We start from the raw sequence: 61,716 nt of genomic DNA, 5'->3' as shown, positions 1-61,716 counted from the left end.
AGGTAGTGGAATATTTAACCCCTTACTGACATCAGATGTAACTGTATGTCAAAGTTAGTAAGAGGGGAGTGTGGAGCGCGCTGACGGGCTGAATCTGCTCCGCGCGCCGCAGGTCGGGATCAAGTAGAACTCCAATCCTGGCTGTTTAACCGCTTAAATGCTGCTGTCAATAGCAATCGCAATATCTAAGCCACTAGATGTCGAGGCGGCCTCAATCACTCCATCGCCCCTCCCCCCCGTGACACAATCGCGGGGTGCTGATGGTTGCCATGGCAGCCCGGAGGTCTAATGAAGGCGCCCAGGTCTTCCATCATTATAGCTGGGGGTTATTCAGAATTTATAAGGAGCCGGTAAAGGGTCTCAGTATATGGCAGTGCATTGCACCAGTGATCAAACAATCGCTCGTTCAAGTCCCCGAAGAAAAAAATGGTTAAAAATTTCGTTTTTTGTAAAATGCAAAATAAATATTCAAAGTAAAATTAAAAAAACTAAAACAAGAAAACATAATTGGGATCGCCGTGTCCATAAAGGTCTGAACTATTCCAATAGAACGTTAATCCCGCGCGGTGAACGGCGTAAAATAAAAAAAATAAAGACTGAGGAGACACAAAACAAATTTATTGTTTAACAAATAGTTTTTTCTTTGAAGAAGTAGTAAATGGTAAAAAAAATGATATACATTTGGTGTCGCCGTTTATCGTATTGACCTGCAGAATGACGTTTTTCCCGCACGGTGAAAGCCAGAAAAACAAAACCCAAAAACCAATGGAGTGATCGCTCTTTTTTTTTTTTTATCTATTAATCCCACAAGTAATTTTTTCCCGTTTCCCAGTACATTATATGGTACAATAAATGGTGCCGGATAAAACTACGTCCCGCAAAAAACAAGCCCTCGCACGGCTACGTCGATCGAAAAGTTAAAAAATAATGGCTTCTGGAATCCGGGGAGGGAAACATTAAAATGATTCAGATTAAAAATGACTGCGGCGGAAAGGCGTTAATCCCCGTTTTTTTTGCCCGCGGTCTTTGCATTCGCTTCAATGGCTGCGGGGGGGAAAATCGGCTCAAAAATTTGAGGCAGATTTTTTTTTTTGCCTGCCAAAAACTTTGTGAACAGGGTCTTTATAGAGTTGTCACCGCTGATTGCAGCTCTGGATGGGATTGAGTATAAGGATAAATGTGGAGTTTGGTTACTGGGAGACGCGATGTATCTGACTGACGTGTTCTGCGCAGGCCCTGATGGCGGCTGGAAGGATGGCGGGTTCTCAGAAAGCCTATTTAATTCCCCTCAAGGTGTCGCTGTACAAGGTAGAACCATCTACGTGGCAGATACAGAGAACCATCGAATCAGGAAGGTAAGATTCATCCGTCCATACCAGATCCTCCTGTAATGCCGGCCATACACCTGGTGCTGCTAGGTGAGCGCTCCTTCCACTGACAGCCACTTCTACCATCTCCACCATTAACGTGTCTGTCTGTTTATTTCAATGGGGAGAGGAGAATAAGTCGCTGTAAGACCCCTCTGTCCCCCCTGCGGACCCCTCTGTCCCCCCTGCGGACCCTTCTGTCCCCCCTGCGGACCCCTCTGTCCCCCCTGCGGACCCCTCTGTCCCCCCTGCGGACCCCTCTGTCCCCCCTGCGGACCCCTCTGTCCCCCCTGCGGACCCCTCTGTCCCCCCTGCGGACCCCTCTGTCCCCCCTGCGGACCCCTCTGTCCCCCCTGCGGACCCCTCTGTCCCCCCTGCGGACCCCTCTGTCCCCCCTGCGGACCCTTCTGTCCCCCCTGCGGACCCTTCTGTCCCCCCTGCGGACCCTTCTGTCCCCCCTGCGGACCCTTCTGTCCCCCCTGCGGACCCTTCTGTCCCCCCTGCGGACCCTTCTGTCCCCCCTGCGGACCCTTCTGTCCCCCCTGCGGACCCTTCTGTCCCCCCTGCGGACCCTTCTGTCCCCCCTGCGGACCCTTCTGTCCCCCCTGCGGACCCTTCTGTCCCCCCTGCGGACCCTTCTGTCCCCCCTGCGGACCCTTCTGTCCCCCCTGCGGACCCTTCTGTCCCCCCTGCGGACCCTTCTGTCCCCCCTGCGGACCCTTCTGTCCCCCCTCAGGACCCTTCTGTCCCCCCTCAGGACCCTTCTGTCCCCCCTCCGGACCCTCTCAGGACCCCTCTGTCCCCCCTGCGGACCCCTCTGTCCCCCCTGCGGACCCCTCTGTCCCCCCTGCGGACCCTTCTGTCCCCCCTGCGGACCCTTCTGTCCCCCCTCAGGACCCTTCTGTCCCCCCTCTGTCCCCTCTCAGGACCCCTCTGTCCCCCCTGCGGACCCCTCTGGTCACCTTTAGCAGCAACTTCTCTCCCACCGGAATAAAGATCAGGCATATTAAAATCCAACATGTTCGATCTTTCCTTTACCGAACGTCTGTCATTGGGGGAGAGTCTGGGGACCCCCATACACATAAGATTGGAGGGCTTGGTCTGTTTTTATCCTATGAGCATGATTGACCCTCATTTTAATGTCATCTTCTATATTGAGATCATATTGTTTCTTATCACTCTGGTTTTTTATTGTATTTTTTCTTGGCTCTAGATTGATCTGGACACATTAACAGTAGACACGGTGGCTGGGACCGGGAGTCAAGGTGTAGACATGGAGGGCGGAGCTCAAGGAGAGCAGCAGCCAATCAGCTCCCCCTGGGATGTAGCATTTGGAGCTCCAGGTACGTTTTTTTCTATGATTAAGTAATTTGTCTTAATGGATTTCTTAAAATGACCGAGCAAATGCAACCATTTTGCTCCATTGACTGGAGATAAAACCAAAAACCCCCCATCTCTCAGCGTCAGCGGAGGGGCCACCCGCCAGACCTTGATGAACGGATTAGAAAATAATGACTGCTTTATTCCAAAAGCAGCGCCACTCCTGTCCACAGGTTGTGTTTAGTATTGCAGCTCAGCCTCATTCACTTCAGTGGCACTGAGCTACAATACCAGACACAATCTATGGACAGGTGTGGCGCTGTTTCTGGGAGAGAATCCTGGACGACCGCTTTGAATCTTTAACGTCCCTGGGTACAACGTCGGGCTGCTGCTATGTTTTATATATACGATAACACAGCAGATAATTACATATGGGGAAGATACCAGGAGTCCCCACCACCTCCAGCAGGCGGCACACTGAATGCCAAGAAGTTATCCCTGTAACCCACAAAGTGTGGAATATTAGAGCTGTGCCCCAGAGTATAATAATGGTGAATCCGGGGACCGCCATATGGCTGAGCCACGTCCTTATCTAGTAAGAAGAACCGCACCCATAGTACTCCACGGGAAGCCGGTGTGGGGACTCCGTGTCTATCAGCACGCGGGTATTTACAGATCATATAAAGTCCAGCTCTTTATAACAGCCGGCCACGTTGTCCTCAATCTGAGTATTTTGTACCTCGCCCCATCAGGAGCGCTCTTACAACCGAACTTCCCTCATGGGTAGGGGGGATGTGTTCAGCAGAGCGGGCTTGGGCCGCCATTCACGCCTGGAGGGGGTTTTGAATTGCTGAATATACAGAAGATGGATCTTATAATACAGGACTACGGGTGACGTCTATAATGGCTGCAAATGCAAGAAAAAATGTTCCACCCCTATTACGATTATACCTATAATATGTGACCGGAGCTGCAGTTCGCTTTGCACTTGTTATATTTGCACTGAATCGTCAGCGCGGGACCGCCGAGCGGCTTAAAATGACATCTGAGGTTTAGTGAAGCCGCCCAGTGGTCCTGAGATGACGGCTCGGTCCTAGAACCTGCAGGACATAATGCGGGCGCCAATCCCTTCATCAACCTGATAGAGGAGGAACTGACCGTCACCCGGGGCGTGGAGGGCGAGCGCGCCCCGCTGCGGAAATTATTCATGCACCGTGTCCAAGATCCTGCACAACGACTACACTGGGAACTGGAGGCCATGGACGGGGTTACACTATAAATCTGCTCCACATGCGCAGCGCTGCTACACAACAAATCTAGTGTACATTAAATGTGCATATATATATATATATCTCCACACAATACGGTTCTGTACGTGTAGCAGCGCTGCGTCTGTAGTGCACATCATCATAATGTAATGCGGCTGGTAGTCAGTCCAGTGTAAAGGCTGCCGTCTGTCAGTCCAGTGTAAACGCTGCCGTCGGTCAGTCAGTCCATTGTAAACGCTGCCGTCGGTCAGTCAGTCCATTGTAAACGCTGCCGTCGGTCAGTCAGTCCAGTGTAAACGCTGCCGTCGGTCAGTCAGTCCAGTGTAAACGCTGCCGTCAGTCCAGTGTAAACGCTGCCGTCAGTCAGTCCAGTGTAAACGCTGCCGTCAGTCAGTCCAGTGTAAACGCTGCCGTCAGTCAGTCCAGTGTAAACGCTGCCGTCAGTCAGTCCAGTGTAAACGCTGCCGTCAGTCAGTCCAGTGTAAACGCTGCCGTCGGTCAGTCAGTCCAGTGTAAACGCTGCCGTCGGTCAGTCAAAATAAATCATTTAGCTTCTAAATATACAAATTTTTGAGCCAAAAGTCCAAGTGATTTTTGTTTAAACCTGGGGCCCTGATCTATGTATAATGTGTAATATGATTCCTGTATTGCCCAGAAGTGGTGAATACGGCGGTCACGTAGATCGTCACGCAGCGTCCAGATAAATAACGTCTGTATTGTCCAGTAGTGAATACGGTGTTGAGCTCGGTGTCCAGATAATAAGTGGATACAATATTCAGCGATCTGTTCTTTACTTTGTTACTTCTGTTCCTTTTGAATGTAGTGGAGCTGAATGTGCGGCTATCATCCAGCTACTGATTAAGACGCTCGAGCTGCTCCCCATGGACACCAATAGTACCCCAATTAATACTAGTACCCATCGTCCGTGTCCCAATAAATAATAGTGCCATTCAGAATGCCCGCTAATTCTGGTGATCGCCCAATAATTTCCAGCCTGCCTTATCAGCGCCTCCTCCACCACCTTACACAGCACCCGGGACATATATTCTGCCAGCCTAACCATGCTCCTTCCTGGAGAGCCCACGCAGCAATTGTAAGGGTTTGAACGAGTCTCACATGTAGAATGCATTAGCCCCATAAACCCCTGAAGACGCTGTGTTGGTAGCGAAACATGTCGGGGGGGGGGGGTGGCTCTGACTCTCATTATAATTCAACACTTAGCTGACAGGTTTAATATCAATACAGTTAGGCCCCATGCACATGACCGTAAAAAAATCGCCCGTAAATACGGGCCCATTCGTATTTATGGCCGACGGACACCTTCCCGTATATTTACAGAAAGATGTCCGTACCGTAGAAACTTTCAGGAAAAAATAGGACATGTCCTATTTTCTTATTTTACAGACCGTGCTCCCATACCTTATAATGGGAGCACGTAATGGGAGCACGGCCCGTAAATACGGACAGCTGTCTGCGGCCGTTCGTGACCATATTTATGGGTCGTAATTATGTGCACGGCTGTGTGGATTAGGCCTCATGCACACGACCGTATCCGCAAAACAAACGACCGTATCCGCAAATATGGACCGCAAATACGGTTCCGTATTGCTCTATAGTCATCAGCAAATCATCAGCAACGTACCCATTTCTGCTGAATGGTATCCGCAAATACGGTCCGTAGTGTATCCGTATATACGGATCCGAAAAATAAAGAGGTCTGGTTGATGGGAAATCCCCTTTGTGTCGCTTAGCAACAATTCTGTATTTGCGGACGCACCTCCGTAGCCATCCGCAATTTTGGCTTCCCCCATAGACTTCTATGGAGGAGTTCGTGCCGCAATTGCGGACCAAGAACGGACATGCTCCATAATTCCCGGCAGAGTTTTGTGGAACGGACACTCGTCCATAGCGATACGGAAAAGTGTCCGTGTTTAATGGAAGTGAATGGGTCCGTTTTTGCGGACCGCAATTGCGGTCCGCAAAAACGGAGTTTTTTACGGTCGTGTGCATGGGGCCGTCAGCGTTCTGCAGCCGCCGGCTGTTGTGTACTGCGCTGCATTGATACAGTTCACTCTCGCTATGTTCCATTCAAATGATACTCTGTCACCCAGCGTTGGCAACTTTTAACCCCTTCCCGACATTTGCCGTACATGTACGTCATGGAAAGCATTGACTTCCCGCATCTTGCCGTACATGTACGTCAAATGTTTGGCACCGGCTCAGAAACTGAGTCGGTGCCATCATCACCGGATCTCAGCTGTATCTTACAGCTGACATCCGACTGTAACGGCGGGGACCGAAATTAGCTTCGATCCCCGCCATTAACCCCTTAAGTGCAGCGCTCAAACGCGATCGCTGCACTTAAGGTGTTTGCAGCTCATCGGAGCCCCAGCAATGAAATTGCCGGGGTTCCGGTGGCTGCAATGGCAACCGGAGGCCTAATACTGGCCTCCCGGTCTGCCTAGCACCGAAGCCGGTCAAGATCCGCCCGGCGGTGGAGCCTGATCGGCTTCCGTAGCTGACGGCAAGATGGCGCCGGGTCAGGAGCTGATCCGGCGTCCTCAGCGGTGGATGTCAGCTGTACTGTACAGCTGACCTCCACCTGTAACGGCAGGAACCGGAGCTAGCTCCGATCCCTGCCATTAACCCCTTCGATGCAGCAATCGAAAGCGATTGCTGCATCGTAGCGGTTACTAGCAGATCGCCAGCCCTGACAGGCAATCGGGACTGGCGACTGCTGTTATGGCAACAGGAGACACAATGGTCTCCTGCTCTGCCATTACGGAAGCCGATTTAGGCCCCGCCGGGAGGCGAAGCCTAATCGGCTTGCTGTCAGTGAATGACTGACAGATCTAATACATTGCACTACATAGGTAGTGCAATGTATTAGAAAAAAAAATAATCTGACCGTTGGACCTTCAAGTCCCCTAGTGGGACTTGAAGAAAAGTGTAAAAAAAAGTATAAAACAGTGTAAAAAAAAGTGCAAAAAATAAAAGTTTGAAAACAATAAAAGTTTCAAGTAATCAAATAACACACAATCCCCCTTTTACTCTTATCAAGTCCTTTATTATTGAAAAATAATAATAAACCATATGTATTTGGTATCGCCACGACCGTAACGACCTGAGGTATCAATATTATATTATTTATTGCACGCGGTGAACAGCGTAAAAAAAACCGTAAAAAACGTTACCAGAGTTTCTGTTTTTTGGTCACTTTGCCCTACAAATATTAGAATAAAAAGTGATCAAAAAGTCGCACGTATCCAAAAATGGTACCTATAAAAACTATAGCTCGTCCCGCAAAAAACAAGCCCTCATACACCTCCGTCGACAAAAAAATTAAAACGTTATGGTTCTCACAACTTGGCGACAGAAAAAATACATTCTTTTTACAAAAGTAATTTTATTGTGAAAAAAGTTGTAAAACATAAAAAAGTTCCATAAATGAGGTATCGCCGGAATCGTACTGACCCGCAGAATAAAGGTAACATGTAGTTTATAACGCATGGTGAACGCTGTATAAAAAAAAACAAAAAAAGCTGTGCCAGAATTGCATTTTTTTGTTTACCTGGCCTCCCAAAAAATAGGATAAAAGGTGATCAAAAAGTCACATGTACCCCAAAATGGTACCAATAATAACTACAGCTCGTCCCGCAACAAACCAGCCCTCATACCGCTACGTCTATGAAAAATAAAATTAGTCATGGCTCCAATAAGTCAGGAAATAAAAAAATATGCAGTTGTGCCCGAGGGGAACATTTCTTCTGTTTGAAGAGGCGATTTATCAAGGACCTAAAATTAGGGAACCAGGAAAGGGAGGGCCCAAACATATCCGCTGGAAGCGACGGTGCCCGTATTATACCAGGACAACACTTCCCAGCAAAATTCCCCAAACTACAAAGGCGCGGAGTGTGGACCAAAAGGGGGGTAAGAAATGACACCATTTATCAGTGCGACACCGGCCTGTGCGGAAAGGATTGCTTCACAGCGTAACACACATCTATGGATTATTTTATTTTTTTCATAACACCTGACTATGCCCCTTATATACTCCGCCCCGCTTACATGTACCCCCACATTATAAAACACCAGCAATACTCAAACAAATTTAGTACCAATCAAAATCCGCTCTCCAAAAGCCAAATGGTGCTCCCTCGGCTCTGAACCCTACAGCGTGCCCAAACAGCAGTTTCCTTCAACATATATGGCATCGTCATACCCGGGAGAACCCTTTTAGCAATTTTTGGGGTGTGTGTCTCCAGTGGCATAAGCTGGGCACGACATATTTGCCACTGAATGGCATATCTAGGGAAAAATATAAATTTTTAATTTGCACCATCCGCAGTGCATTCATTTATGGAAAAGACCTGTGGGGTGAAAATGCTCACTACACCCCTTAATAAATGCCTTGAGGGGTGCAGTTTCCATAGTGGGGTCACTTCTCAGGGGTTTCTTTTTATTATTTCACATCTGAGCCTCTGCAGTTGTGAACCAATACTTTGTAAATCGCCAAATTAGGCCTCCACTCCGCATGGTACTCTTCACTCCTGAGCCCTGTCATATGTCCAGACAAAAGATTAGGGCCACATGTAGGGTGTTTCTAAAACCGGGAAACACCGCATAATAATTAGAGGGCTGTCTTGTTATGGTGGCACAAGCCGGGCACCACATATTGGCATATCTATGAAAATGGGATTTTCTTCCACTCTGCAACATCGAGTGAACACTAATTTCTACAAAACACCTGCAGGGTTAAAATGCTTACTACACCCCTTGGTAAATGCATTGAGGGGTGTCGTTTCCAAAATGGGGTCACTTCTGGGGGGTTTCCACTGTTTTGGGTCCACAGGCACCCAGAAACCAATCCAGCAACATCTGCACTCCAAATGGCGGTCCTTTCCTTCTGAGCCCTGCCGTTTGCCCAAACAGCAGTTTATGACCACATATGGGGTATTGCCGTACTCGGGAGAAATTGCTTTACAAATTTTGGGTTCTTTTTTTCCTTTATTTGTTGAGAAAATGAAAAAATTTGCGCTAAAGCTACGTCTTATTGAAGAAAAAGGACTGTTTTTATTTTCACTGCCTAATTCTAATAAATTCTATGAAACGTCTGTGCGGTCAAAATGCTTACTACACCCCTAGATGAATTCCTCAAGAGGTGTAGTTTCCTAAATGGAGTCCCTTTTTGGGCGTTTTCATTGTTTTGTCCCCTCAGGGGCTTTGTAAATGCGACATGGCCTCCGCAAACCATTCCTGCTAAGGGTATGTGCACACACACTAATTACGTCCGTAATTGACGGACGTATTTCGGCCGCAAGTCCCGGACCGAACACAGTGCAGGGAGCCGGGCTCCTAGCATCATACTTATGTACGATGCTAGGAGTCCCTGCCTCTCCGTGGGACTACTGTCCCGTACTGTAAACATGATTATACTACGGGACAGTTGTCCTGCAGCGAGGCAGGGACTTCTAGCATCGTACATAAGTATGATGCTAGGAGCCCGGCTCCCTGCACTGAGTTCGGTCCGGGACTTGCGGCCGAAATACATCCGTCAATTACGGACGTAATTAGTGTGTGTGCACATACCCTAAATGTGATCTCAAAAAGCCAAATAGTGCTGTTTCCCTTCTAAGCCCTGCCGTGTGTCCAAACAGCCGTTTATTACCACATGTGGGGTATTGTTTTACTCGGGAGAAATTGCTTTACAAATTTTGTGGTGCTTTTTCTCCTTCAGTCCTTCTGGAAATGAGAAAAAATTAGCTAAACCTAGATTTTTTTGGAAAAAATGTAGATTATTATTTTCAGAGCCTACTTCCAATATTTTCTGCAAAAAAACTGTGGGGTCAAATCGCTCACTATACCCCTAGATAATTTCCTCAATGGGTGTAGTCTCCAAAATGGGGTCACTTGTGGGGGGTTTCCACTGTTTTGTCCCCTCAGGGGCTTCGTAAATGTGACCTGGCCTCCGCAAACCATTCCTGCTAAATGTGAACTCCAAAAGCCAAATGGCGCTCTTTCCCTTCTAAGCCCTGCCGTGTGTCCAAACAGCCGTTTATTACCACATGTGGGGTATTGTTTTACTCGGGAGAAATTGCTTTACAAATTTTGCGATGCTTTTTCTCCTTTAGTCCTTGTGGAAATGAGAATAAATTAGCTAAACCTACATTTTCTTTGAAAAAATTTAGATTATCATTTTCACAGCCTACTTCCAATAATTTATGCAAAAAACCTGTGGGGTCAAAACGCTCACTATACCCCTAGATAATTTCCTCAATGGGTGTAGTTTCCGAAATGGGGTCACTTGTGGGGGGTTTCCACTGTTTTGTCCCCTCAGGGGCTTTGTAAATGTGACATGGCCTCCGCAAACCATTCCTGCTAAATTTGAGCTCCAAAAGCCAAACGGCGCTCTTTCCCTTCTAAGCCCTGCCGTGTGTCCAAATATCCATTTATTACCACATGTGGGGTAGTGTTTTACTCGGGAGAAATTGCTTTACAAATTTTGCGATGCTTTTTCTCCTTTAGTCCTTGTGGAAATGAGAAAAAAAATTGCTAAACCTACATTTTCTTTGAAGAAATGTTGATTTTAATTTTCACGGCCTACTTCCAATAATTTCTGTAAAAAACCTGTGCGGTCAAAATGCTCACCATACCCCTAGATAATTTCCTTGAGGTGTCTAGTTTCCCAGATGGGGTCACTTTTGGGGGATTTTCACTGTTTTGGCACCGCAAGAGCCCTTCAAACCTGACATGGTGCCTAAAATATATTCTAACAAAAATAAGGCCCCAAAATCCACTAGGCGCTCCTTTGCTTCTGAGGCCGGTGCTTCAGTCCAGTAGCACGCTACAGCCACATGTGGGATATTTCCTAAAACTGCAGAAACTGGGCAACAAATATTGAGTTGCATTTCTCTGGTAAAACCTTCTGTGTTATAAAAAAAATTGTATTAAAAATTTATTTCTGCAATGAAATTTGTAAATTCCACCTCTACTTTGCTTTAATTCCTGTGAAATGTGTAAAGGGTTAAGACATTTTCTAAATGCTGTTTTGAATACTTTGAGGGGTGAAGTTTTTAAAATGGGGTGACTTTTTGGGGGTTTCTAATATATAAGGCCCTCAAAACCACTTCACAACTGAACTGGCCCCTGTAATAATGGCCTTTTGAAATTTTATTGAAAATGTGAGAAATTGCTGCTAAAGTTCTAAGTCTTGTAACGTCCTAGAAAAATAAAAGGATGTTCAAAAAACGATGCAAACATAAAGTAGACATATGGGGGATGTTAATTAGCAACAATTTTGTGTGGTATAACGGCCTGTCTTACAAGCAGATACATTTAAATTGAGAAAACTGCTAATTTTTGCAATTTTTCACTATATTTTCGTGTTTTTCACAATTAAATACTGAATGTATCGACCAAATTTTACCACTATCTTAAAGTCCAATGTGTCACGAGAAAACAATCTCAGAATCGCCCGGATAGGTGAAAGCATTTCAACGTTATTACCACATAAAGTGAAACATGTCAGATTTGAAAAATGAGGCTCTGTCAGGAAGGTCAAAAGTGGCTAAAGAGGGAAGGGGTTAATAGTGAGTGGTTATTGTTTTCTTTATAAGTATCGAATAAAAGTTTTATATTGTAATTAACATGTCTGGGCAGCTGGAAAATAAGACTTCCCTTTTCCTATGGGCAAGTTAGCAAAAATGGACCAGTTTCTTCTGCCCGCCGGCCGCTGGGGTCTCTCTCACCCTATTACATGTAGAATGGACCCTGCTGTCCGTCATGTCAGTAATGTGGACAATCTGCGTCATGGATGTGCGGGCAAAGAGCGCGGCTGCCGGCGACCCTGAGCTGCGCGGTGTTTAATAATTCACTCCACTATTGTTCCTGACACGTCTCTAGATTTTCATCACTTCTTGTTACGTTTTTCATTTCTACGTCGTTTTTGTCACGTGACTTTATCTCGTGAAATGAGGAATAGCAGCTCCGTCATTCAGATGCAGCATGGACGGCTGGACTGGATATAACTCACACATAACATCTTAACCCTTTCAGGACCAGACTAGTTTTCATTTTTATGCTTTTGGTTTTTCCTCCCCCGCCTTCAAAAACTCATAACTTATTTTCTCGTTGACACCGCCGTTACGGGACAAGTTGTACTTTCTGATGGTATTATTTAATATGACGTGCGATGTACCGGGAAGCTGGAAAGAAATTCAGAATGGGGCAGAATTGGATAAAAACAGCAGTTTCTGACATTTTCTTATGGGTTTCTTTTTTACGGTGTCCCATGTACGATAAAAATGACGCGTTCCCTTTATTCTGCGGGTCAGTGCGATCACGGTGATACCGAATGCATATAATCTTTGTTTTGTTTTAGTACCTTTTAAAAAAAATGTAAATGTTTGAAAGAAACAAAAAATTTTTTGCACCTCCATATTGTGACTTCCATACGTTTTTTATATTTCTGTGTACGGAGCCGTCTGAGGCGTCTTTTTGTACGTGGAAAGATGTCGTCTGTATTAATAACATTTGGGGAATGTCTGGCATTTGGATCAATTTTTACAAAAAATTTTGGGGGGGTTGAAGTGGCAAAAAAAAAAAAAAAGTGAATTGCCCGTTTTGAAATTTTTTCCCGCAACGGCGTTCACCGTATTGGATAAATATAAATATTCTGGTTCGGCCATTTTCGGACACGGGCATACCTAATGTGTTTGTTTTTATATGTGATCTAGCGAAAGGGGGATGATGTGTGTGTGTGTGTGTTTGTGTGTTTGTGTGTTTGTTTGTTAATACATTTTGTTTTTTTTAACTTTTATTTAGCTCCTAGGGGGCTTAAACCTGTGATCATAAGATTGCATATGCCATAGACTGCAATATCACAATATTGCAGTCTACGGCAAAATTTGTGCATTGCTATTGAGACCTACCACAGCAGAGACCCGGCGGCTATTGCATCCGCTCTGCTTCTGAGCGGGCGCCATCTTTAAATACCCTTTCCCGATATAAATAAACATATTAGCGACGGGAAAGGGTTAAAGGGCACCTCCAGCTATCATTGAATAAGTGCTTTATTTTATGTTCAGTGTAATACTCCTCTAGCGCAGCGTCGCCTCTTCTACAACATGGTTCTGATAAAGGTTTTTGTAATTGACTATATTTACCTAGTTATTATTTTTGTGTTTTGTGGCACTAACAAATTCTCAGATATCTAACTTCACTACTCCTCCTTATTATAAATGACAACCCCCCCCCCTCATTATCGGTGTTTAATGGTCTGTTCCACAATCATGGTCAGTTGGTGACTTCTGTATTATTTAGGAACAGTCCACTACATGTGTACAATGGGGGTTCTGACTACAGTTGTCTGATAATCGTTTTTAGTTCTGAGGTGCAGAGCAAGGCAATAGCAAAAGATAAAAATATATTAAAATAAAACCATTCTTTTACTCTCCTCCGTGTAATCTAATGTTGTGTAAACGGTGAAGCCACAGTCATTGGTAGAAGATCAAACGTCTCATTTTTTCTGCACATAACTGATAATGGTTGATGATCCGTATCCGTTATTATTGGGATACAAGCACAGGGACTTCTTTTAATAATCCAGAATATTTGAGCACTGAATTTTACACTCCATAAAGAATAATAGCGAGTGCCCCAGTGATACATTGATATGTGCCCCTATTACTGTATTGGCCTTTTATCAGACACCACTAAATGCCCCAATTACCCCAAGTCCTGATTGGGAGGGGCAAAAGATGTCTAGAAATCTGCGTGATCTTCCAGCCTGATAGGCAGAGACAGGTTAAAGGGCGGATTCCATGTCCCCCTCCTTATAAAGGACATTTACCAGTAGTGCGCAGGCTGTAGCTCGGGGGCCGCATGTGATCCGTGACGCCATTGTGTGCGGCCCCCAACCATCAGGAACTAGATCTGCTTGTCTGTGCCCCAATGCAATAGAAAGCCATGGCTGTCCAAAGAATTCTGGTACAGAGAACAGCGGCCGCCATTAAACGTCAGCTCGCTGCTCCTATAAAGTTTTCTAGCGGCCCTTGGGAGCCGTACAATATGACAATGTGGCCCTCAGAGCAGTACAGGACACGTGTCTGGTCAGCAGAGTCATTGATGGGTCGGGGTCCTCGCAGGCCGCGCTGAGTAACCTGACCGTCCACGGCCGGCGGCTCATCCACACACGCACAATAGCGGTTATCTTCTGAGTTGTCTCTGCGATGGCGACTTGTTCCGCACGCTTTTATAAATATTCCCTATGATTAAATTGTACAATGAGCTGTCAGCAACTTGGCAATTACATCTCATGGAGGAAGGATCCAGTCACGAATCTTCTCTTACCCCTCCACGATGAAGTGTTCAGAGGGGGAGGGGGCGACTAACATCAGGACAGATTCTCCGCAGACTATTACAGTTTGAGTTACATCTTAATTATGGGATTTTGTTATTTTCTATTTTGTCTGGAATTAAAGCTCCGCATACACGTTAATGGACACCTATATGCCTGTTAGGACATCATAGAGTGGGGGCCCTACATTCAGATCCCCCCCCCCATTCAGTCTCTTCTTGGGACCCTCCCTCTATGTGTGAGACTGGCCCCCGCTCTGTAAGACTGGCCCCCGCTCCAGCAGACCCAGCGCCTCCTTGCGTTACATGGACGACCATTCATTTAAACGTCTGGCTGCTCCTTCCCCCAAAGATAACCGCTGGTGGTTTTGGATCCGGCTTCTCTCGAACCCCGACACTTTTGAACAGCGGTTGTCTATTTATAAGACCATTTTAATTCCCAGCCCCGCCTATACTGAGGCCCCTCCCCCTTGTTGAGGCTCCTCCTCTCAGTTTATGGGCAGCAGTTTACGGATAATCATCCCTTTATAAGCACAAGCTCAGCAGAAATTCAGTGCATGAAGAGATGATTCCATGACAGCCAGGACAGAATTGTTATACACAGCAGCTGCACTGTAAAGCATGGGGGAAAGGACTGCACAGCAGCCTGACAGGAAATGGATTTCAGATTCCAGCAGACCGTGCCGCTAAGCAGGAGTCACTGATCGAAGCTGTGCCCTAATGCAGCAGAGCCAAAAAGCAATCACACTGGGAGACGTGCCCTAAATCCAAACAGGGCAGCAGTATTCTTCACTGCTGGGGGGCTCATTTATCAGGGGGTTTACATTGCAAAAAGACTGAGAAGGATTTTCCATATAAAGGAATCTTTCCACTCAGTAATACAGTCTGTTACTCCCTGTTATCAGCCATCTCAGGCTGGGGATAAGCTGTTGTAGTGTTCTTCAATGGGATGAGTGACCGGAAGTCAAGAGACTTCCCATCCCCCATGTCATTACTTTATATCCCATATCTCATCTCCAGTACTATTATATCCTCCAGAGACGTTACATCATATGTGACTGATATCAGCCGCTCCTCTTATATCACTCCAGTACTATTATATCCTCCAGAGACATTACATCATATATGACTGTTATCAGCCGCTCCTCTTATAACACTCCAGTACTATTATATCCTCCAGAGACGTTACATCATATGTGACTGATATCAGCCGCTCCTCTTATATCACTCCAGTACTATTATATCCTCCAGAGACATTACATCATATGTGTGACTGATATCAGCCGCTCCTCTTATATCACTCCAGTACTATTATATCCTCCAGAGACATTACATCATATGTGTGACTGATATCAGCCGCTCCTCTTATATCACTCCAGTACTATTATATCCTCCAGAGACATTACATCATATGTGTGACTGATATCAGCCGGTCCTCTTATATCACTCCAGTACTATTATATCCTCCAGAGACATTACATCATATGTGACTGATATCAGCCGCTCCTCTTATATCACTCCAGTACTATTATATCCTCCAGAGACATTACATCATATGTGTGACTGATATCAGCCGCTCCTCTTATATCACTCCAGCACTATTATATCCTCCAGAGACATTACATCATATGTGACTGATATCAGCCGCTCCTCTTATAATACTCCAGTACTATTATATCCTCCAGAGACATTACATCATATGTGTGACTGATATCAGCCGCTCCTCTTATAACACTCCAGCACTATTATATCCTCCAGAGACATTACATCATATGTGTGACTGATATCAGCCGCTCCTCTTATATCACTCCAGTACTATTATATCCTCCAGAGACATTACATCATATGTGTGACTGATATCAGCCGCTCCTCTTATATCACTCCAGTACTATTATATCCTCCAGACATTACATCATATGTGTGACTGATATCAGCCGCTCCTCTTATATCACTCCAGTACTATTATATCCTCCAGAGACATTACATCATGTGTGACTGATATCAGCCGCTCCTCTTATATCACTCCAGTACTATTATATCCTCCAGAGACATTACATCATATGTGACTGATATCAGCTGCCCCTCTTATATCACTCCAGTACTATTATATCCTCCAGAGACATTACATCATATGTGACTGATATCAGCTGCCCCTCTTATATCACTCCAGTACTATTATATCCTCCAGAGACATTACATCATATGTGACTGATATCAGCCACTCCTCTTATATCACTCCAGTACTATTATATCCTCCAGACATTACATCATATGTGTGACTGATATCAGCCGCTCCCTTATATCACTCCAGTACTATTATATCCTCCAGAGACATTACATCATATGTGTGACTGATATCAGCCGCTCCTCTTATATCACTCCAGTACTATTATATCCTCCAGAGACATTACATCATATGTGTGACTGATATCAGCCGCTCCTCTTATATCACTCCAGCACTATTATATCCTCCAGAGACATTACATCATATATGTGTGACTGATATCAGCCGCTCCTCTTATATCACTCCAGCACTATTATATCCTCCAGAGACATTACATCATATGTGTGACTGATATCAGCCGCTCCTCTTATAACACTCCAGTACTATTATATCCTCCAGACATTACATCATATGTGTGACTGATATCAGCCGCTCCTCTTATATCACTCCAGCACTATTATATCCTCCAGACATTACATCATATGTGTGACTGATATCAGCCGCTCCTCTTATATCACTCCAGTACTATTATATCCTCCAGAGACATTACATCATATGTGTGACTGATATCAGCCGCTCCTCTTATATCACTCCAGTACTATTATATCCTCCAGAGACATTACATCATATATGTGTGACTGATATCAGCCGCTCCTCTTATATCACTCCAGTACTATTATATCCTCCAGAGACATTACATCATATGTGTGACTGATATCAGCCGCTCCTCTTATATCACTCCAGTACTATTATATCCTCCAGAGACATTACATCATATATGTGTGACTGATATCAGCCGCTCCTCTTATATCACTCCAGTACTATTATATCCTCCAGAGACATTACATCATATGTGTGACTGATATCAGCCGCTCCTCTTATATCACTCCAGTACTATTATATCCTCCAGAGACATTACATCATATGTGACTGATATCAGCCGCTCCTCTTATAACACTCCAGTGCTATTATATCCTCCAGACAATACATCATATGTGATTGATATCAGCCGCTCCTCTTATATCACTCCAGCACTATTATATACCCCAGAGACATTACATCATATGTGACTGATATCAGCCGCTCCTCTTATAACACTCCAGTACTATTATATCCTCCAGAGACATTACATCATATATGTGTGACTGATATCAGCCGCTCCTCTTATAACACTCCAGCACTATTATATCCTCCAGAGATTACATCATATGTGTGACTGATATCAGCCGCTCCTCTTATATCACTCCAGTACTATTATATCCTCCAGAGACATTACATCATGTGTGGCTGATATCAGCCGCTCCTTTTATAACACTCCAGTACTATTATATCCTCCAGAGACATTACATCATGTGTGACTGATATCAGCCGCTCCTCTTATATCACTCCAGCACTATTATATCCTCCAGACATTACATCATATGTGACTGATATCAGCCGCTCCTCTTATAACACTCCAGTGCTATTATATCCTCCAGACAATACATCATATGTGATTGATATCAGCCGCTCCTCTTATATCACTCCAGCACTATTATATACCCCAGAGACATTACATCATATGTGACTGATATCAGCCGCTCCTCTTATAACACTCCAGCACTATTATATCCTCCAGAGACATTACATCATGTGTGACTGATATCAGCCTCTCCTTTTATAACACTCCAGTACTATTATATCCTCCAGAGACATTACATCATGTGTGACTGATATCAGCCGCTCCTCTTATAACACTCCAGTACTATTATATCCTCCAGAGACATTACATCATATATGTGTGACTGATATCAGCCGCTCCTCTTATATCACTCCAGTACTATTATATCCTCCAGAGACATTACATCATGTGTGGCTGATATCAGCCGCTCCTCTTATATCACTCCAGCACTATTATATCCTCCAGAGACATTACATCATATGTGTGACTGATATCAGCCGCTCCTCTTATATCACTCCAGTACTATTATATCCTCCAGAGACATTACATCATGTGTGACTGATATCAGCCTCTCCTTTTATAACACTCCAGTACTATTATATCCTCCAGAGACATGACATCATATGTGTGACTGATATCAGCCGCTCCTCTTATATCGCTCCAGCACTATTATATGATGTAATGTCTGGAGGATATAATAGTGCTGGAGCGATATAAGAGGAGCGGCTGATATCAGTCACATATATGATGTAATCTCTGGAGGATATAATAGTGCTGGAGTGATATAAGAGGAGCGGCTGATATCAGTCAAACATATGATGTAATGTCTCTGGAGGATATAATAGTGCTGGAGTGATATAAGAGGAGCGGCTGATATCAGTCACACACATGATGTAATGTCTCTGGAGGATATAATAGTACTGGAGTGATATAAGAGGAGCGGCTGATATCAGTCACACATATCCTCCAGACATTACATCATATGTGTGACTGATATCAGCCGCTCCTCTTATATCACTCCAGCACTATTATATCCTCCAGAGATTACATCATATGTGTGACTGATATCAGCCACTCCTCTTATATCACTCCAGTACTATTATATCCTCCAGAGACATTACATCATGTGTGGCTGATATCAGCCGCTCCTCTTATATCACTCCAGCACTATTATATCCTCCAGAGACATTACATCATATGTGTGACTGATATCAGCCGCTCCTCTTATATCACTCCAGCACTATTATATCCTCCAGACATTACATCATATGTGTGACTGATATCAGCCGCTCCTCTTATAATACTCCAGTACTGTTATATCCTCCAGAGACATTACATCATATGTGTGACTGATATCAGCCGCTCCTCTTATAACACTCCAGCACTATTATATCCTCCAGAGACATTACATCATATGTGTGACTGATATCAGCCGCTCCTCTTATAACACTCCAGCACGATTATATCCTCCAGAGACATTACATCATATGTGACTGATATCAGCCGCTCCTCTTATATCACTCCAGCACTATTATATCCTCCAGACATTACATCATATGTGACTGATATCAGCCACTCCTCTTATAACACTCCAGCACTATTATATCCCCAGAGACATTACACCATATGTGACTGATATCAGCCGCTCCTCTTATATCACTCCAGCACTATTATATTCTCCAGAGACATCACATCATATATGTGACTGATATCAGCCGCTCCTCTTATATCACTCCAGCACTATTATATCCTCCAGAGACATTACATCATATGTGTGACTAATATTAGCCGCTCCTCTTATATCACTCCAGTACTATTATATCCTCCAGAGACATTACATCATATGTGTGACTGATATCAGCCGCTCCCTTATATCACTCCAGTACTATTATATCCTCCAGAGACATTACATCATATGTGTGACTGATATCAGCCGGTCCTCTTATATCACTCCAGTACTATTATATCCTCCAGAGACATTACATCATATGTGTGACTGATATCAGCCGCTCCTCTTATATCACTCCAGTACTATTATATTCTCCAGAGACATTACATCATATGTGACTGATATCAGCCGCTCCTCTTATATCACTCCAGCACTATTATATCCTCCAGAGACGTTACATCATATGTGACTGATATCAGCCGCTCCTCTTCTATCACTCCAGCACTATTATATCCTCCAGACATTACATCATATGTGACTGATATCAGCCGCTCCTCTTATATCACTCCAGTACTATTATATCCTACAGACATTACATCATATGTGACTGATATCAGCCGCTCCTCTTATATCACTCCAGTACTATTATATCCTCCAGAGACATTACATCATATGTGTGACTGATATCAGCCGCTCCTCTTATATCACTCCAGTACTATTATATCCTCCAGAGACATTACATCATATGTGTGACTGATATCAGCCGCTCCTTTTATATCACTCCAGTACTATTATATCCTCCAGAGACATTACATCATATGTGACTGATATCAGCCACTCCTCTTATATCACTCCAGTACTATTATATCCTCCAGAGACATTACATCATATGTGTGACTGATATCAGCCGCTCCTCTTATATCACTCCAGTACTATTATATCCTCCAGAGACATTACATCATATGTGTGACTGATATCAGCCGCTCCTCTTATATCACTCCAGCACTATTATATCCTCCAGAGACATTACATCATATGTGACTGATATCAGCCGCTCCTCTTATATCACTCCAGCACTATTATATCCTCCAGAGACATTACATCATATGTGTGACTGATATCAGCCGCTCCTCTTATATCACTCCAGTACTATTATATCCTCCAGAGACATTACATCATATGTGACTGATATCAGCCGCTCCTTTTATAATGCTCTAGTACTAATATAAGCTCCGCCCATGATTTTATATCTTTTTTTACCTTTTGTTATTTTGCAGGGGTGCTGTGGATCGCCATGGCTGGGACTCATCAGATTTGGGCTCTGTTATTAGAAGAGGGGACTTTACCCAAGGGCAGGTAAGTGATCACTCTCTCAGCAGTGAGTCCTGATGTTGTTGCCCCCCTGTCAGCGGGTGTAATGAGGATGTATTATAATGTGGGGGTCATCACCCGGCCACTATCGGGGTGTAATGAGGATGTATTATAATGTGGGGGTCATCACCCGGCCACTATCGGGGTGTAATGAGGATGTATTATAATGTGAGGGTCATCACCCGGCCACTATCGGGGTGTAATGAGGATGTATTATAATGTGAGGGTCATCACCCGGCCACTATCGGGGTGTAATGAGGATGTATTATAATGTGAGGGTCATCACCCGGCCACTATCGGGGTGTAATGAGGATGTATTATAATGTGAGGGTCATCACCCGGCCACTATCGGGGTGTAATGAGGATGTATTATAATGTGAGGGTCATCACCCGGCCGCTATCGGGGTGTAATGAGGATGTATTATAATGTGAGGGTCATCACCCGGCCACTATCGGGGTGTAATGGAGGATGTATTATAATGTGAGGGTCATCACCCGGCCACTATCGGGGTGTAATGAGGATGTATTATAATGTGAGGGTCATCACCCGGCCACTATCGGGGTGTAATGAGGATGTATTATAATGTGAGGGTCATCACCCGGCCGCTATCGGGGTGTAATGAGGATGTATTATAATGTGAGGATCATCACCCGGCCACTATCGGGGTGTAATGGAGGATGTATTATAATGTGAGGTCCATCACCCGGCCACTATCGGGGTGTAATGAGGATGTATTATAATGTGGGGGTCATCACCCAGCCACTATCGGGGTGTAATGGAGGATGTATTATAATGTGAGGTCCATCACCCGGCCACTATCGGGGTGTAATGAGGATGTATTATAATGTGAGGGTCATCACCCGGCCACTATCGGGGTGTAATGAGGATGTATTATAATGTGGGGGTCATCACCCGGCCACTATCGGGGTGTAATGAGGATGTATTATAATGTGGGGGTCATCACCCGGCCACTATCGGGGTGTAATGAGGATGTATTATAATGTGAGGGTCATCACCCGGCCACTATCGGGGTGTAATGAGGATGTATTATAATGTGAGGGTCATCACCCGGCCACTATCGGGGTGTAATGAGGATGTATTATAATGTGGGGGTCATCACCCGGCCACTATCGGGGTGTAATGAGGATGTATTATAATGTGGGGGTCATCACCCGGCCACTATCGGGGTGTAATGAGGATGTATTATAATGTGAGGGTCATCACCCGGCCACTATCGGGGTGTAATGAGGATGTATTATAATGTGAGGGTCATCACCCGGCCACTATCGGGGTGTAATGGAGGATGTATTATAATGTGGGGGTCATCACCCGGCCACTATCGGGGTGTAATGAGGATGTATTATAATGTGGGGGTCATCACCCGGCCACTATCGGGGTGTAATGAGGATGTATTATAATGTGAGGGTCATCACCCGGCCACTATCGGGGTGTAATGGAGGATGTATTATAATGTGGGGGTCATCACCCGGCCACTATCGGGGTGTAATGAGGATGTATTATAATGTGAGGGTCATCACCCAGCCACTATCGGGGTGTAATGAGGATGTATTATAATGTGGGGGTCATCACCCGGCCACTATCGGGGTGTAATGAGGATGTATTATAATGTGAGGGTCATCACCCGGCCACTATCGGGGTGTAATGAGGATGTATTATAATGTGGGGGTCATCACCCGGCCACTATCGGGGTGTAATGAGGATGTATTATAATGTGGGGGTCATCACCCGGCCACTATCGGGGTGTAATGAGGATGTATTATAATGTGGGGGTCATCACCCGGCCACTATCGGGGTGTAATGAGGATGTATTATAATGTGAGGGTCATCACCCGGCCACTATCGGGGTGTAATGAGGATGTATTATAATGTGGGGGTCATCACCCGGCCACTATCGGGGTGTAATGAGGATGTATTATAATGTGGGGGTCATCACCCGGCCACTATCGGGGTGTAATGAGGATGTATTATAATGTGAGGGTCATCACCCGGCCACTATCGGGGTGTAATGAGGATGTATTATAATGTGGGGGTCATCACCCGGCCACTATCGGGGTGTAATGAGGATGTATTATAATGTGAGGGTCATCACCCGGCCACTATCGGGGTGTAATGGAGGATGTATTATAATGTGAGGTCCATCACCCGGCCACTATCGGGGTGTAATGAGGATGTATTATAATGTGAGGGTCATCACCCGGCCACTATCGGGGTGTAATGAGGATGTATTATAATGTGGGGGTCATCACCCGGCCACTATCGGGGTGTCATGGAGGCCTCCGCTCATCTTTTATATAAAGCTTCTCTTCTCCATCGTCGTCCTGTCACTTCTAGAATGGTTTTGGTTCTTGTCGGCTTGTCGTGTGGTGATCGGTTATGTTCCGTATATGAGATCAGACGCTCTGGATGGATAGTGAAGCCTTCTTCCCCTAAGATAATGGACGTCCTGGAGTCTCCTCTTCTGTCAAGTTCTCTATTCAGCCTTCTATAGTTCTACCTGTTCCTGGGAAAGCTGGGTGGTCTTCGACATGGCGGTCTATACAGCTCCAACTTTCCCAAGTCTAGATATTCCCTGTACGGATACAAAACTAGACACATTTACTACAAACAGATCTATACAATCCCTTCTAGATATATGGATGAGCGGGGGAGGTGTGGACGAAGAATAAGGGCAGCGCGTGATCGTTCTCCGATGTGGAATGGACAAGATTTAGAGAGTTTTCCACTTTCAGCAAAGAAAATGTTGTTTGTATAAAGAAAAGTGATACAATTTTGCAATATATTTTCTGTATACATTTCTCACGGTTTTTAAGATCTCTGCTTTCTCTCATTCAATTGGAATTCATATTGTTTACTCCCATGTGACGGACACACGGGCAGGACTGGTTACTGTGTGCAATGATCTGTGCTATGTAACGACTCCTGCATCTGTGTGACCATCACGTGACCATCACGTGACCCGGACTTAGTTTACTCCCAGGGGATTAATATATGTGAGTTCTTATTAAATAACAGCAAGCAGAGATCTTGAAAACCGTGAGGAATGGATACAGAAGGTATTTTGGAAGATTTATTGTAAAAAAATAACATTTATTTGCTAATAGCGGAATCCCGGCCCGTCGATGTTTGTATGTGTCTCTTCACTGCAGATCAGGAATAAAAGTGGTTTCTGGACTTGGCACGAACTGCCTTTAAATAAGTTACTGCCGTCACATTCAATAAGCTGTATGAGGTTAGAAAAACATGGCTGCCTTATTAAGAAGACAGCGCCACTGCTGTCCATGGGCTGGGCCTGGTATTGCAGCGCAGTCTCATTCATGAGCCCTTTTAATGTTCTCTCTATATCTTTATATTTCACGTGCAGGGTGCTAGAAAAGCTGAGTGACAACCCCTGTAGTAGCTGTACTGGAAGTCATAATGATTGTCACCCAGCTTTTTCAAAAACAGAACTATGAAATGGTTAGCAAATCAAAGACTTGGCGATTTTCATTTTGAGGGAACCCTTCTTTCCAGGTGCGGTCGCTCTCGGTGAACCTATTATAGTCTCTGTTTAGTTTCCAGCTGAATTGTGGTGGTTCATGGCGCTGACAAAATAAATCCCACGCAAGAAAAAGCGCGAATCTTCCCTGACCCGTGACCCGCGGCCGCTCTGTGCTCCAGGTCAAGAAAAACCATCACAGAGCCGTATCATTCCCACACAGCAATGTAGAGTTTTCTCTTCTAACAAGAGCAAAAAGGCAAAGATCTCTGTTCTGAAGACTGCAGAGAACCACATGTACAAAACTATATCTAGAAATACTCTTCATATACAGCAGAGTCACTGTGTACATACATTACTGATCCTGGGTTACATCCTGTACTATACTCCAGAGCTGCACTCACTATTCTGCTGGTGGAGTCACTGTGTACATACATGACATTACTTATCCTGTACTGATCCTGAGTTACATGCTGTATTATACTCCAGAGCTGCACTCACTATTCTGCTGGTGGAGTCACTGTGTACATACATTACTGATCCTGAGTTACATCCTGTACTATACTCCAGAGCTGCACTCACTATTCTGCTGGTGGAGTCACTGTGTACGTATATTACATTACTTATCCTGTACTGATCCTGAGTTACATCCTGTACTATACTCCAGAGCTGCACTCACTATTCTGCTGGTGGAGTCACTGTGTACATAACATTACATTACTTATCCTGTACTGATCCTGAGTTACATCCTGTACTATACTCCAGAGCTGCACTCACTATTCTGCTGGTAGAGTCACTGTGTACATACATTACATTACTTACCCTGTACTGATCCTGAGTTATATCCCGTATTATACTCCAGAGCTGCACTCACTATTCTGCTGGTGGAGACACTGTGTTCATACATTACATTACTTATCCTGTACTGATCCTGTGCTATATCCTGTATTATACTCCAGAGCTGCACTCACTATTCTGCTGGTGGAGTCACTGTGTATATACATTACTTATCCTGTACTGATCCTGAGTTACATCCTGTATTATACTCCAGAGCTGCAATCCCTATTCTGCTGGTGGAGTCACTGTGTACATACATTACATTACTTATCCTGTACTGATCCTAAGTTCTATCCTATATTATACTCCAGTGCTGCACTCATTATTCTGCTGATGGAGTCACTGTATATATACATTACATTACTGATCCTGTACTGATCCTGAGTTACATCCTGTATTATACTCCAGAGCTGCACTCATTATTCTGCTGGTGGAGTCACTGTGTACATACATTACATTACTTATCCTGTACTGATCCTGAGTTACATTCTGTATTATATTCCAGAGCTGCACTCACTATTCTGCTGGTGGAGTCACTGTGTACATACATTACATTACTTATCCTGTACTGATCCTGAGTTACATCCTGTATTATATTCCAGAGCTGCACTCACTATTCTGCTGGTGGAGTCACTGTGTACATACATTACATTACTTATCCTGTACTGATCCTGAGTTACATCCTGTATTATATTCCAGAGCTGCACTCACTATTCTGCTGGTGGAGTCACTGTGTACATACATTACATTACTTATCCTGTACTGATCCTGAGTTACATCCTGTATTATATTCCAGAGCTGCACTCACTATTCTGCTGGTGGAGTCACTGTGTACATACATTACATTACTTATCCTGTACTGATCCTGAGTTACATCCTGTATTATACTCCAGAGCTGCACTCACTATTCTGCTGGTGGAGTCACTGTGTACATACATTACATTACTTATCCTGTACTGATCCTGAGTTACATCCTGTATTATATTCCAGAGCTGCACTCACTATTCTGCTGGTGGAGTCACTGTGTACATACATTACTTATCCTGTACTGATCCTGAGTTACATCCTGTATTATATTCCAGAGCTGCACTCACTATTCTGCTGGTTGATATTGAAAACGGTCAGCTACTTGTTGACCGACACATCTGAACCCCAATAATGCAGAGGGGGCAGATAGTTTTTCTTACTTTATATTACTGTACAGTGCCAGGTGTATAGACTTCTGCTTGGCTTCGTTATCTTATTTTCAACTCTTGTCTCATTAGTCTTTGGCTGTTCTTTTGTTCCACCACCATGCTATACACTGCTTCTCTGCTGTACTCCATCTTTTCTACATTGTCAGTTGCAATCTGAGGTAATTTGAAACTATATATTTTTTGTCATCCTAGATGCTGCTTTGTCACTTCTCCATACTTTACACTACAGCTCTTTTTGTTCAGATTGCGTGCTCTCAGTGCATGGAGCGCGGTTTCCATTACAGTATAAACAGAATTATTATAAACTACAATTAATTAAACCTTCAGTGAGAAAAATATGAGAGAAAGCTGCAGATGGAGAGGGAGGAGCCTCAATAAGAGGAGGGGCCTAGAAAATCCCGATATGCAGCAGTTTGATGGCGCAGAGTTATAGGAGTTGGAGGCAGGGTCTTTGTTTTGGTCACTTGTCTGCGGGGTGTTTGTATTCTATTGAAGCAATCTGTGCTCCTGTTTGTCTTCTTCCAGGCTCCTCCCCAGAGGAACCTGCATTCGATTCGCTGGAAGTGGAAATGAGGAAAACCGGAACAATTCGTACCCACACAAGGCGGGATTCGCTCAACCGTCCGGATTGACCGTCTGCAGCGACGATCCCTGGAACTGCCTTTATGTGTCTGACAGCGAGAGCAGCTCCATCAGAAGTGTTTCCCTGAAAGACGGAGCAGTCAAGCATGTTGTGGGCGGAGAGCGCGATCCAATGGTAACGTACCTTAAAGGGGCCACGACCTTAATATATTCATAGAAACTGTGACCTGAGCTACACGTACGGCTGCATTCAGACGAGCATGTCCGATTTGTGCACATAAAAAACGCAGCGTTTTTCCTACATTTTATGTCCGTGCATTGGCATCGGGGTGCTTTGCGTGTGGCATACGTTATTCACGTCCATGCAAGCACTTCTCTCATCTTCTATGTAACTGATTTAACTCAAATGTCGTCCTTGTGCTGTCCGTGGTTATCACGCACCCATAGACTTCAATGGGTGACTACGTGCGCAAAAACGCAGCAATATAGGACATGCAGTGAGTTTCACGTAACGGACACGGATGAGGAAAACGCTCGTCTGAATGAGCCCTAAATTTACAAAAGTCCTCAGATATCAGCCCCAGTATTCTTCCATATGAGCATCGTCACATGACAATCTCTAATAGATTATCCCCGAACAAGAGGTGGCGCCGTAACCACAAGGTGACACAACCCCATAATTAACACTCCTATCATCAACACGAATGGTTAATGTCTCCACAGGACCCGCACATGTACACTGATTATAAAGCTCAATACCAAGCTGTCTGACCTCCACCATATTATCCTGTCTGTTCATCTCCTGTAGGGGGCAGTATTATAGTAGTTATATTCTTGTATATAGGGGCAGTATTATAGTAGTTATATTCTTGTATATAGGAGCAGTATTATAGTAGTTATATTCTTGTATATAGAGGGCAGTATTATAGTAGTTATATTCTTGTATATAGGGGGCAGTATTATAGTAGTTATATTCTTGTATATAGGGGGCAGTATTATAGTAGTTATATTATTGTATATAGGAGCAGTATTATAGTAGTTATATTCTTGTATATAGGAGTAGTATTATAGTAGTTATATTCTTGTATATAGGAGGCAGTATTATAGTAGTTATATTCTTGTATATAGGAGCAGTATTATAGTAGTTATATTCTTGTATATAGGGGGCAGTATTATAGTAGTTATATTCTTGTATATAGGGGCAGTATTATAGTAGTTATATTCTTGTATATAGGAGCAGTATTATAGTAGTTATATTCTTGTATATAGGGGGCAGTATTATAGTAGTTATATTCTTGTATATAGGAGCAGTATTATAGTAGTTATGTTCTTGTATATAGGGGGCAGTATTATAGTAGTTATATTCTTGTATATAGGAGGCAGTATTATAGTAGTTATATTCTTGTATATAGGAGGCAGTATTATAGTAGTTATATTCTTGTATATAGGAGGCAGTATTATAGTAGTTATATTCTTGTATATAGGAGCCGTATTATAGTAGTTATATTCTTGTATATAGGAGCCGTATTATAGTAGTTATATTCTTGTATATAGGAGCAGTATTATAGTAGTTATATTCTTGTATATAGGAGGCAGTATTATAGTAGTTATATTCTTGTATATAGGAGGCAGTATTATAGTAGTTAAATTCTTGTATATAGGGGCAGTATTATAGTAGTTATATTCTTGTATATAGGGGGCAGTATTATAGTAGTTATATTCTTGTATATAGGAGCAGTATTATAGTAGTTATATTCTTGTATATAGGAGGCAGTATTATAGTAGTTATATTCTTGTATATAGGCGGCAGTATTATAGTAGTTATATTCTTGTATATAGGGGCAGTATTATAGTAGTTATATTCTTGTATATAGGGGCAGTATTATAGTAGTTATATTCTTGTATATAGGGGCAGTATTATAGTAGTTATATTCTTGTATATAGGGGCAGTATTATAGCAGTTATATTCTTGTATATAGGGAGCAGTATTATAGTAGTTATATTCTTGTATATAGGTGCAGTATTATAGTAGTTATATTCTTGTATATAGGAGCAGTATTCTAGTAGTTATATTCTTGTATATAGTGGCAGTATTATAGTAGTTATATTCTTGTATATAGGAGCAGTATTATAGTAGTTATTTTCTTGTATATAGGAGCAGTATTATAGTAGTTATATTCCTGTATATAGGGGGCAGTATTATAGTAGTTATATTCTTGTATATAGGAGCAGTATTATAGTAGTTATATTCTTGTATATAGGGGCAGTATTATAGTAATTATATCCTTGTATATAGGGGGCAGTATTATAGTAGTTATATTCTTGTATATAGGGGGCAGTATTATAGTAGTTATATTCTTGTATATAGGGGGCAGTATTATAGTAGTTATATTCTTGTATATAGGGGGCAGTATTATAGTAGTTATATTCTTGTATATAGGGGGCAGTATTATAGTAGTTATATTCTTGTATATAGGGGGCAGTATTATAGTAGTTATATTCTTGTATATAGGGGGCAGTATTATAGTAGTAATATTGTTGTATATAGGGGGCAGTATTATAGTAGTTATGTTCTTGGATATAGGAGCAGTATTATAGTAGTTATATTCTTGTATATAGGGTCAGTATTATAGTCGTTATATTCTTGTATATAGGGGGCAGTATTATAGTAGTTATATTCTTGTATATCGAGGGCAGTATTATAGTAGTTATATTCTTGTATATAGAGGCAGTATTATAGTAGTTATATTCTTGTATATAGGGGCAGTATTATAGTAGTTATATTCTTGTATATAGGGAGCAGTATTATAATAGTTATATTCTTGTATATAGGGGCAGTATTATAGTAGTTATGTTCTTGTATATAGGGGCAGTATTATAGTAGTTATATTCTTGTATATCGAGGGCAGTATTATAGTAGTTATATTCTTGTATATAGGGGCAGTATTATAGTAGTTATATTCTTGTATATAGGGGAAGTATTATAGTGGTTATATTCTTGTATATAGGGGCAGTATTATAGTAGTTATATTCTTGTATATCGAGGGCAGTATTATAGTAGTTATATTCTTGTATATAGGGAGTAGTATTATAGTAGTTATATTCTTGTATATAGGGAGTAGTATTATAGTAGTTATATTCTTGTATATAGGAGCAGTATTATAGTAGTTATATTCTTGTATATAGGGGCAGTATTATTGTAGTTATATTCTTGTATATAGGAGTAGTATTATAGTAGTTATATTCTTGTATATAGGGGGCAGTATTATAGTAGTTATATTCTTGTATATAGGGGGCAGTATTATAGTAGTTATATTCTTGTATATAGGGGGCAGTATTATAGTAGTTATATTGTTGTATATAGGGGGCAGTATTATAGTAGTTATATTCTTGTATATAGGGAGCAGTATTATAGTAGTTATATTCTTGTATATAGGGGGCAGTATTATAGTCGTTATATTCTTGTATATAGGGGCAGTTTTATAGTAGTTATATTCTTGTATATAGGGGGCAGTATTATAGTAGTTATATTCTTGTATATGGGGGGCAGTATTATAGTAGTTATATTCTTGTATATAGGGGCAGTATTATAGTAGTTGTATTGTTGTATATAGGGGGCAGTATTATAGCAGTTATATTGTTGTATATAGGGGGCAGTATTATAGTAGTTATATTGTTGTATATAGGGGGCAGTATTATAGCAGTTATATTCTTGTATATAGGGGGCAGTATTATAGTAGTTATATTCTTGTATATAGGGGGCAGTATTATAGTAGTTATATTCTTGTATATAGGGGGCAGTATTATAGTAGTTATATTCTTGTATATAGGGGGCAGTATTATAGTAGTTATATTCTTGTATATAGGGGGCAGTATTATAGTAGTTATATTCTTGTATATAGGGGGCAGTATTATAGTAGTAATATTGTTGCATATAGGGGTCAGTATTATAGTAGTTATGTTCTTGGATATAGGAGCAGTATTATAGTAGTTATATTCTTGTATATCGAGGGCAGTATTATAGTAGTTATATTCTTGTATATAGAGGCAGTATCATAGTAGTTATATTCTTGTATATAGGGGCAGTATTATAGTAGTTATGTTCTTGTATATAGGGGGCAGTATTATAGTAGTTATATTCTTGTATATAGGGGCAGTATTATAGTAGTTATATTCTTGTATATAGGGGCAGTATTATAGTAGTTATATTCTTGTATATAGGAGCAGTATTATAGTAGTTATATTCTTGTATATAGGAGCAGTATTATAGTAGTTATATTCTTGTATATAGGGGGCAGTATTATAGTAGTTATATTCTTGTATATAGGAGCAGTATTATAGTAGTTATATTCTTGTATATAGGGGGCAGTATTATAGTAGTTATATTCTTGTATATAGGGGCAGTATTATAGTAGTTATATTCTTGTATATAGGAGTAGTATTATAGTAGTTATATTCTTGTATATAGGAGCAGTATTATAGTAGTTATAGTCTTGTATATAGGGGCAGTATTATAGTAGTTATATTCTTGTATATAGGGGCAGTATTATAGTAGTTATATTCTTGTATATAGGGGCAGTATTATAGTAGTTATATTCTTGTATATAGGGGGCAGTATTATAGTAGTTATATTCTTGTATATAGGGGCAGTATTATAGTAGTTATATTCTTGTATATAGGAGTAGTATTATAGTAGTTATATTCTTGTATATCGAGGGCAGTATTATAGTAGTTATATTCTTGTATATAGGAGCAGTATTATAGTAGTTATATTCTTGTATATAGGAGCAGTATTGTAGTAGTTATATTCTTGTATATAGTGGCAGTATTATAGTAGTTATATTCTTGTATGTAGGGGCAGTATTATAGTAGTTATATTCTTGTATTTAGGGGGCAGTATTATAGTAGTTATATTCTTGTATATAGTGGGGCAGTATTATAGTAGTTATATTCTTGTATATAGTGGGGCAGTATTATAGTAGTTATATTCTTGAATATAGTGGGGCAGTATTATAGTAGTTATATTCTTGTATATAGGAGCAGTATTATAGTAGTTATATTCTTGTATATGGGGGCAGTATTATAGTAGTTATATTTTTGTACATAAGGGCAGTATTATAGTAGTTATATTCTTGTACATAGGGGCAGTATTATAGTAGTTATATTCTTGTATATAGGGGCAGTATTATAGTAGTTATATTCTTGTATATAGGGAGCAGTTTTATAGTAGTTATATTCTTGTATATAGGAGCAGTATTATAGTAGTTATATTCTTGTATATAGGGAGCAGTATTATAATAGTTATATTCTTGTATATAGGGGCAGTATTATAGTAGTTATGTTCTTGTATATAGGGGGCAGTATTATAGTAGTTATATTCTTGTATATCGAGGGCAGTATTATAGTAGTTATATTCTTGTATATAGGGGCAGTATTATAGTAGTTATATTCTTGTATATAGGGGCAGTATTATAGTGGTTATATTCTTGTATATAGGGGCAGTATTATAGTAGTTATATTCTTGTATATCGAGGGCAGTATTATAGTAGTTATATTCTTGTATATAGGGAGTAGTATTATAGTAGTTATATTCTTGTATATAGGAGCAGTATTATAGTAGATATATTCTTGTATATAGGAGCAGTATTATAGTAGTTATATTCTTGTATATAGGGGCAGTATTATTGTAGTTATATTCTTGTATATAGGAGTAGTATTATAGTAGTTATATTCTTGTATATAGTGGGCAGTATTATAGTAGTTATATTCTTGTATATAGGAGCAGTATTATAGTAGTTATATTCTTGTATATAGGGGGCAGTATTATAGTAGTTATATTCTTGTATATAGGGGGCAGTATTATAGTAGTTATATTCTTGTATATAGGGGGCAGTATTATAGTAGTTATATTGTTGTATATAGGGGGCAGTATTATAGTAGTTATATTCTTGTATATAGGGAGCAGTATTATAGTAGTTATATTCTTGTATATAGGGGGCAGTATTATAGTAGTTATATTCTTGTATATAGGGGCAGTTTTATAGTAGTTATATTCTTGTATATAGGGGGCAGTATTATAGTAGTTATATTCTTGTATATAGGGGGCAGTATTATAGTAGTTATATTCTTGTATATAGGGGCAGTATTATAGTAGTTATATTGTTGTATATAGGGGGCAGTATTATAGCAGTTATATTGTTGTATATAGGGGGCAGTATTATAGTAGTTATATTGTTGTATATAGGGGGCAGTATTATAGTAGTTATATTCTTGTATATAGGGGGCAGTATTATAGTAGTTATATTGTTGTATATAGGGGGCAGTATTATAGTAGTTATATTCTTGTATATAGGGGGCAGTATTATAGTAGTTATATTCTTGTATATAGGGGGCAGTATTATAGTAGTTATATTCTTGTATATAGGGGGCAGTATTATAGTAGTTATATTCTTGTATATAGGGGGCAGTATTATAGTAGTAATATTGTTGTATATAGGGGGCAGTATTATAGTAGTTATGTTCTTGGATATAGGAGCAGTATTATAGTAGTTATATTCTTGTATATAGGGGCAGTATTATAGTCGTTATATTCTTGTATATAGGGGCAGTATTATAGTAGTTATATTCTTGTATATAGGGGGCAGTATTATAGTAGTTATATTCTTGTATATAGGGGGCAGTATTATAGTAGTTATATTTTTGTACATAGGGGCAGTATTATAGTAGTTATATTCTTGTACATAGGGGCAGTATTATAGTAGTTATATTCTTGTATATAGGGGCAGTATTATAGTAGTTATATTCTTGTATATAGGGGCAGTATTATAGTAGTTATATTCTTGTATATAGGGGCAGTATTATAGTAGTTATATTCTTGTTTATAGGGGCAGTATTATAGTAGTTATATTCTTGTATATAGGAGTAGTATTATAGTAGTTATATTCTTGTATATCGAGGGCAGTATTATAGTAGTTATATTCTTGTATATAGGAGCAGTATTATAGTAGTTATATTCTTGTATATAGGGGGCAGTATTATAGTAGTTATATTCTTGTATATAGTGGGGCAGTATTATAGTAGTTATATTCTTGTATATATAGGGGCAGTATTATAGTAGTTATATTCTTGTATATAGGGAGCAGTATTATAGTAGTTATATTCTTGTATATAGGGAGTAGTATTATAGTAGTTATATTCTTGTATATAGGGAGCAGTATTATAGTAGTTATATTCTTGTATATAGGGAGTAGTATTATAGTAGTTATATTCTTGTATATAGGGGCAGTATTATAGTACGTATATTCTTGTATATAGGGAGTAGTATTATAGTAGTTATATTCTTGTATATAGGGAGTAGTATTATAGTAGTTATATTCTTGTATATAGGAGCAGTATTATAGTAGTTATACTCTTGTATATAGGGGCAGTATTATAGTAGTTATATTCTTGTATATAGGAGCAGTGTTATAGTAGTTATATTCTTGTACATAGGAGCAGTATTATAGTAGTTATATTCTTGTATATAGGGGCAGTATTATAGTAGTTATATTCTTTTATATAGTGGGCAGTATTATAGTAGTTATATTCTTGTATATAGGAGCAGTATTATAGTAGTTATATTCTTGTATATAGAGGCAGTATTATAGTACCGTATATGTCGGCGTATAAGACGACTGGGCGTATAAGACGACCCCCAACTTTTACCCTTAAAATATAGAATTTAAGATATACTCACCATTTCGTGCAGGAGCGCTTCACTATGGCCATCGGCGGCAGGACCCAGGACTCTGTCTCTTTGAACTCGCGCATGCGCAGATAGGCGAGGTACATGATGGGGTTAATTACTATTAATGTGAGGAACATGGAGGGTAAATTCATCGCACCTCGCGCCTCACATTAATAAGTGAATGAAAGCCGTGTTTATTTCATTTTTTTACAGCGTACACATCATAAATGATGCAAAAACATTGTTGTCCGCGCCATTACTGAATGTGTGTATTTTATGTATTGAGACTTATTTTAATGTTTATTGTAAAAAAGGTGAAGGTGTATTTTTTTTTAAAATGTAACCATACTTTGTTTTTACTTTATTTTTAAACTTTAATGTACTGACATATATCAGATATGTGCCAGTACATTATCCTGTATACTGATAGTACACAGGCTGTTGTTAGGACATACTTGGGTATATCCTAACAACAAGAGATATGGTCAGACAGCCCTGGGGTCCGTCAATAGACCCTGGGCTGTCTGCCCATATATGGTATGGCCCTCGATCGCGTCACAGGAATTCCCTGTGACGCGATCCAGGGGCATCCCCCCTTCTCACTTTCCCCTGAATGCTGCAGTCAGCTGTGATCGCAGCATTCACGGGAATAACGGCGGAGATGAGAGGTTCTCTGATCTCCGGCGTTATAGAGCGGGGCTGCGGCTGTGTAATACAGCCATTGCCCCGCTCCTGACAGGAAGTGCGCGCGCGGTCAGCATGAGGAGATGCGGCCGGCGCTGCACTAATGAGCGGCAGTTCAGGCACTGAAGACAACATGGGGGTGCTTTGTAGCGCGCCCGCCATGTTCTGTCTTCAGTGCCGCAGATCATTAGTGCAGCGCCGGCCGCATCACATGATGCTGACCCCGCGCGCATATGTCAGGACTCAGGAGCGGGGCAGTGGCTGAATTACACAGCCGCAGCCCCGCTCTCATAGTCATGTGTACTATACTGAGCTGTGCGGCTGCAACGTGCATCCCTAATATCCGACAATATCCGGCATATAAGACGACCCCACACTTTTGACATTTTTTTAAGGGTGTAGAAAGTCGTCTTGTACGCCGATATATACGGTAGTTATATTCTTGTATATAGAGGCAGTATTATAGTAGTTATATTCTTGTATATAGGGGCAGTAATATAGTAGTTATATTCTTGTATATAGGGGCAGTATTATAGTAGTTATATTCTTGTATATAGGGGCAGTATTATAGTAGTTATATTCTTGTATATAGAGGCAGTATTATAGTAGTTATATTCTTGTATATCGGAGCAGTATTATAATAGTTATATTCTTGTATATAGGAGACAGTATTATAGTAGTTATATTCTTGTATATAGGGGCAGTATTATAGTAGTTATATTCTTGTATATAGGGGCAGTATTATAGTAGTTATATTCTTGTATATAGGAGCCGTATTATAGTAGTTATATTCTTGTATATAGGGGGCAGTATTATAGTAGTTATATTCTTGTATATAGTGGGCAGTATTATAGTAGTTATATTCTTGTATATAGGGGCAGTATTATAGTAGTTATATTCTTGTATATCGGAGCAGTATTATAGTAGTTATATTCTTGTATATAGGGAGCAGTATTATAGTAGTTATATTCTTGTATATAGGGGGCAGTAGTATAGTAGTTATATTCTTGTATATAGGGGCAGTATTATAGTAGTTATATTCTTGTATATAGGAGCAGTATTATAGTAGTTATATTCTTGTATATAGAGGCAGTATTATAGTAGTTATATTCTTGTATATAGAGGCAGTATTATAGTAGTTATATTCTTGTATATAGGAGCAGTATTATAGTAGTTATATTCCTGTACATAGGAGCAGTATTATAGTAGTTATATTCTTGTATATAGGAGCAGTATTATAGTAGTTATATTCTTGTATATAGGAGCAGTATTATAGTAGTTATATTCTTGTATATAGGGGGCAGTATTATAGTAGTTATATTCTTGTATATGGGTGCAGTATTATAGTAGTTATATTCTTGTATATAGGGGCAGTATTATAGTAGTTATATTCTTGTATATAGGGGCAGTATTATAGTAGTTATATTCTTGTATATAGGGGCAGTACTATAGTAGTTATATTCTTGTATATAGGAGCAGTATTATAGTAGTTATATTCTTGTATATAGGGAGCAGTATTATAGTAGTTATATTCTTGTATATAGGAGCAGTATTATAGTAGTTATATTCTTGTATATAGGGGGCAGTATTATAGTAGTTATATTCTTGTATATAGGAGCAGTATTATAGTAGTTATATTCTTGTATATAGGAGCAGTATTATAGTAGTTATATTCTTGTATATAGGGGCAGTATTATAGTAGTTATATTCTTGTATATAGGGGCAGTATTATAGTAGTTATATTGTATGTAGGGGCAGTATTATAGTAGTTATATTCTTGTATATAGGGGCAGTATTATAGTAGTTATATTCTTGTATATAGGGGGCAGTATTATAGTAGTTATATTCTTGTATATAGGGGGCAGTATTATAGTAGTTATATTCTTGTATATAGGGGGCAGTATTATAGTAGTTATATTCTTGTATATAGGAGCAGTATTATAGTAGTTATATTCTTGTATATAGGGGGCAGTATTATAGTAGTTATATTCTTGTATATAGGGTGCAGTATTATAGTAGTTATATTCTTGTATATAGGGGCAGTATTATAGTAGTTATATTCTTGTATATAGGGGGCAGTATTATAGTAGTTATATTCTTGTATATAGGGGCAGTATTATAGTAGTTATATTCTTGTATATGGGGCAGTATTGCAGTAGTTATATTCTTGTATATAGGGGCAGTATTATAGTAGTTATATTCTTGTATATAGGGGCAGTATTATAGTAGTTATATTCTTGTATATAGGGGCAGTATTATAGTAGTTATATTCTTGTATATAGGGGCAGTATTATAGTAGTTATATTCTTGTTGTATGCCTGTATATTGATTTTACTGCCTGGTTACATTTACAGAACCTGTTTGCCTTTGGTGATGTTGATGGAACCGGAATTAATGTGAAGCTTCAGCATCCGTTGGGGGTATCCTGGGACCACAAGGGAGGGATCTTGTACGTGGCAGATTCATATAATCATAAGGTGAGGCGCTCATTCATGTATATTTTCCCCTTTTGTTCAGATGATGTGAACCCCACCACTTGGGCCACACGGCTTCACGCCTCTTTTTACTTACTAAAAAAATGTACCTACTTATCTGTTTTCTGTCTGCAGTCACCACTAGATGGCGCTCACTACATACAGATTTATACCGTTTCACGCTTTTTGTAGTGGTGGCTGCAGGAAGCCAGATTTTTTTTCATTTCTGCATTGGATTTGTAGCTCTTTTTCAGGAAAAACATTAACAGATTAACTTTTTTTAATGCAAATATGTAATTGTTGGGGGGCAGTCACAGGGTCATGTTTTGTTGCTGTAATTAAAGCGTCTGAAAATCTGTTACATTATTCTGAAAAACAAACCATGCCGAAATCCTTGCACCTGCTGCAGAAACCGCCTCAAACAGATGAATGGAATGGATATTTACTCCTAGAAATTTCTGCAGTAAAGTCTGCGGTGTGGGCCTGCACCTGTAATGAGAACCTCCACTTTCAGTAGAGCTATTATAGTGCGGTGGTGTGCAGGACAATGCACTATAATTATTATTTCTAATTCCATTGTAAAAGCGGCGCTGCCTGTGTAAAGGTATATAGAGTTCCATAGCGCTAACGGCCGTTCTGGATACGGGAGCCATAGATATGAGCAGCCGGGTCACAGACTTTACACGGTCCGGGCCGCTGCTAGAAGCCAATTCAGTAATAGTCATTTAGAAATAATGATTACGTCGTCCGGCCACTCCCGCACTATAATCGTTATAACGGAAAGTGGAGACTCGCTTAATGGTTTCAAATAATATTTTTGGGACTTAATTGAAAAACACTTTTAGAATATTACAGAATCACAACTTTAAAAGGGGTATTCCCACCTTAGGCATGTATGGCATATCCACAGGGTATTTGTTGAATGTCTGATAGATGCGGGTACCGACCTCTGGGATCCGCCCCAATCTCGCGATCGGGGGTCCACCGTCCCCTCCTGTTAAGGCAATGAGATTCAGTGGTGAGGTAGCCAAGCGTATGAAAAACAGCTGAGATCTCTGTTCTACAATGCTTCTGAAATGTGAGAATTACAGATATGCCATAGATGTCTAAAAAGGGAATACCCATTTGCATCAATTTTCACTGTGTGTTATCTGTGGTTTTACATAGGACTGCAGGTAACATCTACTACATTATCTGTAATCAGAGAGTTATCACTGTGTGTTATCTGTGGTGTTACATAGGACTGCAGGTAACATCTACTACATTATCTTTACTCAGAGAGTTATCACTGTGCTATCTGTGGTGTTACATAGGACTGCAGGTAACACTACTACATTATCTGTATTCAGAGAGTTATCACTGTGCTATCTGTGGTGTTACATAGGACTGCAGGTAACATCTACTACATTATCTGTATTCAGAGAGGTATCACTGTGTTATCTGTGGTGTTACATAGGACTGCAGGTAACATCTACTACATTATCTGTACTCAGAGAGTTATCACTGTTATCTGTGGTGTTACATAGGACTGCAGGTAACGTCTACTACATTATCTGTACTCAAGAGAGTTATCACTGCTATCTGTGGTGTTACATAGGACTGCAGGTAACGTCTACTACATTATCTGTACTCAGAGAGTTATCACTGTTATCTGTGGTGTTACATAGGACTGCAGGTAACATCTACTACATTATCTGTACTCAAGAGAGTTATCACTGCTATCTGTGGTGTTACATAGGACTGCAGGTAATACCTAGCCGCAGCCGCCACGGTGTTAGCAGTCAGTCTGGATACGGATGTAGCCGTCTTTATCTTGACTCTGATAACTTGCTGCGGGTGATATCGCACAACAAAAGCCATTGAAAATATCAAGATAAAAGATCTTTCCACTGTGTATTTAATGCGTTAAAAGTCAAGATAAAGACTGCTACATCTGTATATTGCTTCTGATGACCTCACTAGGTCCCTGTGAACATCACTTTGCTACTCATAACATAGTGATCGCACATCGGTCGGGGGTCGGGCGCTGCTCACCGCTGCCTGACCTCTAATATTGGTTTCTTCTATTTTATGAGTGTTGGCCGTGGCATCGGGGGGAGCGGGACGCACGGGTCACACATAACAGGGGCGCCGTGATAAATATGTAGAACATTAGATAATCTCCACTTAACGTGTCGGGGCTGCCTCCCCTCCCCCACCTTGATTTATCATTTTGAGGATAATTTGATTCTCGCCGCTAATTAATCACAGAATTGAGTCTTTTGTGTGGGAATCGTCATCCGGAATCTTTAATCACTTGTTTATTTCTTGTCTTTCTGTAAGACAAATGGCGATGTCTGAGGAGTTTACGTCATGATGATGATTGCGGAGGCCGCACGTTTCCCAGCCCCGAGAATGAAACTTTATTAGCATTTTTATAATGCGTTTGTAGAGGTTTTTTTTTAAGCTTTTAAGGAAATTGATTTATTCAAGGAAAATGTTGCGTCTTGTTGAACGATTCTCGTCGGCGCGCGCATAAAATACAAGAAACAGTGGCAGTCATTTTCTATGTGGATAAAGCTTTTGCATTGGGGGTTGTCCAGGATTAGAGAAAGGGTCTGCTTTGTTTTCCAAAAACAGCGCCACGTCTGTCTAAGGGCCGTGTTTGGTACTGCACGTTAGTCCTTTTCTCTTGCATGGGACTGAACTGTCATACCGGACACAGCCAGTGGATCGATCCTGGAAACCCCTTTTATGGCTAATGAACAGGGCAGATCTGTGTGGAGATACACGTAGTCCTCGCAGCTCTGTATACGCGAAGTGCGCTGCTATACAGACCCTTTGGTTTCCCTCCAGACCCTTTGGTTTCCCTCCAGACCCTTTGGTTTCCCTCCAGACCCTTTGGTTTCCCTCCAGACCCTTTTGGTTTCCCTCCTGACCCTTTTGGTTTCCCTCCTGACCCTTTTGGTTTCCCTCCTGACCCTTTTGGTTTCCCTCCTGACCCTTTTGGTTTCCCTCCTGACCCTTTTGGTTTCCCTCCTGACCCTTTTGGTTTCCCTCCTGACCCTTTTGGTTTCCCTCCTGACCCTTTTGGTTTCCCTCCTGACCCTTTTGGTTTCCCTCCTGACCCTTTTGGTTTCCCTCCTGACCCTTTTGGTTTCCCTCCTGACCCTTTTGGTTTCCCTCCTGACCCTTTTGGTTTCCCTCCTGACCCTTTTGGTTTCCCTCCTGACCCTTTTGGTTTCCCTCCTGACCCTTTTGGTTTCCCTCCTGACCCTTTTGGTTTCCCTCCTGACCCTTTTGGTTTCCCTCCTGACCCTTTTGGTTTCCCTCCTGACCCTTTTGGTTTCCCTCCTGACCCTTTTGGTTTCCCTCCTGACCCTTTTGGTTTCCCTCCTGACCCTTTTGGTTTCCCTCCTGACCCTTTTGGTTTCCCTCCTGACCCTTTTGGTTTCCCTCCTGACCCTTTTGGTTTCCCTCCTGACCCTTTTGGTTTCCCTCCTGACCCTTTTGGTTTCCCTCCTGACCCTTTTGGTTTCCCTCCTGACCCTTTTGGTTTCCCTCCTGACCCTTTTGGTTTCCCTCCTGACCCTTTTGGTTTCCCTCCTGACCCTTTTGGTTTCCCTCCTGACCCTTTTGGTTTCCCTCCTGACCCTTTTGGTTTCCCTCCTGACCCTTTTGGTTTCCCTCCAGACCCTTTTGGTTTCCCTCCAGACCCTTTTGGTTTCCCTCCAGACCCTTTTGGTTTCCCTCCAGACCCTTTTGGTTTCCCTCCAGACCCTTTTGGCTTCCCTCCAGACCCTTTTGGCTTCCCTCCAGACCCTTTTGGCTTCCCTCCAGACCCTTTTGGCTTCCCTCCAGACCCCTCGGGTCCCCTACAGAACCCCTTGACCATGCTGCATCCTGAAAAAACACAGCCATCCAGAACGGCAAAAAAAAATGCTGCAAACAAAAACGAATTGTGGGAAATATACAAAGCAAAGTGCACCAGAATTCCGGTTCAATTTGCACCAATAAACCGTTGCACGCCAAATAAATGATATATTTGACACACTTTTTACACCTCACCAGGCAGTTTTCAAAAGTGTCCAGACGAGGAGGCGCAGCTACGAGGAGTCGTATGTGTCTGAGAATCCAGAAATCTGCCCCATTGTGTGTTGAGAACTTCATATTTTGGAATTTCTTGCCACCAAAAAGACGCCACAAATCCCGCCTACCAAAAACCATGATTGCAAAACAGATGGCACTAAGTGTCGCTAATAATCAATGTTTTTTTTAGCAGATTGTGAATTATAGGGGAGACGCACGGGGTGACACATGCAGCCGCGGAGCCCTGAGACGCTTCATCAGTTACATTTCTGAAAATAACCATTTCTCGGTTTTCTTTTCTTTTCTGTCAGATCAAAACCGTGAATCCGAAATCCAAGAGCTGCGTCACATTGGCCGGCACAGGGCAGGCTGGGAATGCGCCAGGGCCGAGCTTTATAGAGGCGTCATTCAATGAACCAGGAGGTCTCTGCGCGGCGGCAGACGGGCGCTTACTGTACGTTGCCGACACAAATAATCATCAGATAAAAGTCCTGGATCTGGAAACTAAAATGTTGTCTGTGGTGAGTGACGGGTAATCAATATCTCCTGATTCTTCTTCCAGGATTCTCAATCTCAGGATTGTTTTTATGTTGTTTCCATATAAATAAGGTGCAAATTCAGTGTTTCCTTTATCCCTTTTTCTGCCGCAACAATTTTCACACTTTTCCATACGAAAATTATTGTGACTTCTCTGAACGGAGCCTCAAGGTGGCCATACACATTAGATGAATGTTGGCTGAACCCCCTAGATTTTGGCTGTACCGGCCAACCCTCTAATGTGTATGGGAGCCCCCCGACTTTCTCCCAACGGCAGAAGAGAGGGATCGGACTATTTGATTTTAACAGGCCCGATCCTTTTGTTTGGAAGGAGATAATACACTGTTAGGCTGAGTTCACACAGGGTGGATACAATATGTAAAGGTACACAGCGTATCCACCCCACGGGCCGCAGGGTATTTCGGCCAATACATTGCACCAAATTATGGTGCCGTTTTTGCCCGGAATGTCCGCTGTTGAAAACAGCAGCATATAGCCGGACCTCCTGGGATGACGTCGTCCTCGTATGATTTCCTCCTGTGACTGCCGCTACAGCCTGTGATTGGCTGCAGCGGTCACATGGGATGAAACGTCATCCCAGGAGGGTGGGTTGCAGAACGTCAGAGGTAAGTATATGTTTTTTTTCTAAATTGTGATTTTTGTGGCCTGATCCCTGCGATCCAGCCGCAAAGTCGCAAAACTTGACTATTGGTTGCGGGTTTTAGATCACCATTGAATTCAATGGGGAAAAGCCGCTACAAATTACCGGCGATTCCGCAACCACAATTGACGTGCTGCGTCTTCAGAAAAAAATGCACCGCAGGTCAATTTGTGTGCGGAACCTCCACATTTCACGTACGCAGCGGGTGGATGACATTTCTTGACAGCTCATCCACTCCTCTGATACTGCATTATGCTGCGGATTTTCTGCAACTAAATTTGTTGCAGAAAATCCGCAGTGTTAACGCCACGTGTGGACGGGCCCTTAGAAGTGCCTGGCAGCGGCTTTCTCCCTATTGGGAGCACACGCACGGCCGACTTCCGCGTGGATGTCTATGGGGAGTCCGGAGGAATAACTGTCGGCCGGACGTTCATCTGGCCGCTATCTAACGTGTATGGCCGGCTTATGTCACTAGTGAATCCTGCAGGAAGACGTCATCCGCGTGAGTGGCGTTTGTGACATCATTCTGTTTCTTTTTAGTGTTACGATATTTATCTGCCGAGGTTCGTTTATTTAACCCCTTATGGTCTGACATATTTTGGGCCTTTTCTTTCCCACTAGGAGAAACGGCAATTCTTTAACCTCTTGTATAATGTTGTGCCGGTCCGCGATACACGAAGTATTCCAATCTATTAGGCCACGCTTCTGGCAGACCTGAGGGCCTTTTTTTTAGTTCCCCTGATGCCATGGTAATCCACCAGTACCCCGCGCCCGTGTGGCTCAAATAGGCTAACAGCGGCCGCCCTCCTGAACTTTCAAGCTCCTTCGCAGCCGCGGTCACTAGTGATCGCAGCATCTTAAAGGAAAGCATGCCAGAATAAGATAATTCTCTGATCCTACCTGTTAATCACTCCCGCTGTTGACCGCACATCTTCTGTGTTATCTACCTGATGTAAAGGCCCTTTCACACTTGCCGATATTCGGCCGGTGCAGCGAGCGCCGATCAATGAGACATCGTTGATCGGCTCTGGTTTGCTCCGGTCACACGGAGCTATGGATGGGGACGAGCGCTCGTTACTCTGATCGCTCGTCCTCATACATTATCATCATGTTGGCAGCGCGTCTCCCGGTTTACACACCAAGATGCGCCGCCGACAACCAGAACATTTTACTTTTTTAAAACGATACGACCGGCAGATGATCCGGCGTTTCCTCGTTCATCTGCTGATCGCTGATCTGATTACACAGGACAATTATCAGCAACGAGCGTTCTATGGACTAATGATCTGCCCAATAATCGCCCCGTGTAAAAAGAACCTTAATTGGACATGGTGGAGCCTTGAGACCAGGTAATCCATGACGTATATTTACGACAAAGTGCGAGACAGTGCGCCTATTAGATGATCGTCTGGTTTTGCTTTGTGTACAGATTATTAATGAGGATATATTAGGTGAATAAGCCTCGTTCAATAAAAATGTCTGCAACTTCCTGATAGATTTGTGTTTTTAATTCCTCACATTTTAAAAATCTCTGCTTGCTGTCAGTAAATGGGAGCATTCATTACCTATATTCAGAGGCTGGAAACTTGTCCTGACCTAATACTTCTCTCACAGATGTACTTTTGCTACAATGTATCCAGTTTAGACATCCTCGGTAACTTCATAGCCTGGACGCCAGCAGAGATCTTGAACATGATGAGGAATTGTAACACAAAGTCTATAAGAAAGTTACAGAACGTTTCATTATACAATGATTAAGCCTTATTTACAGAAAACTGGATCGGCCCTTTAAAGGCGTATTCCCATTAATGGCTTTTTCATACTTCTCAACGTTCAAATACCAAATCACGGCACATTTTAAGCCCTGCCATGTTTTGCCCGGGAACACCCACAAAGTGGCCAGAAATAAACACTTTGAATTAGATTGGCATAAACGCTGCTCGTTTTGTTGCCCGGTTTGCGGGTTTGTCCGGTGAAAATCTAGACTGTTGTCAACTTTCCATATTCGTAGGTCCTGCCATAACTGCGGGTCCACAACCCCCATAGACTTCACTGGGAAAAGCTACTGTGGATTAGCAAACCGGGATCCCCGTTCATGTGGATATGCCAAAGATCTGTAAAATGGGAATACCCCTTTAAAAAGCTCTAGTGTGAAATGTCTATCTTTAACCCCTTCTAGCCCTGCACCTAGTAGTGCATCGCGGGTCATTCCTATGTGCTGCTGTACTATTACGGCGAGTCCTTTTCTAGCGGCTTGAGATCGGAGAGAACTCCGATCCCGATTGTTTAACCCCTTAGATGCTGCTGTCAATAGCTCCCTCTGTCACATTAGCTGCGCCATCTTGGCAGCTGGATGCCTAACAAAGGCCCTAAGGGTCTGCCAAGTGTATCAGGCAGCGCCTAATTGGTTGCCGGTCAGTAAAACACTAATAGGCAATTATACAAAGCAATACAAGAGTTTAGTGGGACTAAAAAAGAAAAACAATGATTAGACAAAGTTCATTAAAAAAATAAATAACCCATTACCATTAATAAAGCGTAAAAAAAGACACATTTTCTGTTTTATATCGCACGATGATCGGCGTAATAAAAATAACAATGGCGGAGCTGCTATTTTTTTCCATTAACCCTTACAAAAAAAATTTAAACGTTTTTATATAGTTCTATAACGTGACTGCCACATAAAGCACGGCCACGGAACAATGGCGTTCAGAGTGGGACCATCCAAAAACGACGTCTTTTCTCCCACCAAAAAATTTATGAAAATTAATCAATGAGTTAAAAAGTACAATTCGGCCCACAAAAAATAAATAAGAAAAAATTGACCTCCTGCGGCTTCGTAGATCATGCGCTAGTGGAAAATGAAAAACATTTGCTGTGTCTTTAGGGGTTAAGAAGTTTGAGTGTTTTTTATATGAGCAGATGTGAGAAGCGGCGCCCGCTCGTTTCAGCGCCTTGCTTGTTACATTTTGTGCTCGCCGGTCCGTCTGATAATTGAATAGTCGCCGTGAACATTTTGTATTGCATTACTCCTTCCCCGTTTCTTCCACGACGCTACTTTCATGCAGGAACACAGGGTTTTTGTTTCTCCGGTGCGGTAGGCGTCATTACATCAATCACAGACAGAACAGAATTCTGGGGTGAGTTATATTACAGGACCTGCCAATGTAATGAGATCCATCAGTCATAAAATAATAGCCCCCCCCCCCGGCTGACTATTATAAGACCAGACGCCCACACAGCACATTGTACTATATGGATCTTTACATCTGCTTCCTCCGATACCACAATATGCAAATACAACGCAATGAACTCCGCAATCCTACATTTATGCCGGGTTTTATTTTCCTGTCAGCAGAAGATTATTTTCTTTTGTTCTGCAGAAATCTTCGTGTCTAGAAAACTTTTATCACCAGCTTTTATAAACTCATTCAACTTCATTACACGACAAAGCAGTCGCCCTCATCGAGAAAACTTTACAGAGCAGCAGCCGCCGCCGCACTGTGACTGGTAACGTAGCCGCACTCACAGGAAGCACCTTAGCCTTTCCATTCTAGACCATGGTGAGGGTCCAGAGGTCGGAGTCCCACCGGTCACACATTAATATCCTATCATATACCAATATAAGCACACGTGTACTGTATCTCAATAGGTAGATGTTGGACAAGCAGTAACCCAACAACACTGACACCGCTCATCTCAATAGGGAGGTGATGAATAGTAGAATTGACACTTTTTTCCCTTAACAGTAGAGTCACTGTGTACATACATTACTTATCCTGTACTGATCCTGAGTTATATCCTGTATTATACTCCAGAGCTGCACTCACTATTCTGCTGGTGGAGTCACTGTGTACATACATTACATTACTTACCCTGTACTGATCCTGAGTTATATCCTGTATTATACTCCAGAGCTGCACTCACTATTCTGCTGGTGGAGTCACTGTGTACATACATTACATTACTTATCCTGTACTGATCCTGAGTTACATCCTGTATTATACTCCAGAGCTGCACTCACTATTCTGCTGGTGGAGTCACTGTGTACATACATTACTTATCCTGTACTGATCCTGAGTTATATCCTGTATTATACTCCAGAGCTGCACTCACTATTCTGCTGGTGGAGTCACTGTGTACATACATTACATTACTTATCCTGTACTGATCCTGAGTTATATCCTGTATTATACTCCAGAGCTGCACTCACTATTCTGCTGGTGGAGTCACTGTGTACATACATTACATTACTTATCCTGTACTGATCCTGAGTTACATCTTGTATTATACTCCAGAGCTGCACTCACTATTCTGCTGGGGGAGTCACTGTGTACATACATTACATTACTTATCCTGTACTGATCCTGAGTTACATCCTGTATTATACTCCAGAGCTGCACTCACTATTCTGCTGGTGGAGTCACTGTGTACATACATTACATTACTTATCCTGCACTGATCCTGAGTTATATCCTGTATTATACTCCAGAGCTGCACTCACTATTCTGCTCGTGGAGTCACTGTGTACATACATTACTTATCTTGTACTGATCCTGAGTTATATAGTGTATTATACTCCAGAGTTGCACTCACTATTCTGCTGGTGGAGTCACTGTGTACATACATTACATTACTTATCCTGTACTGATCCTGAGTTACATCCTGTATTATACTCCAGAGCTGCACTCACTATTCTGCTGGTGGAGTCACTGTGTACATACATTACTTATCCTGTACTGATCCTGAGTTATATCCTGTATTATACTCCAGAGCTGCACTCACTATTCTGCTGGGGGAGTCACTGTGTACATACATTACATTACTTATCCTGCACTGATCCTGAGTTATATCCTGTATTATACTCCAGAGCTGCACTCACTATTCTGCTCGTGGAGTCACTGTGTACATACGTTACATTACTGATCCTGTACTGATCCAGAGTTACATCCTGTATTATACTCCAGAGCTGCACTCACTATTCTGCTGGGGGAGTCACTGTGTACATACATTACATTACTTATCCTGCACTGATCCTCAGTTATATCCTGTATTATACTCCAGAGCTGCACTCACTATTCTGCTGGTGGAGTCACTGTGTACATACATTACATTACTTATCCTGTACTGATCCTGAGTTACATCCTGTATAATACTCCAGAGCTGCACTCACTATTCTGCTGGTGGAGTGACTGTGTACATACATTACATTACTTATCCTGTACTGATCCTGAGTTACATCCTGTATTATACTCCAGTGCTGCACTCACTATTCTGCTGGTGGAGTCGCTGTGTACATACATTACTTATCCTGTACTGATCCTGAGTTACATCCTGTATTATACTCCAGAGCTGCACTCACTATTCTGCTGGTGGTGTCACTGTGTACATACATTACTTATCTTGTACTGATCCTGAGTTATATCCTGTATTATACTCCAGAGCTGCACTCACTATTCTGCTGGTGGAGTCACTGTGTACATACATTACATTACTTATCCTGTACTGATCCTGAGTTACATCCTGTATTATACTCCAGAGCTGCACTCACTATTCTGCTGTTGGAGTCACTGTGTACATACATTACATTACTGATCCTGTACTGATTCAGAGTTACATCCTGTATTATACTCCAGAGCTGTACTCCCTACTCTGCTGGTGGTGTCACTGTGTACATACATTACATTACTTATCCTTTACTGATCCGGAGTTACATCCTGTATTATACTCCAGAGCTGCACTCACTATTCTGCTGGTGGAGTCACTGTGTACATACATTACATTACTTATCCTCTACTGATGCTGAGTTAGATCCTGTATTATACTCCAGAGCTGCACTCACTATTCTGCTGGTGGAGTCACTGTGTGCATACATTACATTACTTATCCTGTACTGATCCTGAGTTATATCCTGTATTATACTCCAGAGCTGCACTCACTATTCTGCTGGTGGAGTCACTGTGTACATACATTACATTACTTATCCTGTACTGATCCTGAGTTATATCCTGTATTATACTCCAGAGCTGCACTCACTATTCTGCTGGTGGAGTCACTGTGGACATACATTACTTATCCTGTACTGATCCTGAGTTATATCCTGTATTATACTCCAGAGCTGCACTCACTATTCTGCTGGTGGAGTCACTGTGCACATACATTACATTACTTATGCTGTACTGATCCTGAGTTATATCCTGTATTATACTCCAGAGCTGCACTCACTATTCTGCTGGTGGAGTCACTGTGGACATACATTACATTACTTATCCTGTACTGATCCTGAGTTATATCCTGTATTATACTCCAGAGCTGCACTCACTATTCTGCTGGTGGAGTCACTGTGCACATACATTACATTACTTATGCTGTACTGATCCTGAGTTATATCCTGTATTATACTCCAGAGCTGCACTCACTATTCTGCTGGTGGAGTCACTGTGGACATACATTACATTACTTATCCTGTACTGATCCTGAGTTATATCCTGTATTATACTCCAGAGCTGCACTCACTGTTCTGGCGGATTCACTGTGTACATACATGGCATTACTTATTTGATCTTGGGCTACAGTCTATAATATGTTCTAGAGCTTCTCATAATTCTGCAGGCTTTAGAGCTGACATTTCCCAGCCTTCCCTGCTTGTTCAGTGTCTCACACTGTCTTGCTCTGGTAATCTGCATCTTGAGAAGTATCTTTTTTTAGACCAGGGTCTGTACAGTCATCTGATGTAGAAATAAATGCCCCTGCTCTAAAGAAGCTCAGCTAAGCTGTTTTAGGGGGGAGTGTCGTCTCAGTAGAATCATTCTGACGGTTTACAATAACAGTCAGCAGAATTGTGAATTCAGCTCTGGACTATGAATGATATCCGATAACAATCTGCTGCACAGTGAGTGACCATTCTGTCTTACAACTTGAGTTCTATCCAGTACCATTATTAACCCTTAGGAAAAAAGTTGTCAAAAGCGTTCTCCGTTACAATGTCGTCATCCGTACAGTAAACGTCGTCACAAACATCCAGCACGTCGTATAAATGATCATGTTACGTATTTGTCGCTAAGTAATTGTTCTTCAGAAAGTGCAGCTAATGATTTAACACCAGCGTTCAGACAGATCCGTTCATTTTTATAGATTTTTCCTTTTCACGGGCGTGGAGACTTTTGCATCTTTTTATGGCTCCAGTGCATCGAACATTAAAAATGAAGCAATTTTACAAACCGTTTTGATAAGAAATTTTGTAACGTTTTCTGTCTACAGGTCATACGCAGAATAATGTTTTGCCACGGTTACAGACTCTCTCTCTCCTCCCACTCCTACTGTCTGAATGTAGATGGAAGTTGTAAGACATGACTGCAGGATCAGACTACGCAGGGGATGCTTGTAGTCTGTAACCATGTACACACATAGGTCTGCATAGGAGCTGTATACACAAAATGGTTGGAGATGGTTATTCAAGATTATTTACAATGTTGCATCATTTTTAGAATTTTTAGAGTGATAGAAAAAAGTTTCAAATGTTAACATACCCTGTAAATCTGCTGCTTGTAGGGGGAGATAAGCGGCACCACTGTGTGTAGTGGACAGAACCCCCTCCAGCAGCAAGTACCATTAGATACACTCTGCTGTAGGGTGTATCAAACTGAAAACGATAATCCCCCATCTTCAATGCTTCCGGTGTCTTGCCTCTGTTTTAGCCGATGTTCGTGCCCCCGTCTCTCTTGCAGCTTCCCGTTTTCTCCACGAAGGCGGTCGATGTTGTAGACAGCGCGCTGACATTACGGATCACCAACCCAAAGCTGCCTAAATCCACGCCTAATGTTCTGCTGGAACCTTTAACCGTATCCCCCGGCATGACCCTCCAATATTCACTGGACCTGAATCTCCCTGCGGGGGCAAAGCTGACGGAGGGAGCCCCGAGTTTCTGGTTTCTTTTCACAGAAGGTAAAGTGGGTGCAAGTATTTTACTTCCCAGAACATCCGGCCGTTACATTTTATAATCTACATATAATGTAGTGAGTTTTATCTACTTTACTGATGAGTTATAGGATGGCTTATGCTCCAATCACACCCAGAGCTGCATTCACAATTCTGCTGCCTTCCTGTTAGCTCTCAGGCTGCAGGGACTTGTATTTCCATGCTGCCCCCTTCTGGTTTAGTTATGATCTACTTATAACGTTGCACCTAATGCAAATGCTTTTTACATTCCTGGTAGCAATCTGGACCTGCACGATGTCTTGTACTGTAGTCACAGCCAAAGCTGCACTGAAAATTCTGCTTGCTTTCCATTGGTTCTGAAATTACTAGAACTCATACCTGTGCTGGTTCAGTTTACTGGCCATGCTTTGTTTTGCCAAAGTATCTTCTGCACGTTATTTTTATGTAGAAAAAAATGACATTGCCTACAACGCAATACAACAACACACCGCAAATAGCAGGATCTGAATGTCCGTTAAGCATCAGTGAAAAGATCTGCCAGCAGAGTGACAATGGGTTCCAAATGGCAGCCTGGCGAAGTGTGAATGCAGCTCTGGATGTGACTTGAGTATAACATTGTGACTTCCCTCATGTATCAGATATAATCTCTGTCCGTCTTCGTGCAGCAGATAAATCTTACTGGTGGTTTAGTTGATTCTCTTATAATTTTATGCTCCAATAGACAAAGAAGCTAAACGCCAGTCCCTGATAAAAGCACAGGGAGGGGCAATGTAAATGCCTGAGCCTCTGATGAGACAGGAGGTGGATTTCCTACACCAATAGACTGCAGCTAGGCTGGAGTAACTGATTATAATTGTTTGCTAATAGAGAAGAGCTGTGGTGTAAAGAATGGGGGAGAGTCAGAGCAGAAGAATAAGCCTCTGATGAGACAGGAGGTGGGTTTCAGACTACCTCAGACTCCAATAGACAGTGCAGCTAGGCCGGAGCCACTGCTTATAGTTCTTTACTAATAGAGAAGAGCTGCAGTGTAAAGAACGAGGGGGAGTCAGAGCAGAAAAATTTGCCTCTAATGAGACAGGAGGTGGATTTCAGACTCCAATAGTCAGTGCAGCCATGCGGGAGCCACTGATCATAAACGTCCAGCATTACTTAGAGGGGGCGATATCGGCATGTTCTTCATTCTGCTAGTTTCCCTGTGTTTCACATTCTCCTCTAGATTGTCAGCTCACGGGCCAGGCAAGTACTTATGGTTTTGTTTTTCATCCCCAGGTCATGACTGGCTTCTTACTGGACAGAAAACGTACGGTGAGATCGGGAGTCTGAGGAAGCCGGGCCGGATAGAGGTGACGCTTCCCGTGCAGTTCTCCTGCGCTGATCCGGAGCTGCGTGTCGGCGTCTGTGTGTATTTCTGCACCGAGGACACCATGTGTATGATGAAGTCCGTGTCCTTCTCTCAGCCCCTGCACGTCACCCCCGGAGACCCCAGCAGCGCCGCTCCCCTCCACCTCTCCTACACCTTCTAACAGCCTGAGCGCACCGCCAGAGGTACACGAGCCCATCCCGTACCCCGGCCACCCCCGCAGCTACCTGCACGTCCCGTTACCGCCATACTGTCCCCTTATTACAAAACTCCCATCATAGTCCTCGTCTGACAAGTTGTTTAAACGCCATTCACTCATTTCCAGGTTACATCTATAGCTGGGAAAGTTGGGTGATCGTCAAAATGGACATCATTACTCCACAGAGGTTGTCACTCAGCTTTTCCGGTATCCTGAAAGGAAAATATGCCTACCTATGCACTCAAGCATCCCTCACTCCAACATTGCCCTTCAGGGCTCTAGAAAAGCACAGAGATTATCATCCAGCTTTCTTAATGTTGTGAATGGAAAATCTTCTTACTTATGCAGTGACACAGGCCTTACACCAGCACTGATCCAATATGAACTGATTTGCCATTCAGAGCTCTAGGAAAGCTGAGTAATTACCAGTATGGCTTCTGTTACAGCTCCCACAGAGAATATCATTCAGCTTTTCCCAAACCTGTTATAACACCTAAATAACAAATTCACAGAAGAGCGCAACTAAAGTGTTCGTGTCCCTTTAAGGGATTTGCCACGTTGTCGCCTGAAGCCCCGTGTACCCCGATACCCCTACACGTCACAACGTCTCCCCCCTACTCTACAGGTGACATATCTGTACTGGGGATCTCGAGGGTGTCATCTACAAGAAACATCTCTGTGCTGCAGTATCTCCTATCCCTGTACTACAAGTGCCTTATACCCCACACACAGCGCAATATAGGATGTTATACAAGTCACTGCTGCCTCACCCCGCAGCCACCACCCCGTCACCTACAGAGCTCGTAATAGGACTATAATGACTGATGTGCCGATGAGGGGTGCCCTTTAAGGGATTTTTCACTTTTATGTTATTAAAGTTGACAGTTTACCTTAATCTCTCTTTTCTGGTGTAGTATATTTTATATATAGGGGGCAGTATTATAGAAGTTATATTCTTGTATATAGGGGGCAGTATTATAGTAGTTATATTCTTGTATATAGGAGCAGTATTATAGTAGTTATATTCTTCTATATAGGAGGCAGTATTATAGTAGTTATATTCTTGTATATAGGAGCAGTATTATAGTAGTTATATTCTTGTATATAGTGGGCAGTATTATAGTAGTTATATTCTTGTATATAGGAGGCAGTATTATAGTAGTTATATTCTTGTATATAGGAGGCAGTATTATAGTAGTTATATTCTTGTATATAGGGGGCAGTATTATAGTAGTTATATTCTTGTATATAGGGGGCAGTATTATAGAAGTTATATTCTTGTATATAGGGGGCAGTATTATAGTAGTTATATTCTTGTATATAGGGGGCAGTATTATAGAAGTTATATTCTTGTATATAGGGGGCAGTATTATAGTAGTTATATTCTTGTATATAGGGGGCAGTATTATAGTAGTTATATTCTTGTATATAGGGGGCAGTATTATAGAAGTTATATTCTTGTATATAGGGGGCAGTATTATAGTAGTTATATTCTTGTATATAGGGGCAGTATTATAGTAGTTATATTCTTGTATATAGGAGCAGTATTATAGTAGTTATATTCTTGTATATAGGGGCAGTATTATAGTAGTTATATTCTTGTATATAGGGGCAGTATTATAGTAGTTATATTCTTGTATATAGGAGCAGTATTATAGTAGTTATATTCTTGTATATAGGTGAGTATTATAGTAGTTATATTCTTGTATATAGGGGGCAGTATTATAGTAGTTATATTCTTGTATATAGGAGCAGTATTATAGTAGTTATATTGTATATAGGGGGCAGTATTATAGTAGTTATATTCTTGTATATAGGGGCAGTATTATAGTAGTTATATTCTTGTATATAGGGGCAGTATTATAGTAGTTATATTCTTGTATATAGGAGCAGTATTATAGTAGTTATATTCTTGTATATAGGGGGCAGTATTATAGTAGTTATATTCTTGTATATAGGGGCAGTATTATAGTAGTTATATTCTTGTATATAGGAGCAGTATTATAGTAGTTATATTCTTGTATATAGGGGCAGTATTATAGTAGTTATATTCTTGTATATAGGGGCAGTATTATAGTAGTTATATTCTTGTATATAGGAGCAGTATTATAGTAGTTATATTCTTGTATATAGGAGCAGTATTATAGTAGTTATATTCTTGTATATAGGGAGCAGTATTATAGTAGTTATATTCTTGTATAAAGGAGGGTATTATAGTAGTTATATTCTTGTATATAGGAGCAGTATTATAGTAGTTATATTCTTGTATATAGGGGCAGTATTATAGTAGTTATATTCTTGTATATAGGAGCAGTATTATAGTAGTTATATTCTTGTATATAGGGGCAGTATTATAGTAGTTATATTCTTGCATATAGGAGCAGTATTATAGTAGTTATATTCTTGTATATAGGAGCAGTATTATAGTAGTTATATTCTTGTATATAGGGAGCAGTTTTATAGTAGTTATATTCTTGTATAAAGGAGAGTATTATAGTAGTTATATTCTTGTATATAGGGGCAGTATTATAGTAGTTATATTCTTGTATATAGGGAGCAGTATTATAGTAGTTATATTCTTGTATATAGGAGCAGTATTATAGTAGTTATATTCTTGTATAAAGGAGAGTATTATAGTAGTTATATTCTTGTATATAGGGAGTAGTATTATAGTAGTTATATTCTTGTATATAGGAGCAGTATTATAGTGGTTATATTCTTGTATATAGGAGCAGTATTATAGTAGTTATATTCTTGTATATAGGGAGCAGTATTATAGTAGTTATATTCTTGTATATAGGGGCAGTACTATAGTAGTTATATTCTTGTATATAGGAGCAGTATTATAGTAGTTATATTCTTGTATATAGGTGAGTATTATAGTAGTTATATTCTTGTATATAGGGGGCAGTATTATAGTAGTTATATTCTTGTATATAGGAGCAGTATTATAGTAGTTATATTCTTGTATATAGGGAGCAGTATTATAGTAGTTATATTCTTGTATATAGGGGCAGTACTATAGTAGTTATATTCTTGTATATAGGAGCAGTATTATAGTAGTTATATTCTTGTATATAGGAGCAGTATTATAGTAGTTATATTCTTGTATATAGGGAGCAGTATTATAGTAGTTATATTCTTGTATATAGGAGCAGTATTATAGTAGTTATATTCTTGTATATAGGGGCAGTATTATAGTAGTTATATTCTTGTATATAGGGGGCAGTATTATAGTAGTTATATTCTTGTTTATAGGAGGAGTATTATAGTAGTTATATTCTTGTATATAGGGGCAGTATTATAGTAGTTATATTCTTGTTTATAGGAGGAGTATTATAGTAGTTATATTCTTGTATATAGGGGCAGTATTATAATAGTTATATTCTTGTATATAGGAGCAGTATTATAGTAGTTATATTCTTGTTTATAGGAGGAGTATTATAGTAGTTATATTCTTGTATATAGGGGCAGTATTATAGTAGTTATATTCTTGTTTATAGGAGGAGTATTATAGTAGTTATATTCTTGTATATAGGGGCAGTATTATAATAGTTATATTCTTGTATATAGGAGCAGTATTATAGTAGTTATATTCTTGTATATAGGGGCAGTATTATAGTAGTTATATTCTTGTATATAGGGGGCAGTATTATAGTAGTTATATTCTTGTTTATAGGAGGAGTATTATAGTAGTTATATTCTTGTATATAGGGGCAGTATTATAGTAGTTATATTCTTGTTTATAGGAGGAGTATTATAGTAGTTATATTCTTGTATATAGGGGCAGTATTATAATAGTTATATTCTTGTATATAGGGGGCAGTATTATAGTAGTTATATTCTTGTATATAGGAGGCAGTATTATAGTAGTAATATTCATGTATATAGGGGTCAGTATTATAGTAGTTATATTCTTGTATATAGGAGTAGTATTAAAGTAGATATATTCTTGTATATAAGAGGCAGTATTATAGTAGTTATATTCTTGTATATAGGGGCAGTATTATAGTAGTTATATTCTTGTATATAGGTGCAGTATTATAGTCGTTATATTCTTGTATATAGGGGGCAGTATTAGTTATATTCTTGTATATAGGGGGCAGTATTATAGTAGTTATATTCTTGTATATAGGAGCAGTATTATAGTAGTTATATTCTTGTATATAGGGGCAGTATTATAGTAGTTATATTCTTGTATATAGGAGGCAGTATTATAGTAGTTATATTCTTGTATATAGGGGGCAGTATTATAGTAGTTATATTCTTGTATATAGGGAGCAGTATTATAGTAGTTATATTCTTGTATATAGGGGGCAGTATTATAGTAGGTATATTAATGTGTATATAGGGGCAGTATTATAGTAGTTATATTCTTGTATATAGGAGCAGTATTATAGTAGTTATATTCTTGTATATAGGAGCAGTATTATAGTAGTTATATTCTTGTATATAGGAGCAGTATTATAGTAGTTATATTCTTGTATATAGGAGCAGTATTATAGTAATATTCTTGTATATAGGAGCAGTATTATAGTAGTTATATTCTTGTATATAGGAGGCAGTATTATAGTAGTTATATTTTTGTACATAGGGGCAGTATTATAGTAGTTATATTCTTGTATATAGAGGCTGTATTATAGTAGTTATATTCTTGTATATAGGAGGCAGTATTATAGTAGTTATATTCTTGTATATAGAGGGCAGCATTATAGTAGTTATATTATTGTATATAGGGGGCAGTATTATAGTAGTTATATTCTTATATATAGGGGCAGTATTATAGTAGTTATATTCTTGTATATAGGGGACAGTATTATAGTAGTTATATTCTTGTATATAGGGGCAGTATTATAGTAGTTATATTCTTGTATATAGGGGCAGTATTATAGTAGTTATATTCTTGTATATAGGGGCAGTATTAGTAGTTATATTGTATATAGGGGCAGTATTATAGTAGTTATATTCTTGTATATAGGGAGTAGTATTATAGTAGTTATATTCTTGTATATAGAGGCAGTATTATAGTAGTTATATTCTTGTATATAGGGGCAGTATTATAGTAGTTATATTCTTGTATATAGGGGCAGTATTAGTAGTTATATTGTATATAGGGGCAGTATTATAGTAGTTATATTCTTGTATATAGGGAGCAGTATTATAGTAGTTATATTCTTGTATATAGGAGCAGTATTAGTAGTTATATTGTATATAGGGGCAGTATTATAGTAGTTATATTAATGTATATAGGGGCAGTATTATAGTAGGTATATTAATGTATATAGGGGGCTTTATATTATATTCTTGTAGATATTTTAGAAATGCAGTGATACTTCTTCTATCTTCTATATAACTAGTCGTCTTCCGTTGTTGCCGTTTGTCACCGACATTTTCCAGAATCAGACATAACGGAGAAGCTGCTGAATTGAATCTTAAACATTGTAAGTGAAGAGGATTCATATTCGAGTAAAATGTAGCAGAGCTGAGAGTGTCCTTATTAACCACATATTGTCTCTGCCGCGGTTTATTATCAGGTGCAAATATCCCAGGCGCCCGGTCAGTCCTTGTCATCAATATAGCAATTCATAATAATGCCCTAGAGAAATGTTTTTATGACATTGCGGGATTCACACTCGCTCACCCATTCGCAAATCCATTGATGGTCAGAGAAATATCCTGAAATATAAGACGTTTATTGTACAATCCATGGGGACGCAATCAATTGACTCGTGTGACGGTGCAAATCGCTTCTTTTTCGTTGATGTCACAGTTCGGGGCTTACATGGGATTGCGCTATTATAAATAGGTGTTGCACTTTTCCGCTGATAAATTGTCCCCATTTTCGTGTAGTAGATCAGTCCATTGATGGGGGAAACCTCTACATGCCGCACACACAACCCCCAGTGGTGGAACCTTTTTTCCATTAAAAAGTGGTTTTAATTAGTAAAAGTGTAAGACTAAAAAAAAAAAAAAGTATCGCCGCGACCGTGAGGACCCAAGTAATGAAGTTAACATGTAATTTAAACGGCAAGGTGAACGCTGTAAAAATAAAACGCAAAAAACTATGGCGGAAAGTCCAATGAACTCCGAAAAACTTCCAATGAAAACTACGTCTCGTCATAAAAAACAAGCCCTCGTATCCCTACAGTGACCGAAAATATAACATCAATTATAAATGCAGACCGACCACTCAGCAGCACGCTATGTATCGCCAGATAAAGCTTATACTCCAGTCACATCCAGAGCTGCATTCACAATTCTACTGTAACATTGTTTTATACACCAGTTACATCCAGAGCAGCATCATGTGAGCTCTGCAGAACCCAAATTTCTCTGCTGCCTTTTCTTAATCCGTGTTTATACCGATCGTTCTCTGCTGTGATGCATTATAGGAGATGTAGAGTCTACACCAGTGACTGTTAGAGCAGTTTCATATCTAATTGCGCTAAGCACTTTCGGTGTGTCTACCAGTGGAATTGTGAATGCAGCTCTGGAAGTGACTGGAGAATAATATATGATGTAACTCAAGACGTATGTAAGTCATTTATGGGCTTGTTCAGTGGGGACCTATTCCAGGAAAGAATGGATCCACCTTGAGGAACGTATTGAGCAACAGACATGACGTTGGAATGGATGATGGATTTGATGGGGAGAGTTTTATCACCGGTTGGCATCGGTACAGACTGGTGGTTGATGCATTTGTGGCTGGCAGAAAACATGATCGACGCTGGAGAAGACGCCTCAGGTGGAATGTCAGTGCAGGTGTAAATCACACCCTGGGAGATGAAGGGAGGCATTGTTATCTGGTATCAGCCCCACGTTCTACAGGTAATTCTCCACAATAAGGAATTGTCCTATAATAAGGTGAAGAAAACACAAGACACGTCTAAAGAACACGCAGAAGAGGACAATCACCCTAATCATCTCCCAAACATAGGAAACACTGCCTGAAACCGAATCATAGGGGACAATCCAAGATCGTTCAAAGGCCCTGTATATAGTGACATGGAGCATGCTGGTATAACCTGGGTATCTTCTGTATATAATTATATATGTACAGCTGGTATAAGTTATACATCTTCTTGTATATAGTGATATGGAGCATGCTGGTATAACCTGGGTATCTTCTGTATATAATTATATATGTACAGCTGGTATAAGTTATACATCTTCTTGTATATAGTGATATGGAGCATGCTGGTATAACCTGGGTATCTTCTGTATATAATTATATATGTACAGCTGGTATAAGTTATACATCTTCTTGTATATAGTGATATGGAGCATGCTGGTATAACCTGGGTATCTTCTGTATATAATTATATATGTACAGCTGGTATAAGTTATACATATTCTTGTATATAGTGATATGGAGCATGCTGGTATAACCTGGGTATCTTCTGTATATAATTATATATGTACAGCTGGTATAAGTCATACATCTTCTTGTATATAGTGATATGGAGCATGCTGGTATAACCTGGGTATCTTCTGTATATAATTATATATGTACAGCTGGTATAAGTTATACATCTTCTTGTATATAGTAATATGGAGCATGCTGGTATAACCTGGGCATCTTCTGTATATAATTATGTATGTACAGCTGGTATAAGTTATACATCTTCTTGTATATAGTGATATGGAGCATGCTGGTATAACCTGGGTATCTTCTGTATATAATTATATATGTACAGCTGGTATAAGTTATACATCTTCTTGTATATAGTGATATGGAGCACACTGGTATGACCTGGGTATCTCCTGTATATAATTATATATGTACAGCTGGTATAAGTTATACATCTTCTTGTATATAGTGATATGGAGCATGCTGGTATAACCTGGGTATCTTCTGTATATAATTATATATGTACAGCTGGTATAAGTTATACATCTTCTTGTATATAGTGATATGGAGCATGCTGGTATAACCTGGGTATCTTCTGTATATAATTATATATGTACAGCTGGTATAAGTTATACACCTTCTTGTATATAGTGATATGGAGCATGCTGGTATAACCTGGGTATCTTCTGTATAGAATATATATGTACAGCTGGTATAAGTGATACATCTTCTTGTATATAGTGATATGGAGCATGCTGGTATAACCTGGGTATCTCCTGTATATAATTATATATGTACAGCTGGTATAAGTTATACATCTTCTTGTATATAGTGATATGGAGCATGCTGGTATAACCTGGGTATCTTCTGTATATAATTATATATGTACAGCTGGTATAAGTCATACATCTTCTTGTATATAGTGATATGGAGCATGCTGGTATAACCTGGGTATCTTCTGTATATAATTATATATGTACAGCTGGTATAAGTTATACATCTTCTTGTATACAGTGATATGGAGCATGCTGGTATAACCTGGGTATCTTCTGTATATAATTATATATGTACAGCTGGTATAAGTTATACATCTTCTTGTATATAGTGATATGGAGCATGCTGGTATAACCTGGGTATCTTCTGTATATAATTATATATGTACAGCTGGTATAAGTTATACATCTTCTTGTATATAGTGATATGGAGCATGCTGATATAACCTGGGTATCTTCTGTATATAATTATATATGTGCAGCTGGTATAAGTTATACATCTTCCTGTATATAGTGATATGGAGCAGGCTGGTATAACCTGGGTATCTTCTGTATATAATTATATATGTACAGCTGGTATAAGTTATACATCTTCCTGTATATAGTGATATGGAGCATGCTGGTATAACCTGGGTATCTTCTGTATATAATGATATATGTACAGCTGGTATAAGTTATACATCTTCCTGTATATAGTGATATGGAGCAGGCTGGTATAACCTGGGTATCCTCTGTATATAATGATATATGTACAGCTGGTATAAGTTATACATCTTCCTGTATATAGTGATATGGAGCAGGCTGGTATAACCTGGGT

At 40.8% G+C, this 61,716-nt stretch overlaps 1 protein-coding gene across 1 annotated transcript; it reads left to right on the top strand.

Moving 5' to 3' along the window:
• The first annotated feature begins 1,190 nt into the window (after nucleotides 1-1,190).
• On the top strand, nucleotides 1,191-53,670 carry NHLRC2 (NHL repeat containing 2). Its single transcript, XM_075842322.1, has 8 exons — nucleotides 1,191-1,355; nucleotides 2,581-2,710; nucleotides 20,923-21,001; nucleotides 27,072-27,303; nucleotides 37,893-38,015; nucleotides 42,392-42,601; nucleotides 51,006-51,222; nucleotides 52,486-53,670. Exons 1-8 carry the CDS (start codon nucleotides 1,206-1,208, stop codon nucleotides 52,737-52,739), a joined length of 1,395 nt encoding a protein of 464 aa, XP_075698437.1. The 5' UTR covers nucleotides 1,191-1,205; the 3' UTR covers nucleotides 52,740-53,670.
• The last annotated feature ends 8,046 nt before the right edge of the window (nucleotides 53,671-61,716 follow it).

The sequence above is a fragment of the Rhinoderma darwinii genome, chromosome 11, assembly GCF_050947455.1.
Source record: "Rhinoderma darwinii isolate aRhiDar2 chromosome 11, aRhiDar2.hap1, whole genome shotgun sequence".
NCBI classification, from domain to species: Eukaryota; Metazoa; Chordata; class Amphibia; order Anura; family Rhinodermatidae; genus Rhinoderma; species Rhinoderma darwinii.
The sequence above is the reverse complement of the archived record's forward strand: the minus strand, read 5'-3'. Positions and strand labels throughout refer to the sequence as shown.

What these genes read in the sequence shown, in the direction of transcription:
- NHLRC2 (XM_075842322.1), top strand. Translation starts at nt 1,206, where the DNA reads ATGTATCTGACTGACGTGTTCTGCGCAGGCCCTGATGGCGGCTGGAAG. An exon ending in TGTAGCATTTGGAGCTCCAG is followed by an intron (nt 2,711 to 20,922) that starts GTACGTTTTTTT and finishes GTTATTTTGCAG; the next exon opens with GGGTGCTGTGGATCGCCATG. An exon ending in CAGATTCATATAATCATAAG is followed by an intron (nt 38,016 to 42,391) that starts GTGAGGCGCTCA and finishes CTTTTCTGTCAG; the next exon opens with ATCAAAACCGTGAATCCGAA.